Source organism: Antennarius striatus, chromosome 3 (genome assembly GCF_040054535.1).
Source record: "Antennarius striatus isolate MH-2024 chromosome 3, ASM4005453v1, whole genome shotgun sequence".
Lineage (NCBI taxonomy): Eukaryota > Metazoa > Chordata > Actinopteri > Lophiiformes > Antennariidae > Antennarius > Antennarius striatus.
Window position 1 is genome coordinate 14,938,958 of NC_090778.1, and position 72,089 is coordinate 15,011,046.

Genomic DNA, 72,089 nt, shown 5'->3' on the forward strand with positions numbered 1-72,089 from the left:
CCAGCAGCATTCAGTAGTTTTCTGCATGCTGTCTGATGTCATTTGAAGAGCATCTGTTGCCCCTCATTGCACCTGTTTGTTCTCTTTTGTTCTAGTTGAAACTTCTCCCTGAAAAAGTTAACAAATACTGCTAACGAACATCCGAATGAACATGACTTGTTTGTGTAGCTTTGATGTCATGCTGCTTTAGTCAATTCAAAGTCCCTTTTCACATGGTATTTACATCATTTTGACATTTGACTTTTTGACAGTTTAATCTTGCAATGATCATTTGCATTGAATTTTTTAGGTCAATTTCCTTCATTTTAAATTCTCTTTACTTATTTGGAAAATGAAACTTCATGAAATGAATACATAACATCCCAGAGGATGAATGGTTCAATTATCCTGATCAATGATTCTCACTTAGGGGTTCTCCAAACCTTTTTCCAACTACAACATTTCCTCCGGCCCCAATCTTTCCTCCAACTCCAGTTACATTAACACCTATTGGAGAAATCCCTGTGAAGTTTGGTAGACACTTTCAGAAGTGCCAAACACTTATGTGATCACTCTGACTTTCCCTGCAGCATCATCATCAGATTGTTCTGTGTTTTCATTCAGGATCAAGTACATGTAATACTAAAGTTCTAAAGTAAAAATGATGAAGATAAGTAACATAAAGAAACCAGGGTAAGATAACGAGTAGGAAAGCAGCAAATATAACATTCTGACCCCACGCAGCTCATCATATTTTCAGTACAGTAGATTGACAAGGGGGATCTTTGCAAATTAGATGAGCTGAAATTGCTCTGGGGTTGGTGTGTCAGAGGAATAATCCTGTTGGATATGTTAACCTAGAATCCATGAATGCAAAGAAGGTACTCCTTATAATTTTGTATGAGGTGAAAGTGCATTGATGTTTGCATTTTAAAATGTCAATGCTCTGTCATTTTGGACTAGTTTGTATAATTTACAGGCACAAGTCCTTTCTCCCAACCAAGCGGTGGACTTGGGATACTGAATCATTAGTTCATTAATGTACTTCACTCAGCTTTTTCACCGATAGTGGCAGGGAAGTGACTGAAATACAATAATACACACTTTGGAAAGTTCTGTGTTTATTTGAGCAGTGTCTAATCTTATGTTTAGATTTATTTCCCTTCTCAGTATCACGTGAATCAGTTTAGAATAATGTTCATTTTGTTATCCTCTGCCACTGAAGAGAGAAGCTATCTGAGAGCAACTTAGGTCTTTTCAATTAAAGATTATATCAAAACTATAAATGTTTGTATATAAAAGTAGTTTATACAGTTTGTATGTGTATTACACAGAAAACATTGACAGAAAACTGTCAATGTTTTCTGTGTTTAAACTTTTAACATTCAGATAAAGGGAGCAGAAAAGTGTCAGAACTTTAAAAGCCCTGCAGTTACTTTCCAACACTACCTCAATGTCAAACAGAAATACTCCACGTAAGCTGATGTATGATTAGCCGCAGCAGCAGTAGAAAATGAGAACATGAGCAATTTGTTTCATTTGTTCTCTACCTGGTGCTGTAAATACATGCTACATTCACAACGTTTAAATTAAAAGGCAACTTGATTGGTCATTGGGTGTTTTATTTTTTACTTCTTTATTCTAATATATAATAAAAAGCTTTGCTTGCAAATATCAAATAAAAAAAGTTGATCATTTGTTGTGTTTACTTTTGCAGACGTTTGGAAAGAAAATGTCCTTGCTATGGGGAATATGATTCTTAGCATTCAAAATGAGTAAGCCCACATAAATCATCAATTTTTTTAAGCTGTGTTTTTTTAAATATTCTTTTATTTCTGTCTTGTGACCCCATGGTTGTGAATTTGTAGAGAAAAATAACCCTTTGGATGTCTATTAGATAATAATGATAAATCGCATTACAAGACAAAAATTATTGCCGTCCATAGTGTCCTTGAATTGGAGTAAACCTGATGGGGTAATATTCAGAGTGGGCTTTCTAGTGGACAAAGTGTGATGAAGTGACTTCTTGGGTGTCTTTCAAGTAGAGAAAACAGGAGTCAGTGCCCTTTAGGGTGCATTTTCACTGGACACATGTCGACAGTGAGCAATGCCTTGGCCTACAACTTACCCTTCATAACACATAATACAGGGCTTTATATGCTGGAAACTTAAGTTGTTTTCCTTGTGTGTATAAATGGTCACATAGCTCACAAGGACCCAGAGACGTGCAGCAGGGATTGCTGCTGACCCCTCTCATCCCGGCCACAAACTGTTCCAGATCCTCCCCTCTGGCAAGAGGTTGCGGTCCATGCGGACCAGGACCTCACATCACAAAAACAGCTTCTTCCTCACTGCAGTCAGACTCATGAACAATGCCCCCCCCATAACCTTATACCTCACCTTGATGGTAAATCATAAATTGTAAATAGTAAATTGTGTTTTTTATATTTGTATTCCTTATTGCTTCTCGTCACTTTTTTAATGCACGTCAAGTTCCTCGTGTGGTAAACTTTACTGTACCTGGCAATGAACTAATTTATGATTCTGATTCTACATTGGATTACCATCAAAAGCATCTCATAGGGGATTGTATCCATTTCACAATACAAGCATTTCAACTTCCTCTGTGACGGTGCCCGTTATGTCTTCCTCCACCTTCAACAGCCTATCTGCTATTTTAATGTGAAGATGAGATGAGAATATAGACACCGCTTTTATAAGTGTTTGCAGCACCTGAGAGATAAACATTAACACATGGAAATGATAAAAAATCCAATAAAAAATAAAAAAGTGTTAAAACAGTAATGTCACCCACATATATACCTTACAATTCATCAACAATATTGTAATTAAAGTTTATGCAAAATATACATGTAATATATGTATCATATAAATAATATGTGTGTAACATATGCCATGAAAGCTGAAAAAACATCCCAGGGTGAGGAGCTTCTGCTACCTTGCAGTGACTTTTCCTTGTGGATAATCTTTCAGAAAGTATTTGTTTTCTGCTTGATATGATTTGATATATGAATAGATGTCTAATGAAATAAAAAACCTAAAGGCGCTTCACAAACTTTACAGGTTAACAGACTTTGAAAGTGAAAGTGCAAATTAACATAAACCTAATAAGATTTATCTCCAAAATGCAAAACAAAACTGGTAAATCTTCATTATGAATATGAACGTCAGATATTTAAATTTATTATTACGATATATTATCATTATACTCATTAATGGTTTACATTTACATACATTTGCATGTCGTTTAATAGGGAAGAAACATACTGTAATAAGTGATACAGTAATTATTATGCAAGATAAAATGTAGTCTGAATTTATAGACATTACTCTTAAAAATAGTTAATATATTACCTTACAGGTAACGTGTGCATTTTTAAATGCAAAGTAATTTAATGACTGAATGTCAGCATACTAATATGTTAAGCTAAGTTGGGCCCTCCAACATATCAGTATTCTGAGCATTGAAAGCATTTTCGTATATAGTGATTTAAGTATTTTATATGTAGCCGTCTGCTGCTCTTAAATCTGTGGACTTTTAATCCAGTTTATCAGAGATTACTGTAGCTGTGGTTCTGTATGCATACTTGCAAAAAAATATTTATTATTCAATCTTTCTCCTCTCAAACATTTTGATAAGATTCGCCACGTTCACAGCACAGGACGATAAATAGAAGCTCTTGATGAATCAAGCTGAATAAGGCATAAAGCAAAGAATCATAAAATTCTCTGTGGAGAGTGGTTGCATATTGATGGTGTGCTCTGAAGCAGCCTTCATTCTGCTCTAAGAGAGAATTATTTATCGCTCGCTCTATTCTTGGGAGGATGTTCTTGACAACGTCTTATCTCACTGTCGGAATACCACCAGTTTCTGTTGGAAAAAGAATTGCTATGTGATGTCTTTGTGGGAGGTTCACCAGTTGCATTACATTTAAAAGCCTTGAAAGCAGAGTAATACGGAGGCAAAGAAAGAAAACATTTATTGTTTATGAATGTGGTGTCACACAGGTCCTGTCAGAAAAGAACAGGGAGGTGAGGTCTTAGTTTGAGGTCTCTGAAGTAATCCTGCCTCCCCCTTTCTCTCCACAGGCAGCTGGACTTTGGAATTATTCCCTTTAAGGACAATCAGCACATTCGTGTAAAAGCAGTACATTGCCATTGCAAAAGACGGTCTAACATTCCACATGACAGCTAGTTTTACATTTGTGATGCCCACTGCAGGTTATATTGTTATAAAAATGTACAGTATAACATTTTTGTGTCTCAGTGCAAAAGATATATTTCAAAAAGAATTTCAGAAAGCCTTTCCCTTGATAAATGTCCCCAATGTTTTCCCTTCATCTGTGTCCAACAGTAGAATAATTGGTCTGTTTACAGGACCATCAATAAATAACCAACAGAAGCAATTTTACAGTCACCGTCAGATAGCAGCAGTGTTTCAGCTTTAACTTTAAATACATAGTCACAGAAAATTGTGTCACTGTACACTCACAATTCATCAGAACAACTTTTACTATTAGTAATATAATAATAATAATAATAATAATAATAATAATAATAATAATAATAATAATAATAATAATAATAATAATAATAATAATTATTACAGTCATATCATATTGACAATATTAACCAAAAAAAGAATCCAGTGTATCATGTTTGCATTAAAGTATTTACATTGCTTTTCAAGTTCTGTGGCTTAATTTCCTGTGTGTGAACTTCCCAAGTAAAAGAAGGCAATGAAGTGTCTGTTAGGTCAAAGGTAAAGGATTGAGGTGGCTCATCAGCTGGTACAGATGCTGTTAATGGAGATGATGGCCGGGTCCACCAGACCCAGCTCCTCGTGCTCGTTGACACACAGCTGATAGCCACAGCCCCGCCTACGCTTTAATGGAGTCACCTTGGAGTCGGGCTTGGCACGAGGCGGCAGGAGGAAGCCCACGCTCCCTGCGATCAGCATGTGCCAGATGCTGTGGATGTAGAAGTAGTTCTCCTCGGTCTCCACAAAGGCATAAAGGGCCACAGCAGACGTGGCAATCATGGTGCCTGGGAAGAGGAAGAATACCCACCTCTTCCAGGTGGGTGGGTAGCAGCGGCGGCGGCGGATGGTTCGCACCGTCTGATGGGCCAACAGACACAAAAAACATCTTTTTTAAAACTTAACGTTTACATCTGCTCTCCATGAGGTACAAAGCAGCAAACTGTGGATTGAATACATTTCATAACGTCTCTGACCCAGGAGTCTTCACACTGTACATGCAGTGGGTATCTGATGGCTACAGCTTTCAGTTATTTTGGACAAGTAAATGACAAACATGAGCAAACAACAGCATCAGGAATACATACAAGAAATCAATTTCTGGTGTAACAAAATCCCTGAAACAGATGCCTGTGTTCTACTTGAAGGTGTTACTTTACAACACATACAATCAAATTGTTGCATTGCTTTCCTAAAAACAACTGGGATGTGCAATCTGAAAATTGAAACTAAAATAGTGAAATTTCTGCAACTTCAATTTTTGTTTTAATTTGAACTTTTTGAGTGTCAATTAGACATTGATGAATTTGTAGGAAGTTATTATTTAATGAAGAGAACTGTGACAGTTCAGTTTATTTGTTAATGCAGCTGTTCTGAAAGTCAGTGTGCTGTTATCTCCTTATTTAATACACACATGTCATGAAACAGGATATTAAAGTGGGTGATCACATAAGACCATTCAAATATTGAGACCAGTTGAATCTCCTCAAGGGAGCAGCAGGCGGTTTACTTTGATTGACGGGATACAGGGATTACATTGCTCATGAATCTGTAATGGTTTTATTGTCTGTAATTTGTATTCATGTCTATTACTGCAGCAGAAAGTCCGTCACAGGGATTGTATGCTAATAAATGTTTGAAAATGTCCATCGGAGATTGTCCAAACATCTCTTATGTAATCTATGCTGCAGTTCCTTTAGGGAATCACTGCATTGGATGTTTCATTTGAATGCAGAGAATGTGTTCATCCTGTAAGTGGCCCACGACTGAGGAAAGTGCAGCACAAACAGAATTTAACATTTCAATTACTTTTCCCCTTAAATGGCATTTAAAGAGTGTTTCATTATTGTATTCAGAATTGTGTTCACTGGTTCATAAACTTGATTGCTTGCGTGATATTTTTAACAAAAATATCTCCATTCATAAATGACAAGAATAATTACTTGTATTGTGTCAGGGGAAATAGCTCAGATTTAATTATTATACTTTAAGCATTAAATTTAACATTTAACAGTCATTGTGATGTCAAGTGAAGAAAAACATAAAAACATAAAACCTGTTTTTCTATTCCAGAAAATATTCAATATTTTTCTGGTTAATTCAAAAAAACCCACAAAAAAACAGATTGATCTTTTCAAGCGTGCATCCGTCGCCTCATTTAATTTGTAGGATTAGAGCTATTTGGCATTGACAGATTTGAACTCCTCCCTCTAGTCTCACTGCTCATGACACTCATGCAAAGCAGGAAGCTCTATGTGCCCTCCGCTTGACTGATCTAATTTGGTTGTGTCTGGGAACATTCATAATGCCAGGCTTTGCAGAAACATGACAAGCTGAAATGAAAGGGCTCTTGTAGAAAATGTGTGGTGCTCAAAAACTCTGAGATGAAGCAGAATGCTGAATCGTACGTACCCTGTTGAGCAACTGATAAATTATGAAGTGTCAAGCAATCAAAGCATGAACCCATGTTTGTCATAAAAAATAACAGCAATAGCATGAGATCCAGGTGACGCTATATGGAGAAGCTGAAAAATCAGTGTCAATCATTTTGAAAGTGCTCAAAATCTGCATTTATTTCCATTCTCATTTTCTCACAATATAGTAGATATGTGCAATTTATGTTTGTCAAACTATCGATAAGCCATCTATAATGAAAAGCTGCCAAATGCAGTGGAAGTTAATAGTATTACGTAAATCTCCAGAAACATTTTTAATGACACGGGAGTGCAGCATATTACTAATAAAATACACTCTAATGTATACCCACATTTGGTGCTAAACTGGAGGATTTACAGGGCAGAATTAAATCGAGCTGTGCTTCATTTTTCACAGTTTTTGTATGATACAGCTGACCGAAAAATAACTCTCACTGCTACAACTCTCACACTTTACTCAACGCAAAGCTTTCTCCAAGGAAGCTAGAAACTGTAATTTTCAAACCTCATGTCAAAGGTTTTGTGTTAAAGGGTATTTCCCCCCAAGAAACTTGGCTGAAAGGCTATTATTTTTTATCTTCTCAGTTCAGGGAGCACATTATGACTTGAAGAAGAGTCAGTGAACATACAAGCTTCCTTATAATGGAACTACAACCCATGACTAATACCCACCGACTGCAAACTTTTAAAGCTAATGTAAAATAGTGTCATTGGTGAGAAACCCACACATTTCAGCCCTGCACATGCTCCAGCCCCACGTTCCAGTACAAAGCTTCACTGATAGATTAAGTCCTTCTACTTTTAATGGCATGAGAAACATTGGAGAGACAGCTCTGACATGTTTCCTTCATGTGCTTGCACAGGCTTTTGGCATGAAAGACAAAAACATGTTATGATTTTAAAATTAATTATCTTTTATCCTGTTTTCACCTCTTAGTATTTAGAAGTAGTTAGAAGAGTTATTAGCTCAGCATACTTTACACGACTTATAGGCGAACTTGTCTGAATGCACAGGGTATTATTTTCCAATTGCAATGTCGTTATGGAATAAATCCATTTTCCCTGCAGACAGATGGTCCGCTGTGCAAGAAGATTTAGAGTTGCCCTTACCCATGCCACGGCCATGATGCCCAGAGCAAAAAGGCTGGGCCCCAGCAGGTTCCACAGACCGTGACGGTCCAGCTGCAGAGCCATTGACAGAGACATAGCCCCCAGAAGATACAGCACCTTATCAGAAAAAAAGAACATATTGATCATTAACTCCATAAATGCTGCTGACACCTTTACATCCACAGTAAATGAAGAGTGTGTGTGTGTGTGTGTGTGTGTGTGTGTGTGTGTGTGTGTGTGTGTGTGTGTGTGTGTGTGTGTGTGTGTGTGTGTGTGTGTGTGTGTGTGTGTGTGTGTGTGTGTGTGTGAGAGAGAGAGAGAGAGAGAGAGAGAGAGAGAGAGAGAGAGAGAGAGAGAGAGAGAGAGAGAGAGAGAGAGAGAGAGAGAGAGAGAGAGAGAGACCCATGTGTCCTGTTCTATTTAGAGGAAGATTTTACTTTTCACTATGCGGCTGAATCATTCACACAGGTTTAGAGGAAATCCGTGTTTATCATAGTTATGCAGACAAAAGATACCCCATTGTTAATTGGTACTAGCCGTGGTAATGAGTCAGCCTGAAGATGAAGAGAATGTTGTTGTTCTGTGAAGTTAATCAGAAAGTAAGATCATTTGGAAAAACATCAAATAATATAAGAGTTGACAAAGTTCACTATTTTACTACAGTATCTTCTCTTTTCGGCTTTTCCCTTCAGGGGTCCCCACAGTGAATCAGTTGCCTCCATCTAACCAACACCAACTACCTTCATGTCCTCTTACACTAGTTCACTATTTTACTATCATCCAAGGAAATAATGAAGAGGCCAACATTAAAATGAATTGATCGTATTGACTTATCATTGTTGTGTTGCAAAAGTCTAAGCATACATTTCTGTGCTGTACACTTGGAAAAAAACAAAAATGAAAACACACTCTTGGACTGGGAGTCATTTTCTTTCATTATTGTGATACAACACCCACACTAGTTCATTTGGACACAAACTGACATACAGCAGCCTAGTCCTGTAAATTTGCAGAAATCTAATGTTTAAAAGTCCAGGGCTGAAAATAGTTCTCAATAATTGCAGGATTTTATTTATATTTGTACCATTTTTTAATATTTGAAGTACAAACTGACAATTCCCAGTTGTTAGTGAGTATTGTTTCTATGATGAAACTATATAATAGTGATCTATTGTTGTACTGAGTAACATTTGCATTCAACACATGCAGGGTAGCAAAAACAGAAATTATTGAGAAACCACTTAATACACTATTTGTTCAATATTTGTTGACAGTAAGATAAAGAAATTGTTCCCTGTCATATTAACAGCCTCTACATGAGCTGACTGACACAAACAGCTTGCAAATGTGATTTTTAATGTGTTTGGCATTAAGATGAATCACTAAGGAATGTTCAGCATTTATTTGCTACTGAAAATTATCACTTAAAAAATGTTTTGGAGAAAACTAAACCAAGTGAATGTCCTCTCTGTGAATGAGAGTCACGACATAACAATGGCAACAAAATATGAACAATAGAAAAATGTGATTCCAGAAAACCTAAACCTTCAGGTTGTCTGACTTCTGAACCATCCTGACCATAAATATGAGAAGAAATCGGGTTGTTAAGGTGGGACAACCTGTCAGTAGGAAAACAGAACTAATTGGCACAGAGGAAGGAGGTGAGGAGTGTTGTGGTGCAACCTGAGGACTCGTGCAGCAGAACTCATTAGTCAGGCTACACTGGTGCATCGTCCTGCAGCGCACAAACATGCATGTATACATATATTATATACATGAACACATACACTGAAGTGGAGGTTCCATTGTTATGAATCTTTTTCTGTCATGATGACAGACGAGCTTGTTGGAGTTCTGGTGGGAAGTCTATTTTTGTCTTCCATGTATGTTTTTCTTGCTCATCAATGTACAGCAATACATGCTTATACTGTTCCTAGGCATGTATGCACTGCAGCATCCCATACATCAGTGCCAGGAAAAGCAGTTTTAAAAGGGCAAAGCTGAACAGACATGTTATCAAATATACTTTCATCATGCACATTCAAAGTTTATTTATTATTTTATTATTATATTCTCTAAATATTGAGCCATATTTAAATGAATAATAATCATAATAATTAATGACTTCATATTAATATTAAACTCTTGCATTTGTGTTATTGGCATACGTTTCATAGTTCTGTGTTCTGTTATTTCTAAGCCTGTATGCTCAGCTAATCTCCTTCAATGACTGGCTGACATGGCTGATCAGTGTGAAGACAAGATAATTTACACTATCATTCATCCATTTTGGTTCTCTGAAGGGAATGTGAAATATGTTCAGATGGTTTATCCAACTGGAGGCAGCATGCATTTATATATATTTTTTCCATACAAGATTTTAGTTACCTAAAGAAAGAATGACATGTATATGTAACTGCTCAAATCTATGATAAGTGTGTTAATGACCTATGGGTCTCCGCTTAACAATGTTTTTAGACAAGTAATGCTAGTCAATTGAAATTATCTACATCAACCATTCAACCTTTATAAAGAGGAAACTGTTTTGTAATGTCCCTCATTGCTGAACCCTTGAACTCAGGTTGATTTGTTTCCTATTGTAATTACAACACATCTTCATTTGAGGCCTATCAATGTGGTTGCGTATTTATTCAAAAGTGCTTTACTGACAATCATCCATGTTACCATTTGTCCATCTGTTATACACTGAATCCTGCTGCGGAGAACTATGCCATTATGTACAACATGAATAACGGCGCTATGTCACCACTCATTAAATGAGGGACAAAATGAAAATGTTGAGATACAAAATGCAATAAAACAGAATTAGCCTTTAATTTAAGGTTTTCTGTTGGAATCATCTTCAGCAAATTTACCTAGTTACAGAATATGTTCTGTAACTGTAGTGGAATGACTTTTTATTTAAACCATTCTAATTTGATTTGTTTTACATAAGCATTGTGCATTGTTTCTATTAAGGAACTTATTCTGTTTGTGTCGGCATAAGATCAGTCTGATTCTTGAGTGTGCTACTCGTCATCTGCACTCCAGCCCAGAACATTCCATTGTCGTCATATGAGCAAGTATTTGATGAATGGTCTGTTTATATCATCGATGATACTGCTGGACTTCTACTCAACCTATGTATGATTTGATTTGGTGAATAAATATTTGTAATTTTGTACTTTGTCCTGTCTCAAGAAATCTCTGGCCACTACAAAATGAAGAAGGAAGATGTTATTCTACCACTATATTTGAGACTTCTGGACCATCGATTCTCTATTGTTAGGGTTAATACATCAAAAGCGCTTCGGCTTACACTAGGAAAAGATTTTTTCGGATAGTGAAACAGTCATGAGACGTATCTTATAACATTCACTTCAGGAAAGATAATGCATAAACAAGAAATCCAGCTTCAGTGAAAAAAAAAAGAAAGATTGTTTGACACCCATGTACCCAAATTGTTTTGACTGAAAATTCAAACACACACACACACACACACACACACACACACACACACACACACACACACACACACACACACACACACACACACACACACACACACACACACACACACACACACACACACACACACAAAATCTCCCTATAGAACACAGTTCCACTTGCCAGTCCTGACATGTGCTATTTGATTAGTGATTGCACATTGCAGCGCTCAGCAAAAATGAAAACTCCAGAGGACAGCAGATGTTGGTACACTCTGCCTCCCTCCCACAACACACACACAAACACACACACACACACACACACACACACGCATGCACACAAACACACACGCACACACACACACACACATGTCTGAGACTACTTCATCTTGGTTTGCAGCCAGGGAGTGACCCAGGGAGAAGGTGCACCTGTTAGTGTTTACTGTTATCGACCGCAATATGTCAACAACCAGAGGATTTAACACCCTGCATGGCCGATTCCAACACATTGATCTTTCAATTTAGAACTAAAACCGAGGCATATGCAGCACTCATTTACAGATCCCCTCCACAGTTCGAATTCTCAGTGTTTTTTTCGTCTCTGGTTCAGGACTTATCTCAGGATGCTGACCACTAACACAGAGCTCAGGAGCAGGTGGACGGCAGCACATGGCAACGACCAGACTTTACGGTCTTAAGATGTCTGGACCAAGATGTCTGAATCCTTGCCAGCATTTAGGCGAAGAGATCTGGGCTTGCTCTTGCAAATTACTGCCTCATCGTTCAGAGACACAAACGAGCCAATCAGAACATCGGCTGTGCTACATGAGGCTGCGCTAATGTGCAGGTTGTTACAGGGGAGTGATGGTGGATGGAAACAATTTAATGGGAAATGGTTTAATGGGCAGATTACCCATGATGACAACACCAGCTTGTGATAAAACAGATTAATATTAAGTAAATGATTTGGTAAACTTCATCATTTAAACAGTTTAGGAGGTTTTTTAAAATGTAATTTGACTTTTTCCTTAGGATGGAGCCAAAAAACCCCCAAACTTAATCTCCTTTACTTTTCACACACCTGAACTGCTTCAGGTCAGCATGATGGAATGCTGATTGATATTTACCTGTTTGATGATGGACTTTAACCTGGCCATGGCAATAACAGTGACCCACACTGACATGAGCGACCCAAGAAAGTCACAGAACTGCAAGACATCATACTCCATGATGCAAAAGACCACGATACCCGGCTGGTCACATGCATGGTAGAACTGTCAGGTGAGGGGAGAAAGGCAGTGATTAGATTAACCAGCAAAGCTTTAGCTGACATTCCTGTCATAGAAAAGTGAAAGAATATATGTATTGTGACATAGCATGGCATTCATTGTTTAGCAAGTTCAATTGAATTAAATATTTTTCTGCACTTGGATGAATTTTTTTCTGGGCAATCCCAAACAGGATTTCTTTGTAGATAGATAGATAGATAGATAGATAGATAGATAGATAGATAGATAGATAGATAGATAGATAGATAGATAGATAGATAGATAGATAGATAGATAGATAGATAGATAGATAGATAGATAGATAGATAGATAGATAGATAGATAGATAGATAGATAGATAGATAGATAGATAGATAGATAGATAGATAGATAGATAGATAGATAGATAGATAGATAGATAGATAGATAGATAGATAGATAGATAGATAGATAGATAGATAGATAGATAGATAGATAGATAGATAGATAGATAGATAGATAGATAGATAGATAGATAGATAGATAGATAGATAGATAGATAGATAGATACTTTAATGATCCCAAGGGAAATTCAGGATGTATGCAGTAGGGATGAGTGAGTACACCACTATCTGTATCTGTTCAACCATCTGTTATCTGTATCTGTATCTGTACTCTGAATGGGTGGGGCTTAAACCATTTATTGTTTATTTTAAAACTATTTACAGAACAGCTTCAAAATTGAGATTCAAATCAATGTTTTCGATTACAAAAGTAAGAACTATTCACAGAACAAGTTTTTTGATGAACTCAGAACATGAAGTGAATTAATGAATATAATAATAATAATAATAATAATAATAATAATAATAATAATAATAATAATAATAATAATAATAATAATAATAATAATAATAATAATTCAACTTTATTGATCCCCAGAGGGGAAATTCTCTTTACATGCATGCAATTCGAAATTATGAACTACAAAGTATACATGAACAAGAATTGCCTTACTCAACACAACTTTCTAAAAACTTTTTTTTTTTTTTAAGGCGGTGAACGATGCGACACGAGCAATTTTCAGCTCTGTCTGGTCAAATGCACTGCATACCTGTAACAAAACAAAACTAGAAGCAAGTTCACCAAATAACCTTAAATAGACCAAAACAGAGGCAAGCTGAAGAAAACTAAGGAGAGCAACGTGAGCTACAGTGAAGCCACAAACAGAGAGATCAGCCAATGTCTGTGTGTGCGAGAGGTGGGCAGAGAGTCTCTGTAGTGTCTCTGTAGAGAGTGGCAGGCGCTGTGTGTGACTGGCCAATCACAGAGCGTGAAGACAGTCAGTTCTGAGGATTTTCCTTCAGCTATGCCAGCTGGGATAGGCTCCGGATACCCGTGACCCACGCAGGCGGATGAAGTGGTCAGGAAAATAAATGAATGAATGAGCATGAGTATTGCCGAGTTTTACTCGTATCGTGCTCGTACTCGTCAAAAATGTGTACTCGTCTGAAACGAGTACCCCAGCTCAACCCTAGTCTGCAGTAACTCACAGTGGAGAAGAACATGGTGAAGATGTAGACTGAAGCCTCCAGTAGGTAGTGACTTCTGATGGCGATGGCCACAGGAGGGACAAACATCAGGTTACTGAGACACAACAGCAGGGTGGAGAGCAGCTGGAAACTGTAGGAGTAGGCCTCGGAATTGTCTGTGCATCCCCAGCCCTCCCAGCCTATTGCATTAAAACATAAAAACACAGTCAGCATGGTTCAGTGCAGTAGTTTAATTTAAAGAGGTAGAGATTTAGGAGGGTAAAGGGCTTCTATATTTGTAGGCTGCAAATGTCAGAACAACTTAGTCTTCATCTTCCTAAAATTCAAAACAAACTTTGTGAAAGCCTTCAAACTTTTGTCTGAGCCGATGAGATGAGATTGTCTTTGTTTTCCCTGTGGTATTGATAGAATTTCTTAAATCAGTGCCAAAATTTTAAGATGATGGTAAGCTGAATCCCTGTTATATACATAACAATATAATATAATATAATATAATATAATATAATATAATATAATATAATATAATATAATATAATATAATATAATATAATATAATATAATATAATATAATATAATATAATTAGGGCTGTTACTTTAAGCATTAGTTAGAGTAATGAATATGCTGCAAATTAACACGCTATAAAAATTAAAGCAATTAATCGTGAGTGGCAAGTCAATGAGCAAGCATTTTAAATTTGGCCCATTGAGGGACCCGTAGGCTGCAGTAACGTCACTTCCTACCTGCACCACTCCTCAAAAGCAGGGTGACTGACAATAGAGATGGACGCGACATGGGAGAGCAAGGCAAGCCCACTCGGACCTTTGGGCGGAAAGGTTATTTATAAAAAAGAACACAGACGGGACTATCAACAAAAAAGCAGTGATTCTGTGCTGTAGACGCCTCCGTCAGTCTGCCCCAGGGCAGATGTGGCTACACACGTAGTTTACCATCACCAAGTATGAATGAGGAGTGAATGAATAATGGATCCGATGTAAAGCGTCTTTGAGTGTCCAGAAAAGTGCTATATAAATCTAATCCATTATTATTATTATTTTTTTTTGTTTTTGTTTTTTTACCTTTTGTAAAAGAATTTTCATATCACCGAAGCAGCTCCAGCCTAACGTATCATTTGAATGCAAAACATGTCAAGGACACAGAATTGAATGCTAGCTTACCCTTTTAAAGGAAAAGCTTGTTGGCATCTTGCTCATTGATGTTTCCTTATTTAGAGGCATGTTATACTATTCATTTTGAATTGCTGTATTGAGTCAGCTTTAGTATTCATTTTGATTGAGAGTCTGCTTATGTGCCTATTTGAGATTCAGCCTTATTTTATTTCTGAATTTTATTTATATTATTTAACTGTATTTGTATTGTATTTTTGAGAAATGCACCTGGCCTAGTTGTTTTGCTGATGTGCTTGGTCTTTTTTCTTTTGAATTTCTTTATAAAGCACACTTAACCAATAAAAATGTGGATTTCAAATCTTCTCTTCTTGGTGCATTCTATTGATTAGTTATGCACTACAATTTTGTAATGTCCTAGAATTCAAATTCCTTATTAGGGGGCCTTTAGCAGGTATGAGATTAAAATGCGATTAATTAGATGAATTAATTAAAAATCCTGTAATTAATTAGATTCATTTTTTTAATCGCCTGACACCACTAAATATAAAATAATATAAAACACATTGATGTCTCACAAATAATCAAAGACAGATATGCAGGAAGTTTATCCTGCATGTAGAAATTTCTCCAGGAGCCTTTCTATATTAAAACTCTTGCTCTGACTCCTCCTGTTCTGCCACTTGGGCTAGATCCTACCTCTGGATCCGGGGTAAGACATAAGGTACATCTGAGAGAATCTTGCCCCTGACAACCAATGTGCCCTTTTCCCCAATACATATTTTATGTTGTTCAGAGAGTGTAAAATCTTATCTTTCAGGGATAGCTAGTAGATAACCAAGTCAGTTTTATTTATACATCACAAAAAAGTCATCTTATGGCACTTTCCAAAGAGTAGGTCTGGACTGTATTCTTTAACTTATGAGACCAAAGAATTCCCCAATGAGCGAGGAACTGGCAATACTGATGAGATAAAAATGCCTTTTAACAGGCTGAAACCGGCTTTACTGTCTATACTGTCCCAGTCTTTTTTTTCCTTTGCCTTTGTCTGAGTTGGAGCACCAGCACCTTTTCGGTCTCTGTGCGACCCTGATACAGTATGAATTAAATATTCGAGAGCAATGTTGAACGAAGGGTTTGCAGCATGAGATAGGCCAAGGGCAAGTGCTGAATGCGAGATGTCTGCCAGGAAGCAGTCATACATATGTGGTATGACAATGAATTTACTGAGAAAGCAGCCGTGATAACTGGAGATCAAAGGCAGGATTTAACCAGCCTCAGAGGACAGGCTTTGCTTCGTTTCATGAGATAATTCTTCACTGAAAAGTAGTTTGTAATTATGAGCTTGTTTTATTGTCTTATCAAAATGGCTCATGTTAGAAAATTAATGCAAGGCTGCTGCATAAATCTGGATGGCAGCACATACACTTAAGACTTTGTGTTACCAGTTCACCTTTGGAGGACGACCTGCACCATAACACTTTGTTCTCCAACATTTTCATGTCACTCTGCATACACACTTTCCAATGAAACAGTAACCCTTGCAGCAGTGATGCCCTAATATAAAGTTTATTATATCTGAAAAGAGAAGTAATTGTTTAATGATTGTCTCACATACAACCATTAAATCATTTTGTCTTTTTTTGAAAATCATTAATCACGGATTAATAATTAAAGGCTTTGTTGAACATATACATCATTAGTCTACAAATATTCATCCACTTCGATCAAACAACATCCTTTGTTTTGTTAGTAATTGTTGGGCTTTATACTTTGCCTTCTTGAACGTGAACGCAGTTTCAAAGTGAAGATGATGCACCAGTGGAACCCTTAATTTGAATTTAGTCATGTTGACATTATGCTAATTTAAATCCATAAACAAAGTGGGAAAAAAATGAAATATACATTGAAAATGACACTGATTGCTGCAGTTTGTTCTTGTTTAATGTCGTTACCTGCTTTGCATTCACATGCAGCATAAAGGTAGTTGTTGGTGCGCAGAAGCTTGCACTGTCCATATGTTCCACAGTCATTGATACATGGAGTCAGGTATGAGCGCATATAGACCTCAGCGGTGATGTTGGTGCACGCCTCAAATCTGGAAAAGACACAAAACTGAATGGAGCTGTTCAATTCTCAAGGTAGAAATTTTCTTTTAAATGGATTTCAACAAATTTATTCTGCATTCCAATTATTGTTTAACTTCCACTGACATTTACAACAACTACTGGATGGATTACCTTGGCATTTTGATATAACATTCATGTTCCTCAGATAATGAAGCCTAAAACTTTTCAAGTCACAATGAGGTTCTGCTCTGTAGTTCTGTTTGAGATATCTTAAAAACTATGGGGTATACATGCATTTAATTTGCTGCAAATTCAACATTAGTTTGGCCTGTATTCTGGTGATTCCTTAACTCTTCATCCACTACCTTCATCATCCACAGGTCAGAAGCTGCAGTTTATCCAATATTTGTTTTTATTGCCAAATGGGACAAAACTAATGAGCCTCAACTGTATTTCGTGTTCAGTGCCAATTAGAAAGTGTTGCAGATGGTAAGATGGAAAAGTTGCTAATTACCAACATGGTATATTGTTATTTTTATTGTGAGAATTTTAGCATGATGAAATTCACGCTTCTCTCAAGAAATATTAAGACTCAAATAACTGCTAGAGTTGCTTTATAAGCTTAAGAGATATTAGACAACTTAACTCCAGTGGGTTTGTGCAATCTCCAAATCCATGAAGCAATTACAGAGGTACCGTTCTACGAATTACATTTGTGCTCTATAAACCAACAAAGGATCCAGAGTTGTACAGTGATTGTCTAACTTCCATTTTTTCAATTAGCTTCTCTGCATGGACTTTTTATATCACTCAATACACAGTAATAAAATAAAAAAAACCCTCTGTCTCTTATTTTCCATTGTATTTGCTTTTCCAGAAACAACATAGGGGTTATTTTATTTACAGGTGTTACACCTGTTATTATATAATAACATGATGTATAATACATAGAATGGTGTCACGTTTTAACTCTACCCAGTACCTGTCAATCAAGGGCCCAACCAATCACCGTGCATCTGCCAGAAGGAATCACGTGAACAATACAGCGTAAGGCATCGGGCAGCGAGGCTTTTTGTTGTGGTTACGCCTTTCATGTGGAAAGGTCATGTGGACGCTGTAACCAAAACTTTTTCTATCCGGGGTGTGTCTCCCTGCGACAAAAACCTCTGTGACGTTAGTGTGTGTGAGACCCGTGTCTACATGTACACACAGAATGGACCGAGTTAAAACCGGCTATTATCTGACGTACTGTATAACAGCTCCACATCGAAGACGTGCTGATAAACATGCTTGACAGTTGGATATTTTTTCGTCTGTTTCTTTCTTTATGAGTCATAAAGTTTATATTTTTATTTATTTATTCATTTATTCATTCATTCACGTTCCTCATCAAAGACACCGACGCCAGTTCTGGGTCAGACCAAGATGCACTGCCTTCTGGTGGGAGAACTCTGTGATGGCTTTGTTTATAATACCAATAAATTTGTTTCCATATATTTGGTATGAAGTCTGATATTATTGTTTTATCGTGGAATTTTCACGGGTTCCTGCTCGTACATAAATATAATAACATGTAGGACTGAGAGTAGGGATGTTGAATGTTGGAACTATGACAGGAAAAGGTAGAGAGTTGGTTGACATGATACAGAGGAGGAAGGTAGACATACTGTGTGTCCAGGAGACCAGGTGGAAAGGTAGCAAGGTTAGAAGTTTAGGAGCAGGGTTCAAGTTGTTCTATCATGGTGTAGATAGGAAGAGAAATGGAGCAGGAGTTATCTTGAAGGAGGAGTTTGTTAGGAATGTTCTGGAGGTAAGAAGAGTGTCAGAGTGATGAGTCTGAAGCTAGAAATCGAGGGTGTGATGTTCAATGTTGTAGAGGTAGCAAAGGCCAAACAAGGGACTTATGATGACTTGTATGCCAAGTTGGACAGTAAGGAGGGAGAAACTGATCTATACAGGTTGTTAAGACAGAAAGACATAGATGGGACGTGCAGCAGGTTAGGGTGATTAAGGATAGGGATGGAAGTCTATTGACAGGTGCCAGTAGTGTGATAGGAAGATGGAGAGAGTACTTTGAAGACTTGATGAACGAGGAAAATGAGAGAGAACAAAGACTAGAAGAGGTGGCTGTTGTTGACCAGGAAGTAGCAAAGATTAGTCAGGATGAAGTGAGGAGGGCATTGAAGAGGATGAAGAGTGGAAAGGCACTCATTCATTCATATCATCAGGCAGTCAGTACTGATGATATTCCTGTGGAGGTATGGAAGTGCCTAGACGAGGTGACAGTAGAGTTTCTGACTGGGTTGTTCAACAGGATCTTAGATAGTTGTTTGGTCTAGAGACAGTGTCACTGAGGAAATGACAGGAGACAGAGCTGGAGGTAGCAGAGATGAAGATGCTGAGGTTCTCTTTGGGAGTGACCAGGATGGATAGGACCAGGAATGAGTACATCAGAGGAACAGCACATGTTAGAGGTTTTGGAGATAAAGTCAGAGAGGCCAGACTGAGATGGTTTGGACATGTCCAGAGGAGAGATAGTGAATATATTGGTAGAAGGATGCTGAGTTTTGAACTGCCAGGCAGGAGGCCTAGAAGAAGACCAAAGAGGAGGTTTATGGATGTAGTGAAAGAGGACATGAAGGTAGTTGGGGTGAGAGAAGAGAATGAAGAAGACAGGATTAGATGGAGGCAACTGATACACTGTGGCGACCCCTGAAGGGAAAAGCCAAAAGGAGAAGAAGAAGAAGTTACACAACCTGCATATTAACATTCACTGATATTTATAACATTTAATCTACTTTATTTACTTAAGTCAATATGGCAAGAAACGTCTTTCATAGCCTTTTCCAAGAACCATTTTTTAATGAACACAACTGCTCCATTCTTCATTTCTAAATCATATCAGTCATCTTAATTATATTCTTGATTTACTGTATTACACCTTTTCTTCTCTTCCAAGACCGAATTGATTTAGAGTGAGAGAAAGTGTGGAAATCTAACACACAGAATGTGACTGTTTTCCGTGTTTCCCTACCTCAGCAGTGCTTTCATGTGAGGATGAAACCGTGTCCCACACCATCTGTTATTATTTGCTATTCAAATTCAATTGGAAATCCCAAGTGGTGGCACAAAAATCTGCTTAATTTCATTCTGTTAATATTTTCCCATTATTAAAAGTTCAGCAAAACAGCTTAATATGCTGAATAGCTTATACATTAGAAGAACATTTTGCTTGACAAGTTAATGGAAACACTATGTGAATTTACGTTGTCTCACATTTAACACAATAATTTCTAACAACCGTAACAGAATGAGCTCATAATGGATCACCCTATACATGAAGATTGAGGGAGAAATAGAGATGGCAAGAAATCTTAAGAAGAGATGAGAGATGTGCTGTTTAATAAAAAAAACAAAAACACGTTTTTTAAAGGCCAATGTGTTATGGTCAGACTGGTATACTAAATGTGAGATGATCACAGTTTTTTGCCTCTTCAACAATAAATTCCTTCTAGTATGAGCGATGATCATTGGCACAAAATGATGGAGTAGTGTTGCTTTTCCTGAGTCTAACACCAAAACGGAACTTTCAGGATTCATGTTTTAGAAAGATTACAGCAGACAGAAGACATATTTGTTTCTTATGTTGTTTACCTATTTGCTACACCGAACAGATTTTTCTTTAAAAGAGAAATTTAGTTTAGCTGAAAATATGTTTAAATTACCAAACATAAATCTGGAAAATCTGGTTTTAACTTAACTTTGTTCATATGCTGGGTGTGTCACAGAATTATATTTATGAAGCCAGTCCCAGATAAATCTGCTGGGTGACAGATAGTAGAGGGTATGGTGAAAGGATAGAGGCTGCAACCCATTGACAAATATTGGGTTTGTTTGAGCAACAGACAGTCAGTCAGTCATCTTCAGATTACCACCGCTATATCCGCCGCAGTGGGTCACAGGGAGCCGGAGCCCATCTCGCCGGCATAGGGCGTGAGGTGGGGGACACTCCGGGCATAACGCCACTGCACCGCGGGGCCACACACAAAGACACACAACCATGCTCACACACACTCATTCCTACGGGCAATTTGGAATGGCCAATCAACCTGAAGCACATGTTTTTGGAGGTGGAAGGAAGCCGGAGAACCCGGAGAGAACCCACGCAGACACGGGGAGAGCATGCAAACTCCGCACAGAGCGGGACTTGAACCCGAGTCCGCCGAGGCGGCAGCGCTAACCACTGCGCCACCATGCCGCCCTTGTTTGAGCAACAATGCCAAGTTTTTTAATTAGGTAAATAAATAATTCGTTGTTATGCAAATATGATACATTTTATTTAAATGTCTTATTTTGTAAGTGAATTTCTGTAAATGTTTCACTGAGATTAATTTGTGGCAGTAGGACCAAAACAAACAATTACGAGACATTCAAAAATCAACCGTGTCTCAGTGACTTTCTGACGATGTACTGCTTCTCTAAATCATGCTATTTAAGTTGTTTGTTTGTTTTTAAGGTTATTTTCCGTATTTTCCTGTAAAGACACAAAAGTCTTCTTTTCTAGAATAATAATATTCTAAATAAAATTCATTAATGAAGCAGAGTGTGAATGTATGGGACTGACAAACTTCTGCAGCAGTACAGAACCGGTATCACATGCCTTACCCTTGTTCGGTGGCACACAGTGAGCGGAGGCTGAGGTACCAGGTGCCTGTTTGTGGGTAGGGGATCCTCAGTTTCGTGACGTTAGCTGAGGCGTTCACAGAAAGGAAAAACCCGGCCACAGATTCTAAACGACAGGAAAGCATTGAAGCAGAGAGAGAATTTATAATAAAAGAGAACTGCTTCCAGAGTGAAGAACAAAGCATTTGTATGACAGTGTTATCTGTGCCATACGTTAAACTTGTTGAAATAAATTATCCCCTATTCCAAGATTAAAATGAGACCAAATATTGGCTCAGGTTTATGGCAAAAAGTAAATTGTGCACTGACAGATTGTCAGAGTTATAAAAGCTGGAGGAGTGTTTAAAGCACAGAAAAATAATTTTATGTGTGTGTAATATATCTATGAAACAATAAACTGTTTATGTTTAAGAATTACAAAGCGTGTTCCTGTTTTTTCAAAGTTAAATCAGTCTTACCTGATTCACATTTCAGTGATGAGTTTTCCCGTAAGAAGAGAGGCATCCCGTGGTTCAGGCAGCCAAACACTGTGACATCAGCTCCTTTCAGCGTCGACTGCAGGAGGAAATGCAAGCAAACATCATTAATCCGTGCAATCATCAACCATCTGCTGCCATCACTCCGGTGAGTTACTTTGTTCATGATTACCTCAGGTCTCGTTTTTCCTCTTCCGTGAGACGGAAAACTTTAAAACCAACAAATCAAGTGAAACTGCTCTGCCTACGTCTGCCCAAGGAGCATAAATGAAGATGTTGACAGATTATCTCCTAAAAACATCAATTGTACATTAGCACATGCATTTAAATAACTGGAGGGTTGTTCAAGCACTGTGAATTGCTTATGCTTAAACTAACTGACTCATTCTGTCGAGAGGTGAAAGGAGAACACTACAGCCCAATTAGGCAAACCAGGAAAAGAATAACAGGGAAGCAAACACCACCAATAAATGCCTGTGTGTGTGTGTGTGTGTGTGTGTGTGTGTGTGTGTGTGTGTGTGTGTGTGTGTGTGTGTGTGTGTGTGTGTGTGTGTGTGTGTGTGTGTGTGTGTGTGTGTGTGTGTGTGTGTGTTTATAAAACACCTGTATGCAGTCAGGCATCAATTTGACACTTCATGAGTTTCAAAATTGTATCCAATTTATTCACTGTCTCTGTTTTTAGTAATGAAGAGGATGTGCAGCAGAGCAGATGAACTGTTTTACAATTACTGTGAAAAGTGTCTCAGTTACTAACCTGTCAGTCAAAGACAGTGAGAGTCATTCTTTGCCACAAAAAAGCTTAACAGAAAAACATACAGCAATTTACATAAATTTGCTTTGTGTCCGGAGGGAAATGTGCTTGGTGGTAGGGATGACTTTAGGCAATTATTTCCTGAATAAATAAAATTTCTATCATGCCCCCAGCCCAGAATGAGCATAATGTAAATGCAGGGAGTTCTTGATTAATGCAATGACTCAACAAAATCTGTCAGGTGCTACGATTTCAAACTTCCTAAGCTCACCATCTGGCCTGTACTCTCTGGGTAGTAAGACTCAATCAAGCCCACTGGCATTTCAAGGTAGTCCCTCCCTCTTCCTCCCCTTGATGTGTCCTGACTCTGCTCAGCAGTTTGAAGATGCAGTAGGTGAGAAAAACTGATTAATGGATAAGCAGATGTGCCAACCAGATACAAAGACGCCAATGGGTCAGAAGGCTCTGCAACCAGCTCCCTTTTAAAAAGTGACTCAAAATTTCTAAATAAGTAAAAGCAGACATGCTTTTAGTGAAACTAGCAACATGTCAAGCAGACAGCCCTCCATCAATTTGGCCCAGACCCCATCGCCATTAGATGGATCACTATGAAATTTTCATTCATTCCATTCCAAACTTTCAGTTTAAATTGCACTTACTTGAGTTGAAGGTCTGTTCCTCTGACAACATCCTGCTTTTTGCAATGACGTTCTCAACCCCTCACAGACTGTTTTAAACATTTACTTTTGCTTTAGATCCACCGTGAAAATGAAAATGTAGACAATTGACTGCTATGATTGATTAAAAATCATTGAGGATGACTTCTAAAAACCCTGAATGTACTAATTAATATTCATACATAATATATAACCTAGACCACAGCGTGTTCAGAAGCTGAAATTCAAATTAAAAAAATATGACTAATGTGCAACTGAAGTAGCCCTGCAATGCACTGGCGACGTGTCCAGGGTGTACCCTGCTTCTGGTCTATAGCCAGCTGGGATAAGATCAATAAAGACATGGACAGTTGAATGAATGAATGGAGGGATGTATGGATGTATGGATGTATGGATGGATGGATGGATGGATGGATGGATGGATGGATGGATGGATGGATGGACAGACAGATGGATGGATGGTGCAAATGTAGTTCGTGTACATATCAGTATCCTGTGGGCTCATTTTATCACAATCTCTCATTGTAGTCAAGCACTTCCTGTCAACACTGGCATGGTGCTGTGATAGCTGTGTGTATGGCTGAAAAGGATGTGATGAGACAGGGGGAAATAAGTTCCCTCCGAGTTGTTTCCACTCCTGGCATAGACAAAGTGCCACAAAGGTCTCCTATATGAGGCGACACCTCTTTAAGGACTTCAGGGAGGTTTTTTTGCTCAGTGCACTTGACCTGCCTGACAACGATTGGAAACTGAGTCAAAAAAAGACACTTCCTGACATTGTGGTTCTGAATGTTGTGATTTTTTTAATGTATGGCACACATAATAGCTTATGTGGTGGCATCGCTGTGTTCAACATTTTCTATATCTTTAGATATTAAGACAAAAAAAGAAGAATGAATAACACATCATGGTGTTTCTTATTTAGATCCATGATGAAATCACCTATAATGCCATCAACAAGAATCTCTATTCAGTAGCTGTGCTGGAGGAAGAAGAAGGAATCACTTTATTACCCCCTCCAATGAGGAAATTCTTTTTTCATCCTTACAGACACATGCATGTGGAGTTGGTGGAGTGATGGGCAGCCACATGGCAGCACTCTGAGAGCAATAAAGGATTTTGTCCCTTGCATGAGGGAGTCACCCAGGAGGTGAACTGGTACTGCCGTGATGTGGTCCTGACAGTTGAACCAGCCACCCAGAGGGTTGTGTCAGGAATCGCATCTGACATAAAACTTCAAATCTGACTTGCATACCAGATCAGTCGAGGCCCTGGTTAACAATGACTGACATCAGTGCTGTTCACCTGGGTGCTAGTGGAAATTGTACTACTGTTGGTCAAAGAAGGAGAGGAGGTAGCTAAGGCCAAACAAGGGGCAATTGGACAGTAAGGAGGGAGGCTGATCTATACAGGTTGTCAAGACAGAGGGAGAGAGATGGGAAGGACTTGCAGCTGGTTACGTTGATTAAGGATAGGGATTGAAGTGTATTGACAGGTGCCAGTAGTGTGATGGGAAGATGGAAAGAGTACTTTGAAGAGTTGATGAATGAGTTAAATGAGAGAGAACAGACAAGAAGAGGTGACTGTTGTGGACCAGCAAGTAGCAAAGATTAGTCAGGATGAAGTGAGGAGGGCATTGAAGAGGATAAAGAGTGGAAAGGCAGTCGGTCCTGATGATATACCTGTAGAGGTTTGGAAGTGTCTAGGAGAGGTAGCAGTAGAGTTTCTGACTGGGTTGTTCAACAGGATCTTAGATAGTGAGAAGATGCCTGAGGAATGGAGGAGAAGTGTGCTGGTGCCCATTTTTAAGAACAAGGGAGATGTGCAGAGTTGTGGTAACTACAGACGAATAAAGCTGGTGAGCCATACAATGAAGTTATGGGAAAGAGTAGTGGAAGCTAGACTAAGGGCAGAAGTGAGCATTTGTGAGCAGCAGTATGGTTTCATGCCAAAAAAGAGTACTACAGATGCAGTATTTGCTTTGAGGATGTTGATAAAGAAGTACAGAGAAGGCCAGAGGGAGCTGCATTGTGTTTTTGTAGATCTGGAGAAAGCTTATGACAGGGTGCCCAGAGAGGAACTGTGGTATTGTATGAGGAAGTGGTTAGTCAGGAATCTCCATGGACTATGATGTTTGCAGATGACATTGTGATCTGCAGTGAGAGCAGGGAACAGGTGGAGGAGAAGGTAGAGAGGTGGAGGTTTGTCCTGGAAAGGAGAGGAATGAAGGTTAGCCGCAGTAAGACAGAATACATGTGTGTGAATGAGAGGGACCCAAGTGGAAGAGTGAGGTTACAGGGAGAAGAGATCAAGAAGGTGGAGGATTTTAAGTACTTAGGCTCAACAGTCCAGAGCAATGGAGAGTGTGGAAAAGAAGTTAAAAGGGTGTACAGGCAGGATGGAACGAGTGGAGAAAAGTGTCAGGTGTGATGTGTGATAGAAGAGTTTCAGCTAAATTGAAAGGAAAGGTGTACAAAACTATGGTGAGACCAGCGATGTTGTTTGGTCTAGAGACAGTGTCACTGAGGAAAAGACAGGAGACAGAGCTGGAGGTAGCAGAGATGAAGATGCTGAGGTTCTCTTTGGGAGTGACCAGGATGGATAGGATCAGGAATGAGTACATCAGAGGGACAGCACATGTTAGAGGTTTTGGAGATAAAGTCAGAGAGGCCAGACTGAGATGGTTTGGACATGTCCAGAGGAGAGATAGTGAATATATTGGTAGAAGGATGCTGAGTTTTGAACTGCCAGGCAGGAGGCCTAGAGGAAGACCAAAGAGGAGGTTTATGGATGAAAGAGGACATGAAGTTAGTTGGTGTGAGAGAGGATGATGCAAAAGACAGGGTCAGATGGAGGCAACTGATACACTGTGGCGACCCCTGAAGGGAAAAGCCAAAAGGAGAAGAAGAAGATTATTCTTAAAAACAAAACTGTTGCTACAGTGAAAGTATGATCTTAAAGTGTCTTACACAGATGGAGGCCTGAGGCTTTGTGCTTTTAGTTTGAATGGGTTGCTCATCAGTGAAGATTCACCAGGGTGCAACCGATAACCCCCCACCCCCCCACACACACCTCCCATTTTAAATGTGGACTACAAACTGGGCTAATCCAGAATTTAAAACAGTCTAAACATCCTATTATTTAAAATATTTAACTGGTCCTGCCACATTTTGACAGTCCAACATGTTTCGGCACTAATCAAAATGCTCTCCATTTATAGATCAGTCTGTGTGTGTGTGTGTGTGTGTGTGTGTGTGTGTGTGTGTGTGTGTGTGTGTGTGTGTGTGTGTGTGTGTGTGTGTGTGTGTGTGTGTGTGTGTGTGTGTATGTGTGTGTGTGTGTGTGTGTGTGTATTGGATGACTCAATCTGTTGTCCAGCTGTATGTTCAACAAATCATATATTTCCCCCTCAAGCCTTTTCCTCAACACCACTGCTGTCCAGTATCCACTGACTCTTAAAAAGGATTTCAGCACATCTAAAAATTCCTTTGTCTGGGTATTATGATTTATTTATGTCCAAATCTTTCTGTGCTTTTATGCCTCATTTAAAATTTATATCTGAAATTTTGTTTGGGGTTTTATTTGAAAGCATTACTTGTAAAACATTTTGTAACATTTTTTGTTACACGCCTACATCAATCACATTTAATATTGCAATTTCAGTGCCTGTCTCATTGTGCAGCTGTTAGTTGTAATCATTGAACTACAATGCTAGACTCATAATTCAACCAGGATAGCTACAGTATATTCTACAGGTAAATCCTCAAGGTCGCTGACCGAATCAACTACTGTCACAAAACTTCTGATTGAACAGTTCTTCAAAAGATGTCACTACAATACAGTGTTTTCACTCTCACCATAAAAATACTGCAGAGAGAAAAAAAAATTCATGTCAGTAAGTAATATATAAAAGCTAGCAAGACACTTGGTTTAAATTGTACTCATCTACGCATGTTGTCCACCCAAAGAAAACTTTAAATGATTGAATAAACTGGTGAATGGGTTAGGGTGACAGTTGGAGTTAGAGTTAGACTTAGTGTTAGAGTTAAGGTAAAATGGAGTTAGGTTAAGAGTTAGGGTTAGAGTTAGGGTTAGGGCTAGTTGGAGTTAGGGTTTAGGATTAGAGTTAGGGTTACGGTTAGGGTTAGAGTTAGGTTTAGGGTTAGAGTTAGGGTTACTGTTAAAGTTAGAGTTAGGGTTTGGGGTTTAGGGTTAGAATTAGGGTTACAGTTAGGGTTAGAATTAGAGTTACTGTTAAAGTTAGGGGTTAGGGATTAGGTTTATGGTTAGAGTTAGGGGTTAGGATTAGAGTTAGGGGTTAGAGAGAGTTTGGGTTTAGGGTTAGCTCTGGTACCAGAGGAAGTAAAAACCCTTGATTCCTTTCATGTTGATGTAAAGCAGACAAACAGCTTCAACCTTTGTCTCCTAAAGGCCATCAAATCTACCAGAGTCATCTCCCCCCACCACCACCCTCACCCCCCAACCCCGGGCAATAGTGGCGACTAAGGTCTACACTCCGACAAGCAGGTAACACTTCAGGAGAGGTGGGGGTGGGTGAATCTACCCGTAGAATAATACATGACTGTTTTTCTGTGGAACACATTTTGCAGCTCATGCAACAATCAAAGCAACCAGGTTTTGTGACAGCTTCCTGTTTGTGTAACATCTGCATATGCCATTACATTAAAATCAAACAACTATTCACGCTCGGTTCTATATTTGGGTTTAGGGTAGAGAGAGTCTCCTGATTAGATGGTGAGACATAAATATGAGGAAGATGTGAACACTTTTCAGAGAGAGGACTGAGGGTGCCTTTAAACCAAATCTTTCTGTGCGTCATTAGTGACTAATCCACCTTGCTGCATCTAACAAGAACTCAATCTATGAGCCATAAAACATAAATATAGTTATCATTTCCTTAAAACCTTTTGTTTTCCTTTCTTTGTTTTATTTTATGTTTGGGGATGTTTGCTTGATGTTTGGATGAGAAGTACAATTTATGGTTTTATCCTGGTGTGTTTAGTGACAATATAAGATGTGTTTAGTGAAGCCTATCATAAAGTCTGGATGCAGGGAGAAATAATACAGAGAATGCATAGTAACAGATTGAAAAAAGTCATTTCGGGCTGCAATAAATCAATATTTTTTGTGTTGGTCTCTCCATTATTTCCTTGCCTAATCCGTTATTGGTATTTTGTTGTTCCTAAAACCCAACTTGACATTGTACAGGTAGTCCTCAAGATACAAACATCCAAGTTACAAACATCTAATTTACAAAGATTTGTAGATACAAACAGCCGCCACCGCCACATTGGACTACTGTAGTTCCTCTTTCTGCCGCAACCCACACCGAGCAGCATAACATTAACACCCTATAGTTTAAGATTTCACAAGTCATGTCAAAATAGCTCAGCAAATAGAAGTCTAAGTGAACAGTTTGCTCTGATGCCGGACTTCATGGGGGGTTCTGCAGCGTTTCGCCCTAAAGTGACCTCAAATGGCAATTACAATTTAAAATTTAATAAGTAATTACTTACGAACAATTCAGCTTATAATTGTGTTTGTAGGTCGAGGACTACCTTATAAACATGCATTGTGAATAAATGTACAAGTCACAAAGAGGCTTAGAAATTAAGAAACACAGCTAAATGTTGATTTATTGAGGTTGTGAGCTGAAACTCACAATCATTTTTTGTTCAGGTCATTCACTAATTCTGTCTGCTCTATTTCCATGTCATACAACATGAATGTGTATTGATTGCAGTTAGATTATGTATTGAAACATTTACAGTGACTAATAGCTGAGTCACTGCAGTGGAAATGACGGATCCAGTCATCAATTTGCTTTTATCTTGAATCTGTACACTTTTAGAAAACATGGTGTTCTCTGACTCATTGATGGTTGATTTGCTGAAGCAAGACACAACATTCAATAAATATAGTTGCTAAAAAACTGCAAAACAATAGTTGACAAACTGAGACCATTCAAACGGATGTTTCAGTGTTAAAGAATAACATTTCATCTTTTGAAAAGTGTGTCCTGAAAGTACATAATACAATTATCTGCTGCTCTAAGACATTTTAGCAGTTCCAGCTGTTCAAGAAAATTACATGGTACAAGTGAAAGCTCTGGAACAACCAGTATGGAAAACTTCTCTTCCATTTTTTTCTCTCAGCCATGCCTTCTGCAGGTACGGTAGCTAAACATTAACTAACTAACTAACCTTTCTCTCAATGTTGAAAGAAGAAATTGAAAGCAATTATAAACTCAAGGAACAATGTGATAGTATTTAATATCAGGGTATTCAATTGAACAATCAGAGTTATTTTATGCTTCATTCATCAGTTCATTCAAACGTGAACTGAATGCCTTTCTACTTGAGTTTTCCTAAAGCCAAAGGACAGAACAACAAGTGCATGTCAAATCTGCATTAAACTAAATATCTGCAATTGCTGCTATATTTGCTTTGTTTTTTAATACAGTGCTGGTTGTCATTTATTTGTGGTCATTTGATGTAAATTAATTACTAAATGTTTCTGAAATGTGTTATTTATTTTTCATTCAGAATTGTTTCTAATCTTGAATATGAAATGGGGAGCATGAAATAATTTTCTTCACAGTAAATCCATCCTTCACCAAGCAGGAATGACATCATCAAAGCGACTCACCATGTTGAGTTTAAGCTCCATGTTGAGGACGCCTCCGCTGTCTAAAACAGGCATCAGGTTGATGGCGAACACGGCGGATCTGTCCGGTGGGATTGATATGTTTGGCCCGAAGAAGATGTAGAAGTGCACGGAGAAGGTATCCAGCTCATTCCGCAGAGTCGGACGAATGGGCCAGCATTTGTTGGTGGCAGCAGTAGGGGGGAGGTAAGCAACGCTGTCTTCTGAGGTGTGGAGGAGACTGCTGTTCTGGGACAGGCCGGGCAGGGTGGCCATTGAGAGCGTCTCAGACAGGGAGAAACCCATGGCTGTACCAAATGACTGAGGCATGTTCATAGAGGAGCTGGGCTGTGATTGGTCCTTCGACAAATTAGACTTGGAGCAATCTAGTATGAAGAAGAAGATATTAAATACATAAATGACGTCAATCAGATATAACTCTGTATGAACCGAATACTTAGGTGAGTATTCCCTGGTTGTAACAGAAGGTTTCATTTGCAACATTTTGTGTAATATAATAACCCCCTATTTTAAATTTAATCAATATGAATGAATGAACAATGAACAACCAATTTCCAGCAAACAAGTAGGCTCCAAGCCTGCCAGTTGTTTTACATATGTTATTATTTATGCTATGCAACAATGTCTTTTGTAAATGTTTAAAATCATACCCTCTGGCTAGCTTCCATAAAACAGCAAGGTTGAGTTCTCTACAGTGCTTTTTAATGAGATGATGATGCATTGTAATTCAAACCATACGTTTTCACTCAACACAAACTACTCACGGCAAAAAAACAGTCACTGATGGCAACTGGCAAACTACTGTCATACTCTGCCAATTCCTGAGGGGGAAAGGATTTCAAAGGCTTTGTCTATTGCTTAGCCTTGTTTGTCTTGTGTTATATCTGGAAGGGTTTGAAGTATTCTGATGTCCATGCAGCAGCTGAAGCGCTCATAAAAATACTGAAATACCAAATACCGCTGGTTCCAAGCAAATCTGCCTTTGGTATAAAAAATCTCTGAAGACTCATTCATATGTACAGCCAATATTTTGTAATTACATCCCGCTTCAAATCGGTGATGTTTTGTAATTGTCAGCGTTCGTGTGTTTGTCCGTTCATCCATTCGTTCGTTCGTATGTCCACCAATATCTTCACAACCATTGCAGATAGAAAAATGAAACAAAGGGGGCAAAGGGGATGAAAATAAGATGATGACCTTGACCTTGAGAAATCTAGGTGAAGGTCAAATTTCAACTTTTGTACACTCAGGAACCGGATAAGATAGAAAGATGAGGGAGAAGGCCAGTGTAAGACCGTAGATCAAAGCTAGTGCTTTAATAGATGAAAGTAGGTCAGAGCACTAGCTTTGATATTTGACCTAAGCAAGTAGGTCAGGGTAAAATTTTGAATTCAGGGGTGTCGCGGGATGTTGCAGTCTGTGACTGCCTTTGTACTTGTTGTAATGGTAACTGTAGCTGGGTGAAAGTGGAGGCACACTGAGAGCAATATCACACAAAAAATACTGTCCTGACCTGTTTTTGATGATACCCAGTGTAACTAAACTTCTGATTAAATAGCGACATAACATAGTGACTTGCAACATAATCAATATTTCAATGGTAAATGAGTCATGCATGACAATGGGTCTAAATTTGAACATTTTTGAGACACTGTGAACACTAACCAGTAAAAGAAAGAAAGCATTAAGAGGGTGAGAGCTCCAGACAGTCGCTGAACCTGGGGTGTTGTTCAATTTAATTCCGGTAAAGGTCAAATAAGATCTGCCTGGCATGCAAGAGGAGACTCACAGCGTGAATAATTAGTGTCTGCATTGCCATGGTGACAAAGTGCACAGTATAGAATCCAACAGTGAGAGGGGATTGCTACTGGGGAGGGGACTTCCCAAAGATTTGAGAGGCATCCCTGCAGAGGGGAGAAGAAAGAATATCTCGGTCCTGCACTCCCCCCAAAACAGCAGGTAGCATTAGCATGATATATCCGACCTCTCAGGAATTTTGTCTAAATCGCCTGTTTGGACTCTACTCTTTTCTTGTACAAGCCTCTTAATCGTCTGACTGCGTCGGGCCTCTCTCACCATCAAAACACACATGTCAACCCCACTCATACTTCAAAAGACACTTGAAGGTTTTTTTTATGTGAAAAATGAAGGCCAGTGTACTGTTGGTACTTTTACCTAATATATGATTTATCAAGTTAAGAAGGGTTTGAAAGGTGCAATAAGAAAACTTTCACATTTAAGTGGAATGGTAAAAAGCACCATACATTCAGCTTAATGTTGGTAGGGAACTCCCACGCTGAAAAGATGCAGCTCAATTCATACCAATTATATAGTGCTGTAATTTAAAAAAAATAGAAAAGAAAGAAACTAGAAAATTCTACAGGACATGTTTACAGAGCAAGATACAACCATCAGACCATCATCCAAGTTTTGTGCCTGACAGGAGAATAGTCAAGTACTCAATTCAATGAGCGGCTTCTAAAAACTGAGCTGCCAACGGAGGCAGATTCACAAGTACAGCCAGCCGACCAGATCTTTAATGCCTCAACCAGACAGAGACAAACCCTCAAGATCTATTGAAGTAGATTTTCTTCAGTACATGAGGAAGGAGATGGCAATGAAGGGGGGCTTGGAAAAACGACTGATACCAGGACCGCGTGCTGTCTTTCATAAATACGCCGAGGAAATAATCCTGAAAACACAGCACAAAAATAAAGAATCAAAAGAGAAATTAATTTATTTCCAAACACCCCAGTCAAATGTTAAGATGCAGCATGAATCTGGCCCACTGATGTATGTACTGTATGAGTACGCACAAGAGGCTGCCAAAGAGTTGAACCGGAAAGGATCTGAGGTAGAAATACGAGGATGAAGTGCAGCCACATGGAGGATTGAAGAACCTTATCATAACACTAGGCTAGAAATTCAGCGGATACTGCTGCCCGGACACAGATGGGTTTTCACATTCTGTGAGATGTTCACTTAGATTTTTGGAGTTCAGCGGTTTGATAGGAAGTCATCTAGTGTTGTTCCTACAGTTATTGGTCATCGTGCAAATTATGTTGGCACTTTTTCAGTCCCACACGCACCAAAACAAACCTGTGGTGAAATGTAAAAAAAACAAAAAGCATACAAAAAGAACATTAGTTTATGTTTTGACAGGCAGAAACTAATGTGCAGATGTGTGTCTGTGAAAAAACATTACAAATACGCTTTCTGGAAATTGATTTGTGTTGTGTGTGAGTATTGTGAGATATCATTCACAATCCGATCATATACTGTGCAGTCTGTCTGTTTGTGCAGGTGTGAGACGGTGAAAATCCCCAACCTTAAAACATCTCTGTCTTCATTTACATTTATAGATTAAGAAAATACCAATGTGAGAGAAAAGGTCATTCAAATACATCACATCGAATATTATAATCATAAATAATTGTGTTTGATTGCCAGAAATCTTAAAATACTCTTTCTAGATACTTAAATATGGCAAATGCAAGCCAAATTTGTGACTAAAATAGTTGCCCAAGAAATAAGAATACACCTGTTCAATACATATATGGCATTACTTATATAATAAACCTAGTATAAAAACAAAATACATAATGCTTCATTACTTTAGAGCAGGGGTCTGCAAGCTTTATTATCAAAAGAGCCATATTGCTCTATTTCTACCAAAATAAAAATCGTCATGAGCTGTAAAAAATAACAGAACTTGTAAACTTTCAAAAGTTTTCATCTTTTATTTATTTTACCTGTTACAACCACTGAACAGAAGTTCAGTGTGGATTTGTAGGTGTACTTTGAAACAAATTAAACTGTGAACTGTAGGCCTATTTAAGACCTTCCTATATTTGTGTAAAATAAAAACCACCCCACTTTAATATAAATAAAACATTTAGCTGCAGCTTAGCAGCTTTAAATACAAATATAAAATTAAGTTAATATGCATGACAGGAATGGCACTCCATGTTTCAAAAATGCGTTTCTCGGGGTGTGGGAGTTTTTCCATACCACTCAAATTTGTGCTCTTTAGCGTGAACAGCCTTCCGACGGGCGATTTCTTCAAGCTCCGCCATCAGCGACTTGAACTTATTTACCCACATATATTTATCTGTTATGTCAGCCAGTTCAATTTCTAGATCAGGCATTACTCCGGTGAATGCAGCTGTGTTCAGAAGGGATGGGTTGATGTTTGATGGTGTGACGGAAAGAAAGAGTAGGTTTTTCTCCTTTCTGAAATCACTGAATCTTTCTCCAAATGGCAAACTCTGAATTCAGTTGCTTCATATGACAGTAGAGACGCTTCTCCTGGCTGTTCTTTGTTCCAGAATCCATCGCTCCAGCTCATCTTCCAACCCCGGCCATCTTGGCTTGTTGCAACGGAAACTAAGTTTCATTTTCTTAATTTGGTGCAGTTCATCCTCTTGCTTCCTCCACTTTTGAACCATAGATTTGTTGATTTTAAATTCTCTGTGGCTGCTCTAATACTGTTTACAACCGCGTAACTGATAGCCTGGAGTTTAAATTGCACTTTGGAAGCGTGTCTCTTCACTGATGCCATTGTTCGGGGTCTTTGGCCAAACAAATGTGGTACAGCCCGGGGGTGTGCCGGAGGTAGCCTCGCGTCATGTTCTCTAATTGGTCTATCACTGCCGGTGTGTGTAGTGACGTATTACGTTCTATGTTGGTGGAAAATGGCTGATCTGGCGGAGCGCTGACTAAAATCGCACAAAAACACTTTTACAGATATTGGAACTCAGTGTAGACATTAGATGCTTCTTTTTAAGAGGCGCAGTGTTGATTTTTGAGAAAACTAAAGGCTTTTAAGTGTGCCTTATGGTGCGCAAAATACGGTATGCCATTTATTTATGTTCAGGTTTTTTTTTTCAAGGCAAAAATCAGCCACAACAATGAGGGTGAAGAGCCGCATGCGGGTCCAGAGCCGCAGGTTGCCGACCCTTGCTTTAGAGAGATAAAATGAAATCGAGGAATCTACAACTCTTATTCTCAGGAAGCCAGAAAAAAGAGATTGACTAGCATAAAAACTCATTAATCATCTTTTGCCTGTAAAAACGAGCTCACCTGTGACCTGCACCCCGATTCGGAAGTAGACATTGCAATTGGTGAGATATCTCTCCACCAGGATGTAGTACCATTGTTCCCAGGCAGGAACGACAGTGTTTAATTCACAAGGGTTCCACTCCCTGCAGTCGAGGGCACTTGAGTTATGCACGGGTGGTGCTCTCGCTCTTATCTTCAGCACCACGGGACAACTATCGCTACTCTTGTTCCTGGTGCTGCAGTTTACCAGCTGAACCCTCACCTTCGATACGTAATTGGGGATGAAGACTCTGCACAAGACCAAAAAAGAAACACAGAGAGAGAGACAGAGTTATAAAATACACCAAAATTTTCAACAATACTTTGAAAAAAGATATTATAATTATATAAATTAGTGTTTAAAAAGCTCTGATAATTCTAAATAACGGAATGCCTCTCCCGTTATGGAGTACATAAAGTTCAAATATAAACACCACAAAGAACAAATTCAACAACTTAATGTAGATTTAACATTGCATTAAAATAACTGACATTTAAATTCATCTCATTATTTTGTTTATGTGGAGCTCAAACACTGGTAACCTTCTCTACAGGCACATTGAAAATTAATGATAAAATGATGCATATGCCTTAAAAGATATGCTCTGCTCACATAACTTGAGATGGAAGACAACAAAGGTGCCCAATACTATAAGTATACACTTGAAAACTGCAGTCTTTTGAAATGTCACATAAACTTACAGCAACAACTCCAATAAAATCATAACAAGATAGCTGAGCAGATGGACTGAAAAGGTTGACTCTGTGAAATGAAAAAAAAAAAAGATGTATTTTTCTCTGAAAGCCCATCATTAAGCCTGTTTCAATGACAAACGTTACTGACATGAAGGTTTGTGAAGCTCAGCTGGAAGACTTACTTATAAAGTGCAGATCGGTTATGGATAGGGATCATTTGGTCGATGAAGTATCCCGGATACAGCATTGAAATCCCAATTAGCCTCTGGACAATGAGCTGAGGTTGGAACAAATACTGGCATTCTTCAGACAGACCCTGCAAACATGAAACAGCCGTGGTTTAGATCTCATCAATATTGCTTAAAAGCTGGTAGGAAGGAGATTAGATGTCATTCAAACAGACTGAAGAATCCTAATGGCCTGTGTGCACAGTCTGTCGGCCTAAAATCCCTCTGTCTTCACTGAGCACGCTACACAGTGTAACATGAACCTGGGATTTCATTCATGTTGTTCTGAACCATTATTGTTTCATGTGCATTAGTTTATGAGTGGAGTTAAGCAGACAGAATGACTTTGAAACAGGAGACTGTTTCTGCTCACGATCTGCTGTGAAAGGTGTTTTTAAAATGACCAAGGCTCTTTCACACCTGATTCAAGAAGACAGGTGTGAATGCCAAATGAGGTACTTCATTTCTGTCCGGTCGCTAGCACCTCCACCTCGACTCACAATTACCATGACATGTGGTATTAGTCCGGGCCCGGCGAGGTGACCCTTTGATTTATTACAGCCTGTCACTTGCACCTGCACACATACCTTGTAGAGCAAGTGAGTTTTAATGAAGGAGATATGAATTTCTGAAGCCCTGTGCTTTTATACATTAAATGCAGGCTAAATTCATTCTAATCAGTTTTAACCATTTGTATACCAAAAAAAACGTGCAGATGTTCATTTATTTCCCAAAATTTCAGTCTTAGCAGAATGTTAAATCATTTAGGCCACTGATCACTAAAACTCCTGATTGAAACCTTAACAAATTGCCTGAGTTTAGCTCCTCCAGTCAGAAAGAACCACAGAGCAAATGCAATTTTAGGGAAGACTCTGGGGGTATACACAGAGTTTCCAGTTTATTAGATACACCTGAACAATCTAATGCAATTCATCACAACGGCGCTGCAATAGATGCTACCTTTTAAAGCATTTATTTTGAGCTTTGTGAACTCTATCACCAGTTTCACGTCTCCTGTTAGAGGTTTTACATTATACTGTGTGAATTCTTTATTATATTTTGAATATTCCTGTTGAAAAACATTTATGAAATAGTGAGAAATGTGATTGTGATTGGTGCTATCAAACCATAAATAATGGATAAGAGAAAATTAACCTCTACTGAATTGTGATTAATGATGATATTAAGGACTAGACTATGTATTTATTTAGAACCGTTGCTTAGAAGCTGCTGCAAATGTGAATAGTTCCACAGTTACCCAGATACAAGATTAAATGGTTTTCCTCCAAAATGACGTACTACCAAGAAAAAGAAAATCTAGCAGCACAAATATGCTTGGTGAGTAAACACTGATATCATTTGCCACTCCTTTTCCAGTATCCTCATTCACACTGTGCTTTGTATGACACACAATTACACCAACATCAGGATATGATGCACCTGGTTTTGATAAGGAATGAAAGGAAAAAGCATTTGGATGATATCCAGTGTTGCTTTTTGTGTTCTCAATATTATAAGAACAAATAAATAAACCTAAAAAACAATAGATATAAAGATTGAATAATGATTTGAATAATTCACTCAGAGAGAATCATCGCTGTCCAATCATGCTATTTAAAGAGACACATTTAGTGTATCCTGTTTATAATAAGGAGCTTCAGTTTATCACCACCTCAGTACCTTTGGTTGCTGAATGAATGAAAGCTTTTATCCTGTGCGTGATATTTATTTCAAATAGCTAAAAATGCACCGTGTATCTCCTTTGTTCTGCTTTCACTTGTGTTTCCCTTCTGATCTGAAAACATCACATCTTGGTTGCTAGAAAATTGCTTGAGAAAGCAGAATCTGCAAAGCCTACATTATTTCCATATGTACGGTGTGTCATTGGAGGCTGGTCATAGTTTGGCCTTTGCAGCTTCTATTCCCAGTGTCCCCAAAGCGAAACAATTCTTTTGTTGCAATGTTCATAGCTACTTTTGATATTTTTGATCGATTTGCATTTCAAGTACACCTTTTTGACCAACAAAAGAAGCACAATTGAACGCCATGCCAGGGCCAAATAAATGAAAAGAAAATGGAAATCAGCAGGTGTTTATGAGGCAGAATAGAGAACACAATGAGATGAAGAAAACGTCTTTGATACTTTCAAGTCTATTTAATATAAATGGAACTCAATGAATAAAATCATTTTAAACTGATTTTTTATTTTTACCACGAATGAGAATCAGCTAACCATGAAAAATACTTGTAGATCTCATTAAACCATCTAACAAAGCATTCTGTTTAGTAACATAAATATAAAAACACATTAAAAATACAGCAAAGCTTTGAATTTGTTGCTCACAGCTCATGTTGGAAAAGAGTTTCTTTCTATACTTACATGGAGATCCCATAACTTTTCATCTAACATCCACAGTAAATCGAAATGTCAATAATCTAGTGACATATATAAAGTGAATTGGGTGAAGCCAGAGGGGACCATATTTGGATGGGGGGGGGGACTGGAAAGGAAATTCCAAATGGATCTTTCCAAAAAAACTTGAAACAAGTTGTAGTACCACAATAAATATCCTACTTTATCATTTATTTACTTCAAAGGGGAAAATAGATAATTCTGTTAATCGAGGTAATAGATGAGGTGAAAAGTGTAATCATTTACTCTTAAACTCACACACAATCAGACAAGTTGGAATGAGCGTTAGAAAATGTGCAGTTTTGATGCACGTCCACAATGGGTTCATATTTTAGATTCAAAAGTGAAAGCTCTGTCTTTACTTATACAGTTCATGGTTTATGACTAAGTGGAAGCCTCACACCAGTTTTAGTTGGCAATGCTCTTAACAAGCTCCAAACAGTAACAAAGAACTTTATAGGTTACCTGTAAACACCCACATGTTATCTTTGACATTGAGAGCAAGCTACCATACTGGTGTCACCAATTAGCAGAAAGTCCCATTATGCCTACTGTATAGAAACCCTCACAGAGCTGCCAGCGTGGCTGTGAAACCTTTAGTATTGTTGAAAGGCCAATCTCGTGGATAATTTAAGCAAATGAGAGCTCTGTCCAGGAGACATCTTTGTCCACAGTGTTTGTTTAGTGGTGGCCCTCCGAGAGGAACAGTGTCCAACAGAGCAAACGATGTTAGCACCAATAAAAATATCAGAATTAGAAATCACAGATAAAACTATAATTTTGAAATGTGATGAATGTTCATGCTCACCTTGACTGAGATCTTGCCTTCATCCTTGGGTAAGTGTGCAGCTAGAAACCAGTCTCCAGGGAGCGGGCTGGTCACATTGAAAGCTCCTGTCGTACGGTTTGGAAGAGTCCAGGTAAGAGTCACAGCAAAGGATCCTGGGACAACTGTATCCCGAGGGAAGCGGGTGTACAGGGGATTGATTACCGGAGGAGCCCCAGACCTGAAGTATCTATTGATAACAAAACCGTAATTCAGTCCCTGTTGGGTCTCATGTTTTCACAAACAGAAAAAAATTGCCAAAATATAAGATGAATCTGTAGCGACTTTAGTCAATGAAACATACTGTAGTACCATAAACATCACACTGGCACTGAAGATAAACTAGAATGTAACGCTTTAACAGAGGTTCCTTTATTTGTAAAGGCTACCTTTAATAATTGGATTTGTTTTAATCAGCTGCATAACCTTTTCCTTAAAGGTTGTTGCTGCAGGATGCTGACTCCTGTGAATACTCTAAACAAAAGAAAGGCTCTAAGCTAAATATTAGCAACTTCAGAAAGAGAAAATAATATTACAAAAAAATTGTCTTACACTGTCACGTTTCGGTTGGGGCAACTGTCTCCAAAGGTGCCCCCTTGTTCCTTGAAGGTGATGAGGTTCCATACGGCCATCATGGTGTCATCAGGCACATTGAAGTGGAACAGCTCCACACTCGCAAAAGAGTTGAATGCGTTCAGCTTTCGAGGTGTGCGAGTGAAGTACTCAGTCACGAAAAGGCAATCTGCAGGGAACAGGAGCAGATTGAAGTGACACTAAATATAAATATTTGGAGATATCATCAAAACCTAAAATATAAGAGTCATTAATAAGACATGGAGTTTACAGCCGTGATTTGTCTGTCTGGCTATGAGTCACTGCTGTTTGCCGCTAGTGGGGACAGTATCACTCACTACATGTTTTCAACTCAGTTTATCTTCAATGTTCACAGAGACAAAGCTTTTGTGCTTTGGTGAAGCAGGTAAAATATTTGTCATCTTCATTGTCTTGGCTTGCTGTGTAAGAAATAAAAAATTTAAAAAAAGGTCAGAGGATGATCAAAGTAATCAGGATACATCCACTGGAAACCGTACTCGAAACCGTTTTTTTTTTTTTTTAGCCAATTCACACTGAGATGAAATTTTAAGCAAAATTCATGCTTCGTGACAAGCCACTCTCAGGTACAGTGAGATCTCAGTGTGGAAAAGCAGGCTTGATGGACGTGCTGCTCCTGTTGTTAACACATATTTGGTGATTATAAAGACAAAGCAGAAGGAGAAGGAGTAGAAGGAGCATTTTTCAATGTGTCCACATTGTTATTCTAGTATATATGAAACAGAGCCATAAGCAGCATATCTGACTCTGTTCCATAATCACCAAACATCTCTTTGGCAAACTGTTCGGATGTTCACCGACTGCATTTAAAGCATCTCAGGAAGACGTATGTATGCAGGCATTTCTTGCATCCCGGATAATGTCAAATCCTTGGATTAAATCCACTGAAGCCTCAGCATATAAAAGCCTCAGACCAGGTGACAGGTATAATCTCCTATATTATCTACAAGAGCCTCTCTGGGAACCCAGCGGGTACGCAAAATTGGAAGATAATTGTGTGTCAGTCATCTGACTGCTATGCTAGAACATATTGCATAATTTAGATAAGTGTGGGAATGATGTTAACATATGTAGATAAAGAATGAAAGTCGTATTTCAAGGGAACATTATTATTGAGGCATCTTTATTTACCACTGGAGAGGGATGTGTTTCAGTTGCAAAGCATTTCCCTTTGTGAGCACGCATATCAACCATCTGTACTGAGAAAACCTGCGGTGATGTTTTTTTCCCAATTGGGGGAGCACAGGGGGGTAATTTATCTCACCTTCAGTTTGAACAAAAATAGCTAGACAACAGCAATAAGCAGCACTAAAACAGCATGAGCGCACTTCATTTAAGAGTCATAGTGCGACAGTAAGAGGATTCTGCAAATGCTTTCCTTTGTAGCTTCGTGTTATGCTGTTGCTTCCATGTTTTGCCTTGATTGTAATGATGACATGGTATAAAGAGAACCAAGCAGGTCTGATGTATTGACAAGGCACTAAGCCGTGAATGCATAAAGGATCAGCATCTTGTGAATCTGTCGAGTGCTCTAAAGTGAGACGAGAAAAACGGCTCTGCTCCACAAACACTATTACCAGCCATCAAAGCTGGTGCTGCTTCTCACCTATGGACCCAGCCTTGAGTACCGAAGGCACAGAAACAAGGAGGCAACCTTGCAGCGAGAGGCTGAAGCCTAATCCCAAAGAAAGCTTCTAGCCTTAATTTCCATCTCATCTCAGCCTTCCTCTGGTCCACTATCTGCATTACCAACTCAACCTTCTTTACATGTAGGGTCTTCTGCCTCTCATTACATATATACTGTACCTATAACTGGTCACATGTGCAGACTGGAGTGCTATAACTCAATGGGGGATGGTACACGAGTGCTGCTGGAGTCTGCAGAAAACTGTTCTGTTTTTTGTGTTTGTGTTTTATTCTTTTTTTCAGATTAAAAAGAAATATGCTGGGTTTCTTCCAGCTACAGATCAAAGACACTGAAACTTAACTAGTTCACTACTTCTTCTGCAGACAGATGTTTGAAAGAAACACCTTTTCTGTGGGTTCATATATGACTGGTTTCAGTTAGCGGGTTTGCTCCAGGCCACCTTCTTTAGACAGTGCAAAGTGAAATTACAAAGACATGAGTGTTCACATGTTCTCCATCAGTGGCTTTCAGACTTGGGAGATGATTCTGTGCATATTTTCAAGATTTCTGTGGGGGTTTTTTTTTCATTTTAGATTTCCGGCAAACAAACAATTATTAAAATATTTCAGTGTGTGTCTGTGTGGGGGGGGGGGGGTAACTCCCAAATCAAAGACGTGCACCCTGTGGAGTTCATGTGAAGAGTATACAGTTGTACATGCAGGTGTGTTTACACATTTACTATTATCTAACTTTTAAATTGATGGATTAAAACAGAAAACTGAAATTTGATCGTTACAATTTAATGTTTTGGAATTCCACTCATTTTTATAGCTTAAGGTACATTATGAAATTAGTATGACACTTGACTGAAACCCACAGACGGAGCTCATTTCAGAAAATGAACTTACACGTATATTTTCAACCCCCCCACTGTTTGAATGAGAAATTTAAAAATAAATGTAAGCAACTAACTACAGCAGTCTTAGTCTCAATCCAGAAGCCACACACTGTGACTAATCCTGGTGTAAAAGTATAATCGTAGCAAAATTACTAAATCTGCTTTGTTTGTTTCTTTCAGCTCTGCTCTGAATTTAGTAATCTTCTCAATGAACGCCTCCCAAACTCTGTTTTACTTAGTTAGAGGCTTAATGCAGACATAATCCAGTATTTTGTCACCTCAGCTAGAGATTTATCCTTGAACACTAGGCTGGATGACACATTTTGGAACATCGAAAAGAAAAAAGCGGCTTTAAAATTTCCTACATTTACAAAATCTTGTAATATCTTTTATGACCAAAATAATAGAGCCATCTGTATGACAATGACGAGACAATTTAATCTAAAACCTTGTCAAAGGTCGGGAGCAAAAGCAACAAATACAAAGTGATGACAATACACAGGACGTTCCTGCAACCTCAAGGATGTGGTCACATGAGAAATGTCGAACGATCAATACAAAACTGAATGGCCTGTCAGTCAAGTGCAAATAAACTATCATCAACAATAAACCTTATAATAAACATCAATAATTTACTTCAAATGTTTCATTTCTGAATGAAACCTGATTCTCAGGCAGCTCTGCTCTCACACTTCACAAATTACCTTTGGAGAAAGAGGAGAGAGGGAAATTGATCCGACTGACTTCAAAGAAGTCGAAGCATTTCCTTAAATTGATGGAATAAGACATGAACAAATCTATCAAGTGATTTCAGTGCCCCCCCCACCCCCCAGAGTAACCCATCGCTGCATATGCTGGATGTATGGATTCATTACTGTCTCACCATTGAGGTATAGGATTTTTTTCCTTGCATGCCTCTTTGTTTAAGCAGCAAAGACAGTCGAAGTGATTGTTCACCAACAGGACTAAAACACAACTCCTGTCTGCCTACGTGGGATCTTCTAAAAGATTAAATGAATCCACACCAAAAAAAAAAAAAAGAGAAATGTGGGATCTAAAAAAAAAAAAGGCTTCAACTTCAATCTGCTTCAATCTGCTCGCTCTCAATTAATTAGAAACAACCAGACTCCGGCATCACCTTATTGTCCGATGGATGTGGATTGTGTCTACACCAGCGCGTCTCAACTCACTGTTCCTTCTTTAACAAATCAAAAACAAGCACAAACAAACACCAAAAACACCTGAAGGCAACAACAACAATCAAACCGTCCAGCCTGATGCGCTTCATCTCCACCACAACCCCCCCCCCCCCTCACCACCGCAGCGCGCTGCCCATCCGTCAACGTGTGGCTTCGCCCGGAGCGATCACCAACACACTCCCCGTGCGCCACCAGCCCGGAGCCAGCGTGCGTTCACGGGGGACCGCTTCACACGGTGGCCGGGAGTCACAGCGGCAAGCTGGGGATGAAGTCAAAGCAGGGGAGGACTCCGGAGCCACCACCGCTGCTGCTGCTGCCAGTGGTGGTGGTGGTGGTCTCGGGGAGGGTTTCAGCACCCCCCCGACAAAAGAACAGCTCCTGTGAATCAAAGCAGCGCGCACAGCGGAGAGAAGCCACTCACCTCCGAGCGCGCAGAGAGAGCTCCAGACCAGCAAGAGGAGCCTGGGGGGGCCGCATCCCGAAGCCACACGCTCCAGCTGCCACATGGTTAAAAGCAAAAATATAAAGTGGGGGGCTGTAGCCCGGGTGCAGCTCTCAGTCGCTGCGCTGGTCTACATTTTTTCAGATTTTTTTTTTTTTTTGCCAACGACCAGCTGTTTGTGCATGACGTCATTCAGACGAGGCTGGGGAGGGCTCCTCCCCCTTCTGCTTTGATTTGACAACCCCAACATGTCGTCTCGTTTTCATTGGACCTCCGGCCCTGTCAGTCAGACGGACGGCGCGCACGTAGATTGCAGCACCAGGCTCGTCATTCGGTGGCCCGGGCGGCCACACACACACGCGCGCGCACACACACACACATACACACACACACACACAGACACACACACACACACACACACACACACACACCAGTCCGACCCGGGAGGTGCATCACCCCGGACCCGGGGCGTTAAAGTTGAGAGGACCTGATCTGATGGATCACCGGATCTGAGATGTTTGGATGGAATCATTTGGACTTTTTTTTTTAGGAAATTAATGTTTTATTCAGTTTCCTCAAATATGTAAACATGATTTAATGAAATGATATTTTGCTCATTTTTGTGAGTTACTTTTAAATAGTGTTTTGTTTTGTTTTGAATCTGACGTCTAGTACAAACTAATGCAATCAATTCACGAATACAGGATGTGTACTGGGTGTGCCAGGGGCATTAGTACACACACAATTCCCCTGTTGGACCACCATTACTGCCAATATCCTATACTGCAGTGTTGCCGCTGTTCACACTGAAACACTGATAGTAAACAATTAAGTATTAATATTCATGAACTTATTGTTTCAGCATATATCATGAACATTATCAACATGCGGTAGGGTTTAAAAGACAATATATATTTTGTACATACATGAAGAAAAAGATAACACAAAAAGCTTTATTCTACTGCATTCCATAAAATACAGTTCAGAGCCACTGAGTAAAATGAATACAAACCGATCAGCCTAAACATTATGACCACAGACAAGTTAGAAGAAAGCTGATTATCTGTTTAGAATGGCGCATGTTAGTGGATGGGGTATATTGGGCAGCAGGTGATCATTTTGAACTCAAAGTTGATGTTAGAAACAAGATTAAAGGGAAAACAAAAGGATTAGAGTAACTTTCACAAGAGTTAAATTGTGCTGGCGAGACGGCACGGTCAGAGCATTTCCCAAAACTGCAGCTCTGTTGGGGTGTTTCTGGTCCGCAGTGATCGAAGTCATGGGTGGCCAAAGCTCATTTGGTGCACGTGGGAAGTGAAGACTGGCCGGTGTGGTCCGATCCAACAGAGGTGTAGCTCACATAGTTGAAGAAAGGTGTCAGAACACACAGTGCATAGACGTTCATTGCTTATGGAGCTGCATGACCACAGATCAGTCAGGGTGCCCGTGCTGACCCCTGGCCATCACCAGTGCCAACAATGTGGAAGGTGAGCACTAGGATGTACTATGGGAAGAAGGCAGGCCAGAGGAGACAGTCTGATATTTGACCTCAGCTCCAGCATTCCTTGTGGATGTGTGTTCTACACACACAGCCCACAAGGCATTGCTGTAGACAATGTACACTCCTTCCCTGATGGTGCCCTCCCTCTGCAGAATAATGCTGTACACCCTGGCACAAAGCAAAATTGGTTCAGGACTGGTTTGAGGAACACAATGAGTTTGAGGTGTTGATTTTACCTCTAAATTCCCCTGATCTCAAGCTGATGGAGCATCTGTGGGCTTTACTGAACTAACAAATCTGATCCATGGAGCCCAATGAATCTAAACAACCTAGTTTGTGTGTGTAGCCTTCACACATTCATAAAAGTCACATTTGCCACACACTGGTTTGCTATACCAGTGAGCTCATTACAACAGAACAGTTTATATGTACCAAAAAAGAATAAACATTTGGTTTTCTTTGACAGCATGCTTTGAATTCTGGCAGGTCTGGTTGCTTCAAATTCAGCAGTCAAAGATTCCATGGTGCAATTAACACGTGAGAATATTTTTTAATATTTTTTTTTTTTAGTGAAAATTAAAGCCACTTAAATTATTGCATTATGTCCGTGTAGGTTTATTTAAACAGAAACAAGGGAAATGCTTTCCTTTTAGATTAACAGTTGTTACCTTAAGTACTTGCAAATATTAATTTTCTCTCTCCTGTTTGAGATTTATAATTTTTTTAATTCTTATTTATTGCATTTTTCATTTCAATGCTACAACGCTCAAATTACAAGGGTCCAGGAAAAAGACTAATTGCATCAGTTCCTTCTTCAGTTTGTCACTCTTTGTTCTTTGCACTGTGAGTTTTTTACGTGTGCATGTGTTCATGTGAGCATGTGTGATTATTTGGGAACTGTTTGTATTCAGGGCAGACTGGGGGTGGTGTCTACTAGTAAGTAGCAGCGGTGTGTACCACACTTGTAATCACATGTATATATCTGAATGTACAATTATGGTGGCTTAAAATGAGTCTATATGCACGTGTTTGGCCAAGTATGAGTCACTGATGTCTTTTGTGTCTTTTTTTTGTTTATTCTTTCCCATTTAGTTGGATTTCTGATTGTTTTCTGCCTCAGTTGTTTAAATACTAATAAAATAAAATCTCTCAAGCTCAGCAGGTGAATGCAAACTCAGTTGGAAAAATACTTATGTTCAGAATATTTCCCTCCCGATAGAGCATTAAATGTAACTCAGAATGTCTGGCACGATTATTTTTAGGCTGTGGGGTGAATTCAACATGAGTCATACTTCTTCAAGCAGATCTGTCAGAGTGAATGAGCTCCTGAATTAATTTTAATTTATTTGACACAAATGAATCATTAATCCGAATTGTTCGCACAGAAGGAGGAGCAGAAGTCTAGGGGATTAAGAATGATCTGCTGTCTGAATTTCACATTGTGACAATTCATGGCTGACCTTAAAATGACCTGTCACATAACGAGTTTTTTGTGTGAATTGGTTTGCATTTTGGTCACCCTATCTGGAGTTTGTTTATTCAGGTTGAGACCACTGAATGCAGAATAGCTTGCTGAGTATTTACGTCAGCAGCCCAAGAAAGCCTCGCAAAAACACAAATTTGTTTGTGTGCTTTGCAGACTGATGAAACTATTTTGATCCTTCATTGCTCCAAAAAGGAAAAGTTCCTCCACTTCCTACAAAATAATTTTGGTTACAGAGCAAAAAACCGACTAACAATTCCAAAACACCAAAGGGTTTTACTCTGTTTAGCTGAACTGCAACAGCACAGATTCAAGCAGTTATTTAGCCGCATAAGTTTAAAAATATGTTGTTGATTAAAGATCCATAAAATATACGAATTTAAACACATTTAAGCAACTGTGTGTCAAAAATGAGGTGCATTCTGATGGAAAGACAATGACTTGTATCGTGTGATGAGTCACTTTGATGAGGAACAGCACAGCTTGAAAAGTTTCATCAAAGCTGTGGATTGCCAGATCCCCTGGATACCGCCACCCACACACAGCAAGCACATTGTGAGCGGCTGGCCTTGCTACTAAGCACTATACCATAATTAAATGAGCCAGACTTCAGTTTCCCTGTATCTGACTGAAAATATTCCCACAATTTATTCAGTTTGTACAAGACGATATAAAATGAAAAGGTTGACATTTTGAACTTTTCAATGTGGAACTTGTGCTTCCCTTCATCCTCTATCAGTGGCCTCGACATCCTCCAGTGATCCAGATACGAAAGTTTGAACACTCAGACTGCATATTGCTTTTAATGAGTATATCAATGTTTGGACGCTTGAACCCAATTTGCCTTTAATCCACTGTTTGGTGTGAAAATTGCCCACTCAAAGCCAAAATGCTCATCATCAGATGGACAGCACACCAAAAAAATCTGGCAAAAAAAAAAGGATGATCGTCCAATGAGCTATTGTCATCGCAATTATCTGGAATTCTGGTCAGTAAGAAAGATTTGGCAACATGGAGGGACCAGAGATCATTTGCTGCATCTTATTGAAAACACAAAACAATCTGTTTTTGAATTATATAAAGGTCTCTGGTAAGTTTTGCTTACTTGAATGAAAAATGAAACTTTTTTCACCAGCTCGTTCTGTCTGGTAAAAGCCTCCCACAGTGACATTTGATGGGAAAAAAAATTGATTTGCATAACCAGCTGAAATGAAATAAATAAAATGGGTGGTTGGAGGTGATGTAGGATGAGTGCGTGGGTGGTAAAGAGACCCACACACACACACACACACAAGATGACCCAAGTTATTTCTGCTCTCCACAGCTCCGCTGCATCATCCACAGAGGCAAACGAAGGGCTTCCAGCTCAGCATTTCACTGGCTGGCTTCAGACTGAGAGATTCAAACAAAGTTCTACTACTGCACCAAATAATTTGCTTCTAAATGTGCCACGGAGGGAAAATTAACAACATGTTGCTAGGGTGAACTGAGACGGGCCGTACCAGTGTGTGTGTGCACATGGATGAGATGCAACAGGCCCAGTTTAAGAGATAAACTGACAAAATGGGAGTGAGGGTGAGACAGAAAGGGTGGCCAGCTGGTGAAGTCAAGCTCTCCTCTTCTGGCTCGGCTTCAGTAAACAGCATTCTGCCTACAGCAAACCATCTACCAGATAGCTTCGTATTCGTGCCAGCTATAATACAAAGCTTGTATAATGCAGAATGATATATGTATATGTGAAAAGCAGAGCTGGCTTGATGGTGTAAACAGCCAACTAGTGTCACTGTACGACAAACGTAAGTCCAGAGTGTTGGAGATAAATGCACTCGGCTTGTCTTCAAAACTCTTCTCAAAAAAGCTCACCTGTAAATATCATAACACTATTTTGTGCATTTTAAAAGCATTTAGCATGTAAAATGTCAGATATAATTCTATATTCCCTTTAGAGTCTATATACTGAACAACTGGATATTTATAGGTAAACAGCACCCCCTTATGAAGAATTAGTTTCCTCTGATTTTCCTCATCAGGTCCTCTTTTCACTCAGATGTTGATGGTCATGGATAAAAAAAAATCGTCACCTGTTTCCACATTTTTATTAATACAGTACACATTTACAGGTTTTCATTTAAATAATCTAATCCATTGAAAGTACAGCAAATTTAGTATTTTCAATAATAAACAACAGATCAAAAGTTATTAGTGGAAGATCGTCTTTCATCGGTTCTTTGTTGGTCTGATGGTGCCTCACAAGTGGATCTAGAAACACGAGTTTCGAGGATCCACACCTGTCAGAGCTGGATGACCGTTACATCCTGAAAACTCCGAAACGCGTCTTCTTCATTGGTGCGTTCAGTGTTGCGCTGAGGCTGAGTCCTAAAACCATACGCGTGTCGGCAGGATCGATAATCCCGTCATCCCAAAGTCTGTGAAAGAACACATCTAATTAATAGAGAGCTCCTCACACCTCCTCACACATCTGATGCCTTTGGCTCGTACAGGTCTGTCGGTTAATGCTCCTCCTTCGCTTAACAAGCTCACAAATCAGGTGTGAATTCTAAAGGCACCTTCAGATACAACACACATATATATATATACTGTATATATTTTTTATATATTTTTTTTTTTTTTCCAGTTGGCTCGCACTGCACAGACAGAGCTGTACGGTCACACTGCACAGGAGTGAGCTAAGATCAAGTCCTGTTGTGTCCTGAGAACCTTCACAGGACTCGAGGACCAAACATTGAACCAAATACAAGTAGCTAAGATGTGAACATCTGACTTACAAACATTCGTAGATACGAACAACCACATGTCGCTATATCCGACTTCTACAGTTCCCCTTTCTGCTGCAACTCCTGCCCAGCAACAGTGCTGTGTTGCGCTACAATCTGATGACAGCTCTGTCTCTCACTGACAATAACTCCTCCCTCCTCCACTTCCTTCACTCTAAAGGAAAGCTACGTTGTGGTACTACCAATTGTGTTCGTAGGCTGGGGACTACCTGTATTTAGCACAGCTTTTAATACCAGAGACTTAAAGTTCTTTTAACTCAGTGAAACAACAGTTATGAAACTCCAAAGTGCTATCATTAAAAAAAATATTTTAATAATTCCAATTTATGACTAACTGTACATCCAGCAGGAAAAAACATGGTTATTCATGCTCCTCTTTTCTAGCATTTTATTAACTTTGAAATAATTTCACTCTCATGACTTTTAACTTTTATCAATACATTCACTGCAATATTGTGTGAGTTCTGTTTTATGCTCCATTTGTATTTTCTACATCAGTTTGGACCATTCGTTTATGAATCAGCCTAATTTTAATATTTGCTTGTTTCCCATTACTGCAAAACATACAAACTATTTTCCATCGTGTGATGAATGTAGCTGATCTTCTGAAATGTTCTCTGATCACAAACACCATCACAAAAGCTAACAAGACAAAATGAAAGTCAGCATAGTTCATATTAGTGGAACAACAGGATATCAAATGGAGAAGAAACACACATGATAAACATCATCCTGACGTCCTCAGCACTATTGATTAACTGAAAAAAATATTAGATGCAGGTTTGTCCACTTCCATAATGAATAATTGTTATTCAAAGGGAAACATGTTCCCTCCGCAAATATATAGCATCAATTAGTAATTCTGATCACATATCAAATTTAGGATTGCTTCCAATGATATTTCTTGGAAAAATTTGGTGGGTCCTAGGGGGGCGTTCTGACTATCATGTAGAGGGTGGTGTGGATCCAGACTCTTCCTTGTCTGTAATGGATTTAGTGATTTAGTGTATGTAGTGAGAAATAGTGATTACATCCCGTGAAGCTGTGATGTAATATAATTGTCAGTGTTTGTGTGTTTGTCTGTCTGTTCGTCCGTCCATTAGTCCACAAAATATCTTCACAACCGTTGCAGATAGAAAGATGAAATAAAAAGCACATTACTCGGGCGGCAAAAGGGATGAAAATGAGATGATGACCTTGAGAAAACTAGGTGAAGGTTAAATTTCAACTTTTGTACTCTCAGGAACCGGGTAGAAAGACGAGGGAGAAAGCCATTGTGAGTAAGACCATAGATCAAGATAGAAAGACGAAACAAAAGGTGTTATATTCAGGGAAGCAGGGTGCTCAAAATTAGATCACAACCTTGAAAAACCAAGTCAAGGTCATATTTTCACTTTTATATCTTTTTTGGTACACATCTCTGAAACCTCATGGCAAATAGAAGGCACCAGTTACATGTTGGATCATGGGTCTTTTATTAAATGACCCTGAGATATGAAAGTTGGTCAGGGTAAAATTTTGAATTCAGGGGTGTCGCAGGATGTTGCAGTCTCTGACTGCCTAGTTGGCCTTGCAATACAAAACCAATCAGAGGCAGCATTGGGCGGGTCATGTTACCATTTTTGGTGGAGATACAGCCTCCCCAAGCGCTCCTACTTTCTGATCAAAATGGTTTGACCCAAGCATTGTGACATCACCACATGATGACCAAACCTCACCTCGCACTTGAGTAGTAAGGGCTGCCTTCCTCTTCAAATCGTCTCACTATCGGCGCTTTCATGGCAGCTTCCTGCTCTGCTGTGAACTGTGAATAAATTATAGAAACAAAAGGATCCTGGCTGGTGCCACTAAAATGAACCTTTGAAATGAACTATTATATACAGAATATATAAATGTAGAAATAGGTAAAAAAAAAAAAAAAAAGCATTTGAAGGTTGTCTGATTTCTACAGAAAAGAGAAAAAAAAGGCTGAAAGTGCATTGCTTTATCTGACAGACTTTTCTCAGCTTGAGAACATTCAGGAAATTACTGTGAAAAGAATGCAACTGATGAAAACATTAAATCAGTGCTATGAAATTTTCAGTGCTTTTAGCTTATCAACCATATATAGAGGTGAATACCGCGCATAATAGACCTTAAAAAAACATTGCGCTTCAAAATCAAGACATACTAGAGTATCCAAAGCAAAGAGCATTAGTTAAACAGAAACCTTCCCTTTCGGTGTCTGCACACTAATAATTATAATGGATGACTATAGCATTTAACATACATAAATGGGGTAAATACATAAAATTTCATTTTATCACCATATAAGTGGCGCTGCTCAATGCAAACGGTCCCTTGTGATTTTAATTATTTCTATAAAAACTAATGTAAGCCTTCCCAGTAAAGCACAGATGGAAAGATGGAACTTAAACTTTACCTCCTTTCCCTCACGCTGCCTCTGATCTTTGGTGATGGTGGCCAGGACAGTCGCCGCCTGTTCACCGCCCATCACAGAGATTCGGGAATTTGGCCACATATACAGGAATCGAGGGCTGAGAAGAAAATACAGTAAAGACATACTCATTTGCTTACTTTGTCGAGCCACAATAGTCAGATTAATCACAAATATCTAAGACTAAAAAAAATAATGCAGACTTGCACTAATGAAGATCAAATACTCATAATTTAGTCCAATAATCTGATGACAAGTACAGCAAAATATGATTAAGGAGAGCTCAGGCGGAGAAAAGTCCCACTTATGTAATAGGAAATAACTCAATCCTGCTTACATTTTCCAAATGTATAAATTCTTATCAAAATGCTTGTTTTTGTTATAAAATAAACCCTTTTTATAGAATTGAAAAAAATACAACTCTCTCTGAACAGTTTGCAGTTGTTGATTGTGCTTCTACTTCAGCATCTTTAACTTCTGATGATTAAACTCTCCACACCTGTAGGCTCGGCCACACATGCCATAGTTTCCTGCCCCATAAGATCCACCGATGATGACAGTAATCTTGGGTACGTTGGCACAGGCGACTGCAGTCACCATCTTCGCTCCATCCTTGGCAATTCCTCCGGCTTCATACTCTCTCCCCACCATGAAGCCTACGATGGATGGGCGGGGGTCAAAATAAACTGATCACTCTACCTTTTATTATGCATAAGTTTAGAGTTCTCCATTACACATTCTGAGTTAGTACTGAAGTACTGTAATACTACATTCCAGTAATTATTGTGTTTTCTATGAAATAAGGTGAAAGGGAAGAGAATGAATCAAGCCCAGGTCAACACTGACCTGTGATGTTTTGTAGAAAAATAAGTGGGATGTTTCGTTGGCAACATAGTTCAATGAAATGTGTCCCCTGGAAAACAAAATTTCAAAACTTAGTGACTGTACATTCTCACCCAAAAAAAATGTCCGGAAAGAAAACATGCAGACGATAAATGAAATGGGGAATGGTTTGTTCTACTGTGAACCTTAAAATGTTAACAGGAATAAAACGGTGACCTTCCTCAAAATGCATCACGGCGTCACAAGTGTCTCCCCTCCCTCACACCAAGCTGGACGCTTGATCAGTAACTTTAACAGCTGCGTATCAAACCATGGAGCACTCAGTGTGTCTGTGTGTGTGTAGTCCTGTGTGGCTCCTGAATCGACATCGTCACGAGAGTCGAGACCAGTCAGGAACAAAATATATCAACATGGGAAGAAGATCAATATATTTCACACCGACTGTGGTTTTTAAATTTCACTTTGACTACAGAGGAGCTGAATGGCCTAGAGCCTTGCCAGAAAAATACACTGCATAACACAAGAGTTGCCAAAAGATATTGCGCGGGAAAACAAGCACAAAAGCCTGCTGACAGCGTGGAGATGGCCCATTTCCATATACGTTGTCTTGCTGAATTTCTCAGGTGTTTATTTGATCACGGCAGTTACCTCTGTCGACTCTGTTTTCAGCGAAGCATCCTGCCTTGCATGGCAAAATGCAAAAAGAAGTTGGCGCAAGTGTAAAAGATAGCTGCTTACTAGGAAATGTCACTTCATGAAAACTGATGAGTTTACTCCAAAAGCGCAGCCACTGGACAGCAGAAATCTAATATTTTTCTGTTCCCTTTCACAAACATCAGGACAAAAGCTTCTGACAATTTAACAAGTTGCAAAATAGACTTTACGTTACAAGACTGGATCTGAAATCAAAGGTGCTGTATTGATTTCTCTTGGACATGCTGTGTGCATCAGAGGCAGTGAGCCGGTCCCTTTTCCACAGTAATTACACTGATGGTATCCAGAATGTTCTGTCAAATCGAGACCTTAAAAAAATTAACCAAACAATGACGGTGGAGCCTGTAATTCAATTCAACGCGATAGAAAAACGTATTAGTCCATAATCACAGGTTCAGCTTCTCATCTTTCCTGAGCCTGCGTCAAGTTCAGCTCCATTTACGGCGTATTGCCTGTATATTAAAGAATTATACCAGCTCAACGTCATGCTTGTCTATCATCCTTTTTTCTTTTTAATGCGCTGTTATTACAAAGCCTTTCATGACAACATTTATGAGAAAAGAAAAAAAAGCTCTCTTGTATGAGATAAACGTGGCACCTTGACTGTGAAAGGTCAGTACAAACCCTCTACAGACTCTCAAGCTCTCTGGAGAGAATTATTTGGTAGTCAGAGCTGTGAGCAGTAAATCCCAGTGAAGAACACACTGCATTAAATACTTGACATTTGAGAGACTTCACTTACACATTTCCATTTCAATACTTTCTCCTTTGAAATTCAGTATTATCTTGAAGTCTATCTTTTTAGACTGAACACGGGGGTTGTCTGCCTGCGTGGTATCCTAGAGTTTAAACTTCACAATGACTTTGTATGTTTCAGAAAGCAACCGAAAAACATTCCACAATTTCAAAAAACATATTAGAAATTTTTAGCCTACATTCATTTTAACCATGTCAATAATCTTGATACAAACGATATTTACCTTTTTCGCGGACTCTGAAAACAAAACTCCGTTGTTGCCAATGATCCCCACAGGGTAGCCGAATATTCTTGAAAATCCTGCACATATCAGATATATGTAGAAACAGAAAGGTTAGTAAAGAACCCATTCTATGGGTTGTAACAACAAAATATTTTTTTTACATACCTGTAACAAGTGTGTCTCCATAGAAAGCCTTGAATTCATCGAATTTACTGCCATCCACTATTCTGGCGATGACCTGCAACCAAATGAAGAGGAAAAGTGAATAATAATAATAATCAGTCATTTTCTTTCTTGATTTGTGTTAAAGGAGCCACTGCAGCATTATTCTATTTTGTCATTGCAAGAATGAGTGTGGGTTTCTTTTTTGCATATCTATTCTGACACTTATCCTAAATGGGCCAAAAACAAAGATTTCTATTTTTGTAAAAGGCAACGTACCGAGAATCGTAGGTTTGCTTTGGAACATCAGGAAAAGTTTTCAAGAAAAAGTCAAAGAGCAACAAATACTGCATTTATCTGGGACTGCTTTCAGGCCCAGATTTAAGGGTGAGTGAATATTTATAAGCGCAGGACAACCGAAGTTCGATCAACTCAAGAGAAACTATGTAAATGTTCTCGGTAATGACAGCATCCATCAGTCAGCGAACAGTAGACTCACTGATTTGTTTCTTATGGTGTTTGGATATAAATGAAGCTCTATGGTACCGATGACCATGGGATAAATAGATAATACATGACTATCAACATCAGACTGATGCTTTAAACAGTTTTACTTCTATTATTTAAAAGATGCACAGTTAAAGTCCTGTTTAAAGGCCAGCTGATCGTGTGTACCAACTGGACTGTCACTGCTAATCACCCCCAAAACTATTGAACATGCCTTGATTTACCAGTAATTGTTACAAAATCACATCTAAATCAGCAATAAAAAGCTTAGGCTTCAAAGGGAGAACATCTGCAGACAGAGAGTTAAAAACAAGATTGACTTTGGCCGTTTGCTCCTGTGGATTACTCAAGAATGTTCCACAGATCTCAGATGTACAGTACATTGTGCGTGCTTCCTATAAATTTTGGTTTCTGGTGATGTTGCTACATCAAATCAATAAAATGACTGTTAAATGCTCTGATAAGCACAAAAATGACAAGCAAAGTATCTATAAACTTTAATTACAAATTTAATGACCTCTGAATTCTTTTTAATACCCCCAAAATGAGGAAAAAAAAACCAATAGCATTAATGATGCTAAAAAAATTATCAACTGTAAGTCGTGACACTTTGCTGACTTTTATTTAATCTTAATAACATCAAAAATGTCTCAGTGCACATTCGCTAACTAACAACTATACTCTAAATATGTCAGACTGAATAGGATAGAATCGGTCAGTTAGTGACACAGAATCAGTTGAATCATTATCATCATTATGACACACACACACACACACACACACACACACACACACACACACACACACACACACACACACACACACACACACACACACACACACACACACACACACACACACACACAGATTTATTCACGCTCTCCCCCTATGATTCCCTACTCCTCAACAGTTCATCTACACCTCTTCCTGCTGCTCTTCACTCTGTGGTTGTGATCCATCAAAACTCTGCCGGATCAGATGCAGTAACCAACAAATTAACACCTCTGGTAGTGACAGAGGATTCATCTTCCTTGGAGTTAGAACATTGCTGCTTCTCAGGCTTCCTTTGTGAGACAGTTGCCATTTTGAGCATTTTGGAACAAAGCTCAGATCACGTATTGTTCGATGATTGCTGCTATTAACCACGTTTCATATTTTTAACCCACACTGAACCTGCTACTAGCAGCAGTAGCATCATTAGTGTGTGTTACCTATTTAATGCACAAATGCAGTGTTGATGTGATGATCATTCACACAATGTGAATTAATGTGAAGTAACTTGTAAATATATTAGAAGGTGTTTCCCCTGAAATACAGCTAATTAATGCTAATGTATGGAAACTAGAAAAAATACCTCTCTGACATCAAAGTTGCGTTTTAAGTTATCTCCAACTATGCCATAGAGTTCATCTGCAGGAAAAAGTGGGGGCTCAGATGGTTCTATGGTGACCTAAACAAAATAGAAACAGATTACAAGTCAACAGAAAGACAATAAAACACAATTCTAAACTATCATCATTGGACCGACCTCAATATTTTTCCTGTAGTTGAGGCTTCTTACTGCCTTTCTTGCTAAATGCAGAGCATGGTTGTCATCTAGAGCATAGTGGTCAGTCACGCCAGATTTTCTGTAAAACAAATAAAAAAAATCAAAATAGAGAACCTCCGACGCCAACACCATGGTCACAACTACATTCATCTGTGTATTACACAAACATGGGATTACCCTCAAGTAACTTTACTTCAAAAGACCTCAGTTCGCATGTCTCTGACTCGACATTATCTCGGCCATATATTGACAGGGCACATTAGTGTACCATGACCTATGAAGTGTTATGTTAACAGTGGTTCTGAATCTCCCCCTTCTGGCAGTAATACTGTACTGCAATGCCTCAAGGCACATGTTAGAAAAAAATTTTTGGGAAAAAATAAAAGTATGATGATTGATTTTTCCACTTAACTGATGACCATTCAGAGATTTCAAAATTCATGCACAACCAACAACCTACTACATTAAATGCTATGCAAAACTTTTGAAAAGTTCTGTTCTTCAACCTTGTGGAAACCAAAGTTTGCAGATGATTGTATAACTTTCAACGCTTATTGACAGAGAGAACAATATGAATGGAGTGCAGTTTAACTAATTAACGATGACTGAATATTCAAAAATTGGGTTTTCTACTTTCTCCCGGTTGATTGTGTTTACAAAGTTAAAGCAAAAAACAAGTACAGTAATGAAAAAATAAATGCCTCCCAGATGTAATTATTTGCATCAACTATGTTTAGGCTCAGTTGAATTTTGAAAGGTAGTTGGAAAAGAATCAGAATTTTGATCCATCTGAAAAACGTGCCTTGTTTCACATAAGAAAAATATAGAAACAGCGTTTCGCCACAAACCAAAGCCATCAGTTAAATATCCTTGAACAGTAGGCAAACCCTCTCCATCCCACTATTCACTGCTTCAACCTCTGAAGAACGTGACACATTTGTCTACATTTTATAACAAAATCAAAGTTTCAATTTCAACAATAATTGTGTTTCCACAGATTTACCAGTCCACCGTCCTCTAACTCACTAAACTACATCATGTGTGTCCTTGTGGTATAATCCACTTCAAATATTCCAAGAGTAGTCCTGCCTGCCATGGGATTCAGTCAATCTGGTTATTAAAATCCCACCCCCACCTCTTGCTGTGTCTCTGACTGGTTTTAATATGGCAGACATCAAAGCTAGTGCTTTGATCTATGGTCTTTCTCACACTGGCCTTCTCCCTTGTCTTTCTATCTTAATCCAGTTGCTGAGTCATTCATAGTCATAGTCATCTGAGTGTACAAAAGTTGAAATTTACCTAGCTTTCTCAAGGTCAAGGTCATCATCTCATTTTCATCCCCTTTGCTGCCCGAATAATGTTATTTTTGTTTCATCTTTCTATCTGCAACGGTTGTGAAGATGTTTGGTGGACAGACAAACAGCCGGATGAATGGACGGACGAACACACAAACACTGACAATTTCAATACATCACCACTTTGAAGAGGTATGTAACAAAACCTGGCCTTGGTCCAAACCTGTCTAACAATAAAGATCTATTCCAAAACTATCATCAGTCATTCATCTTCTGAAAATGAGCAGTACAGTTGCCTTTTGACTCTCCAACACTTTCAATAAATACCAAATGGGCTTAAGTCTAGGCACAGTGACGAATGGCAGCAAGAACCTTTGTAGGGCTGAGATATAACCTTCATATGAAAAACAGTCTTGTGTTTTTTTCCCTGTTGTTTTATGAAACGTGGAATTAAAAATCAATATATGTGATGAAAGAAGAAATCAGACCTCGCATCTGATATCTGGATTGAATCAGTATCAAAACGTCCACAGGCAAGCAGGCAATATCTGATTTTGATATTTCTTCTATATATAAATTAGTATTTGAACACAGCAAATCCCCAAAACCCGGCTTTAACGCAACTTGTTTTTGTTCCAGTTCTGCAGCATTTTAGTGTGATGAAAACTGGTATGGTGGACTTGATGAAGTTGGCCATTTAATGCATTTTATGCAAATTCGTTCTTGCACAAACATAATGGGTATCAGGTGACAGAGAAAAAGGCTCACCAATGAAATGCTCCAGTGGAATCTGTCCCTTTAAGGGTCATTGGTAAGGATATCCTAATTTTCAAAAAAAAATGTCCCTCCCCTTGAAAAATACTGTTAATCCGTACTTGCAATGAAGATCAGCACCCCCGAGGTCCTCTGCAGAAACTTCTTCCCCAGTGGCGGCTTTGACCTGCCAGCACAGAGACATGGACATTCTTCAATAGAAACAACAGACGTGAAAATACTGTAAACTGGTCTATGCTTCTGGTGCTTCATGACTTAGTGTGGAGCTGGACTGATATTACTGATACAAAGGTCAACAACATCAGTAAATCATATGTTTACTTCATTTATGATGTTTGCCTCAATGTGACGATTATAAGCCAGTAAACTGCTGCAACCTTCAGCCTATTCTTTAACACCGTACAGAAACAACAAACCAGAGGAGGTCCTCCCAGGAAGATGGTCCCTTGCTTCCGCACAATGATGCTCTCGTCTGCCATGGCAGGCACATATGCTCCCCCAGCAGTACAGGATCCCATCACAACAGCAATCTGAAGGAGTCCAGAAAAATAAAACACTTACTGATTATTAACTCATTGGCTGCCAGCCGTTTGTAGCAACTGATCTCCATCAGCGGATCGGCGGACTGTCTCTGACATTTATCGATGTTTTTCTATTCTTGACTGATCACAAGATGCTTCACTCAAAGCAACACCGACATACGCAAACTTTGTTGTATCGTAAGGTACTACAACTTCTCCGTCTTCCATCCTCTGTTCTGTAAATTCCACGATTAGAAGCCTGATTATCACTGACAAGCTCTAACTGATCGCCCCCCCAGCTCTCCCTGATGAAAAACGTAATTGACATCAAGAGACGTCATTGGCAGCCAGTGAGTGAATAACAGTGTAATAGGCACTGGAAGCTAGAATTGCAAATGTATATTATAGCAATCTGGTTGTAAATCTGTGTCAGACTAAATTTAGATAAGAGAAAATCTAAGAAAATAAATAGCTACCCCAGATGGAAAACACCCTGAATAAATACATCAGTTTAATCATTATGAGAAACAAAACCAGTTTGAATAAATAGTATTCAGTTTGGTGGAGGAGGATGAATATATTCTGCTGTTTATCACCCCTGGGTCTACTGCAAGAACTGCAACCTGACTTCTCCACTGCTTTAATCAGCTCCCAAACAAACTGACTCATTTTTGTTTTGCTTCACAACACAACACAAGGATGACTCTCCTTTAGACGTCAATACCAAGACGGAAAACGGCTCCCAACAGACAGATGAAGTGATGAATATGTTAAGGCAGCTTGGTTAATTTGGAAAAACTCACCAACCTCTTTGCTATACATTTACACGCTCCTACAAATAAATGTGTTTGACATGTTAAATAAAATGTAACCACGCAGAAAAAAAACCTCACCTGTGCGATTCCCTCTGAAGACAGCCTGGCCTGATTGTAGAAAATGCGACCAAAGTGATCTCTGTCTGGAAAGACATCAGCTTGTCTGGGTAGATTGGCCCCTCCTGAATCCACTGAAGAAGTCAAGAACATCAAAATACTAGTGGTCACAAATTGAAATGTGTTTATTTTACAAATGTGTTGTTCGCCCAAAGACTGGAAAACTCACCCAAGTAAATACAAGGCAAATGGTTCTGCTGAGCTATTTCTTGTGCACGGAGGTGTTTCTTCACGGTAACAGGGTAGTACGTTCCGCCTTTGACAGTAGCATCATTTGCAACAATGACACATTCCACCCTATGGGAAATGAAAATAATATGTAACACCTGGACTAACAACAGAGAAATCTAATTGGCTACAATAAAATAAAAAAAAGAAATCCTAACATGTTATTTAATTTTGTGGCATTTTTACAGAAGAACATCTATCCATTTTCAACAGCTTCATCCGCTGTTACGGGTCAGGGAGTTGGAGCCACACATAGACAAACAAACACTCAGACACACAGTCATATCCCACTAAAATGTATGTTTTATAGGTATCACCTTGCACAGGATAAACAGGTAAACATGATGTATTTACCCTGAAACCCGCCCGATTCCAGTCAGTATGCCCCCTGCTGGGACTTCTTCTTTTCCATACAACTCGTAAGCTGCAAACTGAGATAATTCCAAGAAAGGGGCCCTGGGAAAAAAAAACCCTGTAATGTAATGAGCCGCAAAAAATAACAGACAAATTCTTCTAAATTTAAATCTTTACATTCTGGAAAAAAAAAAAAAGGTTGTCTCGAACATTTTTGAAACAATTTTTCCAAGAGAACGATAAAAGTCCACAGCTAACCAACTTAATAACTGAATGATGGGGCAGTGGTATTTTAAGGTTTGTAATGTAAAACTTCACAGCTGGGTGTTTTACGAGTTGGTCTTACTACATTTGGCAGCTGCAATTCTGTTGCTTTTCACCTGAATGATTTTAATGCCACAATTCACTAATATTACAGTTTGATGAGGTGATGACAACGTCTGCCCATTTAACAACACTGCAGTTGTTAAATACCCTGAAGCCATACAATTGAATAGTGAACATACTCTGTTGTGTGATATTGAAATTCAAACCTTTCAAGTCCATTGAACAACTTGAAACGGTACAAAAGTAAAAGATAAATTGCCAAAGGTTTAAAAAAAAAAGGTAAGGTTAAAAAAATGTACATTTCAGGTTTTACTTTACAGAGGTTTTACTTTACCCTGGATCCAACAGGCGGTCTATACGCTCTCTAGGCAGGAGCTTCCCACGAGAAGTATGAAGTGTCCTGGCCTTCACTCCCCCACCTGGAATAAAAAATATAAAATGTTAACATTTTGCCTAGCTCATTGTAAAAAATCAATACAATAGTACTTGTCAAAGTTACAATAAAAAGATCATATCCAATGAGAAATAAATAATAATTAATCCTGTCATGAGACAGACTGTAGTTACAAAACATCAATGACTTGAAGTCCGGGGAGTACAAAGAACTATGCTATAAAAATGTGACTTGCAAGGTTTACAGAGCTTATGAGCATGGTGGCCTTGGTTAGGCCAAGTTCTGTTTAGACTTCAGTGACTATAACAGAAATCTCCCACTGCAGCTGGGAGAGGGGGGAGTCAAACTTTTGATGCAGTGCACGGGTTCCCACTTACTTGGGATAAATGACACACAAACATTCTGTCTCCTGTTCCTTTTAAAGATATACCTACAATCAGGAAACATTACTGTCAGGTCAGGTACCCTGACTTGGTTGAATTCTTTGAAAATATTGCTCCCTCCATTTGGTTTCATCCATCAAACAAATTCCTTTAACAACGTAAGTGTAGTATGTGATTGTTCACCTGTTATTACTTACCCAGTTTAATCTTTTCTGTCAGCTTTTTCAGTTCATTGACGAGAACCCCCATTCGCTCATAATTCTCCTGAAGAAGATGAACAACAGAATCACATTAAGAAACTAATGAATGGAACAAGTCCAGCAAACATACTGGTAGGGAAAATTCAATCTCATACTGCAGAAAAAGCTTTTCAATACTTTGGCCACAAAATGGAGAAATATCATGCATAGCACTGAGACTTCCTTGCGTATCAGTGTATTGTATATTTTAATCCAATCATCACCGATTATACAAGAACCTCCATTTCCAAATACTGAGAAAGGCAAAGAAAGGCAGCCGCCAATCACTAACCTGGTTGAAGAAAATGAAAATACCCTTACATTATATAACTAATATCTATTAATGTTATATTCGGACTTTGATACACCTGACTGTGGCGGTGAGACTCATGCATAAAGCTGTCTGATGGACACATGGGTACGTTTGGTCCTTGAGCTGCCAGAAGATAAGAAATGAACCAACAACGACCTTGTGTCCAAGAAGTACCTTGCTTTCTGAGTCAAACATAGTTTTCCTTTGGTTCCTCAGTTGTCCTTAGCAATGACTGACAAGAACCATTGACCAACATAGTCGTGTCTATACACCACCACTCATGAGATGTTTGTGTTGGTAATTTAAAGATGACCATGAGCGTGTAGAGAAATATGATCTGATTTCGAGGGGAGAGACCGTCATGTTATGAAGCTTTCTACAAATCAGGTTTTATAGTGGTTGAGCTCAGATGTACTTAGAGGAAGAAACATTTACATTGAGTGAGAGTCGAACTTTATTGGTCCCTTAAGGAGGTTCCGTCAGGGAAATTGAATTCTCCGTCGCACTACACACAGCACAGTGAGTACACAAAAACACAGAAAAAGCACACAGAAACCACGAGCACATCAAAAGTAGTACTAACACCAAATAGAAAGAGTAATAAATAACCTATCAAGAATATACAAATAAAAAGGCATGAATAGGCATAGGAATAAATAGACATAAACAAACAGGCCTAGTTAGGCATGGGTAGATTGAAGTGTCTGTAGTGGCTGAATTGTACTGCATTGTACTGTATTTGCATTTGTATTTGCACTGCTGTAGAAACTAAACAGCTGGCCTCAACTGAGATGTGGCGCACAAGGTTTTGACATTGGGGGTGAAACTAAATAAAAACTAACACTTTACGGGTCATCTACTCATGACGTGACCTGTCTCATTGTGTTTCAAGTTGTTGGCATTAGCATCAAGAAGACTCACTATCTCACATTAGTAGTATTAGTAGCCTACCTGATATTCAACAGACTGTTTATCCGGCTGGGAGCCGAGTCGGGCTATTTTATCAGCATGATAAGACCTTGAGCCGGTCAAAAATACATGTCTGCAACAAAGCGACCACGTTCTTGCCGACCGTAGAAGCATTTTAGTGCTGACGTTCAGTGCTAGCGTCTAGCGGCAGCAGCAAACCCACAGACGACCCCCGCAGGCGGCTGCGTTCTTCTTCAATGTTTCGTGTAGCAGGAAAGAAGAGCGGTACCGCCACCTGCTGGTGATGGTGAGACATACCATTACAGTCCCAGAGGGGAAAGTCAGGCCTTATCAGTCGATAAATGAAAAACACACAATGAAACAATAAACATACTGTAATAGTGACTCCAACAGCTAAAGACTGTTTAAATCGGAACAGAGTTAAATCTAATGATACATAAGTATTTAAAGTATGTACAAAGAGACTTGCAGAGTCTTCAAGTTGCATAATACAAATTTCCCCACTGTGGGACAATAAAGGATTATCTTATTTTATAATATGATTCCTCTCATCAAAAAAATAATTTTTTTTTTTTGATGAAAGGATTCATGTTTAATTGCTCAATTGATATATAATGTTTATACAGTAGAGAACTTCTATTGTACGTTGATGAATGCGATTCTTAAAACACTTGAAGAACCAGGCACCAAACAGGAAAAGGGAAAGTCTTATGAAGATCTATGCTTCCACCGTGTGGATTTTTACAAGAACTGCACTAAACCGTATGTGGATAAATACGTGTAGCTGTGACTGAGGAACAGAATAATCAAACTGGGTTTTGTCATCTCCTTTAAATAAATACACATTATTAAAGATATGTAAAATTCAATACAGGATGGCTGCCCTTGCATCTGTTTTAAGTGATTCATACATTATAGAAATGCTATAATAAATGCTAGATAGATATACAGCTTAGCTATACAAGTTTTATTTTCTGCCCATTTTTCAGTCTAAATATCAATGTGCTGCACTAGAGATAAACCCCAGTTTTGTTTTTTGATTTTTTTTCCGTTGCATTGTTCCATGAGTGTCCATGACGAAATCTGTCACTCTTGAGAAACCATGTCGCAGCATCGGTCACTAAAGCATGAATGTGTGTGTGCGAATGAGTGAAAGCTGGCTTGTGTTGCAAAGTACAGTACTTTCAGTGTTTGGTCAGACTAGAGAAGTTCATTATAAATATAGTCCATTTGACTGTAAAATGCTACAGTAATACTGAAACTGATGCAGGGAAAGTCCACATCTCGTGCAGAAATGTCAACTAAAGTTGGTTTTAAGTGGGAATCAGAGTTAGCCTAAAAGCTTCAAAAAACCTCCTCTGTGACCCAAGTGCTTTAATTGAGCTAGAGTAGGCTACATTTGGCAAAGTATAGGTTGAAGACCATTTACAATAAGAGCTTTTAGTTCATTTAGTTTTAAGAGGCCTTTCTCCTCCAACGCTTCCATCGACTCCCTCAGCGTGCATAGGGATGTCCATGACCTCCACTTAAATGGCTGCTCCTGTTTTCTTAGGAAATATGCAGCCCTCCACTCTCTGTGTGAACTCAAACCCTTTCACTTATCCAGCTCTCTCTACTTTCCTGTGACCCTTTGAACACTTCTCACTGCTAAAGCGATGAAGTGACACAATAGATATAGAGGTATGAAAAGCCTCTCAAAAGTGAAAAAATATGTATTTTTCCTCACCACACACACACACACACACACACACACACACACACACACACACACACACACACACACACACACACACACACACACACACACACACACACACACACACACACACACAGGCAGTAGGAAAATGATCATTTGGAGATGACAAAAATGAAAATACAGTAAACATTTACAGTGAGGGGAGGGTGGTTGGGGTTGGGGTATGGACAATGATTGTGCTTTTCTAACGTTGAGGTTGAGCGATTATGCTTGGGTTATATAGTTTGTTTTTTATTTAAAAACAACATTCAACTATTCAAATAATGTAGCCACAAGAGGACATAAGCCAGTGTCTTATTGTGCCGGTCCCAAGCCCGGATCTAACAGAGGGTTGTGTCAGGAAGGGCATCCGGCGTAAAACTTTTGCCAAATCAAACATGCAAATTAAACCTATGACTTCCATACCGGATCGGTCGGGGCCCGGGTTAACAACGACCGCCATTGGTGCTGTTGACCTACAGGGTGCCGGTGGAAATTGAACTACTGTTCGTCGAAGAAAGAGAGGAGGAAAGTGTGATCGTTGGAAGAGAGAGAAGAAGAACGCCAAGAGTATAGGACTGAGAGTAGGGACGTTGAATGTTGGAACTATGACAGGAAAAGGTAGAGAGTTGGTTGACATGATGCAGAGGAGGAAGGTAGACATACTGTGTGTCCAGGAGACCAGGTGGAAAGGTAACAAGGTTAGAAGTTTCGGAGCAGGGTTCAATTTGTTCTATCATGGTGTAGATAGGAAGAGAAATTGAGTAGGAGTTATCTTGAGGAGGAGTTTGTTAGGAATGTTCTGGAGGTAAAAAAAAAAAAAAGTGTCAGATAGAGTGATGAGTCTGAAGCTAGAAATCGAAGGTGTGATGTTCAACATTTATTTATTCAGTTTATTTTTCTTCTTTCCAGACATGTTATTGCAACATATTTCACTTTCATCAGTGTTGAAACATCATCAACAACATCCGAAAAGAAAAAAAAAAGGGTTCACGGGTAGAAGCCATCCCCGTCCCCTAAATTATCAACAAAACATCTCTCTCATTAGAATATGTAATCAACAAACTCAGACATTAAAAGTCTTCAACCAGCTCATACATTGAATTTTGACAGACGTTTGTACCCTTATCCACTTCCAAATATCAGCCTTTTACCCTTGAGCAGCGGTTCCCAAACTTTTCAGTCCGCGCACCCACTTCTACCTCCCGACTTAGCTGATGCACCCCAATGCCCAAAACATGAAGAAAAAAAAGAATATAGGTATCAAGTTTAATAATATAGGCTCCTGTTAACACAGAATAGATTGTGCAATAATGGGCCTAATGATTTCTCACTTTAGAAACGGTGGGGAGAATAATAGTAACAATATAAAAATGACAATAATAATATTTTAAGTCAAAATCGTCACCGAGCGAGCCGACTACAGATGAGTGATGAACAGCAGTTATTACTATGCAGGGCTCGAAATTAACTTTTTTTCTTGGTAGCACTGGTGCTCCCAAATGTAGAAGGTAGTAGCACCAGCAAAGACTTCAGGAGCACCAACCCAAAAGCAAGGCAGTGACGGAGCGATAGAGACGCTCTGTCCATCTCCGTTCCTCCTATATCACTCCCCCAGGAGAGCAGCCGCAGCAGCGCTCTCATTGTTTCCTGGCAGGACCACAGGAGCGCGGTCTCACAAAAAAAGGCGCACCAGATTTTTTTTCCCTAGTCGCACCGGTGCTCCTAAATATATTTAATAGTCTCACTGATATAAATTTGGGCGCATATGCGACCAAAATGGGCGCAATTTCGAGCCCTGCTATGTAACAAATAGACCTATTTAACAAACTAACAGTTATTAAATGGTAAAAAATATGCTATTCCGCCACAAAGAATCAAAATAACATAGGCCAAAGTTCAACATCATATTTTCTCTTTCAAGTACGATTCTCATTGTGTTCTTTACCCCCTTCTCCCGATGAAGTGTCCGGGTTTTCTGTGTTCTGTGCTCCTCATTTTCAGTTTCCCCTGTCTCGTCATCATCACTCTCTTTTTCCTGCTCGATTTCTTCAGCCTGGTAGACGGCACAGCTCTCAGTTGGGCCAATGTATCCTGTCCTCTTTCATTTCTCCCACATTTAATACTGCCCGTTTTCAACCAGTAATGCATTTCGGCATATTATTGTTCTTGCTATTACAACAAGCTAGCACGTAGCTAGGAGAAAGCCAAGTGCATTTTGGGTATTTTTTTTTATTTCAAATTTTCCCAAAACGTTTTTTAATTGAAAATTACAAATGATTTCCGTGAATGAATTTAAATATTTAAACTGTTGATCCTCCATTAAAAAGTGTTTAAAACATTTATTTAATTATTTATGTATTTCAAGGTGCTCAGCTGCCATTACACTCGCGCACCCCCTAGCGGCAGCTCGCGCACCACACTTTGGGAATCCCTGCCCTAGAGTATAACCATGTTTACATTCTTCCTAGGAACACAAGGTTTGTTAACATCATAGATAGTCAAAACAAGAAGTTGACCTTGCCAGTGTTCTCCACAAGAATATAATGATCATTTTAACCTCTTTCAGCAGACAGAATTTATACAAGAATTAACCAGTTTGTTGCAGACACTTTAACAGTTTCACGCCGTATTATATTGTCAAAAAATATCAACATGCTCTTTAACGTCTCAAAGTTAATCCCGTGGTTACTTTTTAGTGAGATTCTCATTAATGTAGACATTTTTTACTTTCAGTTTGAAGCCTTGTTTCAGAAGAGCAATCTTGTGTTTACGATTGTAGAATTTTATCAGCACTGCAGGTGGTCTCCTACCTCCAGATGGTAATGGGTAACATGTCTCAATCTGGTCCGGATCCCTCAATTGAGAACTCACTTGTTGCTCCAGAGATTCAATGTCAGCGCTAGCCACAGGATTTCTGTACAGTAATTCATTGGCTTGATTTTGATTCCAGTGATGATCACATCATTTACACGAATGCTTTGTTCCAAATCATCCATTCTTTGTTGTCCCTGTTCCAAACAACAATTTTTCGGTCTTTTTCATCCATGTCTTTCTGCATTTTCTTCACTTTTTCCTTAAATTCTTACAAGGCGTCTAGCACCAACTTTTCTCCCAACTTTTTTATCAAAGTTGCTATTTAACTCACTCTTTAATTCTTTCATAGAGACCATCTGGTCGTTAGTATCCTCCGATTTTCCTTTTGGTTTCGTCATTTTTATTTATTTATTTTTTTTATTTTTTTTATTAGTGGGTATGCTCCACAGGTAGGGTGTGAGCTGGAGGAGACTGAGAAATTCTGGTTGGACTTTGATGAAGTGATGCAGAGCATACCTAGAAGTGAGAGAGTTATCATTGATGCAGACTTCAATGGACATGTTGGTGCAGGAAACAGAGGTGATGAGGAGGTGATGGGCAGGTTTGGTATCCAGGAAAGGAATGCAGAAGGACAGATGGTAGTTGACTTTGCAAAAAGGATGGAAATGGCTACAGTGAATAGTAGTGAATGGTAGCCTACATCTTGTGTAGACGGTGTAATCTGAAGGAGATCAGTGACTGCAAAGTAGTGGTAGGCGAGAGTGTAGCTAAACAGCATAGGATGGTGGTGCATAGGATGACTCTGGTGGTGAGGAAGATGAAGAGGGCAAAGGCAGGCAGAGGACGAAATGGTGGAAGCTGAAAAAGGAAGAGTGTTGATGACTTTTAGGAAGGAGTTAAGACACGCTCTGGGTGGTCAGGAGGTGCTTCCAGATGACTGGACAACTACAGCTAATGTGGTCAGGGAGACAGGTAGGAGAGTACTTGGTGTGTCATCTGGAAGGAAAGTAGATAAAGAGACTTGGTGGTGGAATGGGGAGGTACAGGAGTGTATACAGAGAAAGAGGTTAGCTAAGAAGAAGTGGGACACTGAGAGGACTGAGGAGAGTAGACAGGAGTTCAGGGAGATGCAGCGTAAGGTGAAGGTAGAGGTAGCAAAGAATAAACAAGGGTCTTATGATGACTTGTATGCTAGGTTGGACAGTAAGGAGGGAGAGACTGATCAATACAGGTTGGCAAGACAGAGAGACAGAGATGGGAAGGACGTGCAGCAGGTTAGGGTGATTAAGGATAGGGATGGAAGTGTATTGACAGGTGCCAGTAGTGTGATGGGAAGATGGAAAGAGTACAGTAATACCTCTGTACTCGACCATAATCCGTTCGGAGGTGGTGGTTGAGCACCGATTTGTTTGAACACCAAAACCAATTTTCCCATAACAAATAATGGAAAGTATTTTAATCCGTTCTTACCATTTAGAAAAATACCTAAAATATTATAAGAACGTGTATCTAAACAACAATGAAGACTTAAATGTGCACAAGCAGTACATGATAAAGATAAAGCATTATAAACCATTTTGTACAATTTACTTTACGTTTTGGAGAGTGGTTGATGACGCTAGGTAACGCGCCTTCAGGGGTTTTCTCCCTTCTCTCTCTCTTCCGTGGAGGTGAATCTGGGTGGTCAGTAGCCTTCCTCTTTTCTTTAAGAAGGAACCTGTCCATTGTCAGTTGCTTCTGCTTCAAGATAGTGGAAATGGTTGACTTTGCCATTTCGTACTGCGACGCGAGGTCGGACACTCGTACACCACTTTCATATTTTGCTATAATTTCCGTACGTCTTTGCGTACGTAATTTGCGTACGTCTTACTCTGCTGGCGGTCTGAGTCGAACTGACGCTTACCTGCTGGCCGAGGAGAGCAGCCGAGGAGCGCGTTCGGGTCGACTTGGCTAGTCGAGTACCGAAAATGTGTTCGAGGTCCAATGCATTTTCTACTCGAATTTTTTGGTCGAGCACCGATTTGGTCGAGTATAGAGGCGGTCGAGTACAGAGGTATTACTGTACTTTGAAGAGTTGATGAACGTGGAAAATGAGAGAGAACAAAGACTAGAAGAGGTGACTGCTGTGCACCAGGAAGTAGCAAAGATTAGTCAGGATGAAGTGAGGAGGGCATTGAAGAGGATGAAGAGTGGAAAGGCAGTCGGTCCTGGTGATATACCTGTAGAGGTTTGGTAGAGTTTCTGACTGGGTTGTTCAACAGGATCTTAGATAGTGAGAAGATGCCTGAGGAATGGAGGAGAGGTGTGCTGGTGCCCATTTTTAAGAAGAAGGGAGATGTACAGCGTCGTGGCAACTACAGAGGAATAAAGCTGATGAGCCATGCAATTAAGTTATGGGAAAGAGTAGTGGAAGCTAGACCAAGGGCAGAAGTGAGCATTTGTGAGCAGCATTATGGTTTCATGCCAAAAAAGAGTTCTACAGATGCAGTATTTGCATTGAGGATGTTGATAGAGAAGTACAGAGAAGGCCAGAGGGAGCTGCATTGTGTTTTTGTAGATCAGGAGAAAGCTTATGACAGGGTGCCCAGAGAGGAACTGTGGTATTGTATGAGGAAGTCTGGAGTGGCAGAAAAGTATGTTAAAACGGTGCAGGACATGTATGAGGACTGTAAGACAGTGGTGAGGTGTGCTGTAGGTGTGACAGAGGAGTTCAAGGTGGAGGTGGGACTGCATCAGGGACCAGCTCTGAGCCCCTTCTTGTTCGCTATGGTGATGGACAGGCTGACAGACAAGGTTAGACAGGAATCTCCATGGACTATGATATTTGCAGATGATATTGTGATCTGCAGTGAGAGCAGGGAACAGGTGGAGGAGAAGCTAGAGAGGTGGAGGTTTGTCCTGGAAAGGAGAGGAATGAAGGTTAGCCGCAGTAAGACAGAATACATGTGTGTGAATGAGAGGGACCCAAGAGGAAGAGTGAGGTTACAGGGAGAAGAGATCAAGAAGGTGGAAGATTTTAAGTACTTAGGGTCAACAGTCCAGAGCAATGGAGAGTGTGGAAAAGAGATGAAGAAGCATGTACAGGCAGGATGGAATGGGTGGACAAAAGTGTCAGGTGTGATGTATGATAAAAGAGTTTCAGCTAAAATGAAAGGAAAGGTGTATAAAACTGTGGTGAGACCAGCAATGTTGTTTGGTCTAGAGAAAGTGTCACTGAGGAAAAGACAGGAGACAGAGCTGGAGGTAGCAGAGATGAATATGCTGAGGTTCTCTTTGGGAGTGACCAGGATGGATAGGATCAGGAATGAATACATCAGAG

The 72,089-nt window shown here is 39.2% G+C and overlaps 2 protein-coding genes across 3 annotated transcripts; both read right to left on the reverse strand.

The window, feature by feature from the left end:
• Positions 1 to 4,660: 4,660 nt before the first annotated feature.
• On the reverse strand, positions 4,661 to 44,592 carry tmem8b (transmembrane protein 8B). Its single transcript, XM_068310805.1, has 14 exons — positions 44,537 to 44,592; positions 44,333 to 44,493; positions 40,332 to 40,521; positions 39,762 to 39,969; positions 36,496 to 36,629; positions 35,600 to 35,868; positions 30,500 to 30,882; positions 22,385 to 22,481; positions 21,909 to 22,032; positions 17,130 to 17,272; positions 14,050 to 14,228; positions 12,377 to 12,523; positions 7,804 to 7,920; positions 4,661 to 5,119 (listed from the first exon to the last, which is right to left on the reverse strand). Exons 1-14 carry the CDS (start codon positions 44,590 to 44,592, stop codon positions 4,784 to 4,786), a joined length of 2,544 nt encoding a protein of 847 aa, XP_068166906.1. The 3' UTR covers positions 4,661 to 4,783.
• A 5,036-nt stretch (positions 44,593 to 49,628) lies between these two features.
• mccc2 (methylcrotonyl-CoA carboxylase subunit 2) lies at positions 49,629 to 64,455 on the reverse strand. Of its 2 annotated transcripts, none has more exons than XM_068310477.1 (17): positions 64,240 to 64,455; positions 62,934 to 63,000; positions 62,294 to 62,378; positions 61,633 to 61,734; positions 61,220 to 61,347; positions 61,012 to 61,124; positions 60,014 to 60,127; positions 59,699 to 59,763; positions 57,508 to 57,607; positions 57,334 to 57,429; positions 55,476 to 55,548; positions 55,311 to 55,387; positions 53,620 to 53,686; positions 53,273 to 53,429; positions 52,759 to 52,873; positions 52,055 to 52,140; positions 49,629 to 49,967 (listed from the first exon to the last, which is right to left on the reverse strand). In XM_068310477.1, exons 1-17 carry the CDS (start codon positions 64,369 to 64,371, stop codon positions 49,850 to 49,852), a joined length of 1,695 nt encoding a protein of 564 aa, XP_068166578.1. In that variant the 5' UTR covers positions 64,372 to 64,455; the 3' UTR covers positions 49,629 to 49,849. The 2 variants fall into 2 exon arrangements, with proteins under 2 accessions (XP_068166578.1, XP_068166579.1); XM_068310478.1 differs by lacking the exon at positions 64,240 to 64,455 and adding an exon at positions 63,724 to 63,795.
• Positions 64,456 to 72,089: the final 7,634 nt, after the last annotated feature.

What these genes read in the sequence shown, in the direction of transcription:
- tmem8b (XM_068310805.1), bottom strand. Translation starts at nt 44,592, where the DNA reads ATGCGGCCCCCCCAGGCTCCTCTTGCTGGTCTGGAGCTCTCTCTGCGC. An exon ending in TGGAGCTTAAACTCAACATG is followed by an intron (nt 22,482 to 30,499) that starts GTGAGTCGCTTT and finishes TTCCTCCTGCAG; the next exon opens with TCGACGCTGAAAGGAGCTGA. An exon ending in TCACCATGTTCTTCTCCACT is followed by an intron (nt 12,524 to 14,049) that starts GTGAGTTACTGC and finishes CTCACCTGACAG; the next exon opens with TTCTACCATGCATGTGACCA.
- mccc2 (XM_068310477.1), bottom strand. Translation starts at nt 64,371, where the DNA reads ATGCTTCTACGGTCGGCAAGAACGTGGTCGCTTTGTTGCAGACATGTA. An exon ending in GGAATCGGGCGGGTTTCAGG is followed by an intron (nt 61,348 to 61,632) that starts GTAAATACATCA and finishes CATTTCCCATAG; the next exon opens with GGTGGAATGTGTCATTGTTG. An exon ending in ACTACAGGAAAAATATTGAG is followed by an intron (nt 57,430 to 57,507) that starts GTCGGTCCAATG and finishes TATTTTGTTTAG; the next exon opens with GTCACCATAGAACCATCTGA.